Consider the following 72089-nt stretch of genomic DNA (forward strand, 5'->3'; position numbering starts at 1 on the left):
ACTCTCTTTGACATTTTAAAACTTTACTGTAAACAAGTTCATGTGGATGAAACTTGATTTATTCAGAGAAAATAAAAAGTTATTAGAATATAATGAAACATATTTGTAATTCAAATATTAATATAAAATTTTATAAACTTGGAAATTACATGGAGAAAAATGGTAGTTACAATATTATGACAATGAATGCAACTGGTTTAGTGCCCAATTTGTCTTTTCACATCGAGTGGAAGGAAATTACACCAATTTAGCTTCTCTGTATTAATATGCAATGTCATATGTACTGCCGTATGCATGCAATTGTATCCATTTTAAGGAAATTATAAATAATGAAGACAGCTGTTCTGGAAGTAGACTAAAAGGGGAAGATACAAGCTTGGATAACTTGAGCTAAAGTTAATAAAACACACAATCCTGGAAGTTAAAAGTACAGTACTCCAGAATTATTTTGAACCAATTCTGAGGACAATTAAATAGGACTTGATACCCTTCCAAAAAGGTTCACTTTTCAGACCATGAGATGTCAGTATTGGCTCATTTTTAACAAGATGAGAGTTAAAGCAGCATACAGGATATTTATGGAAACACAACGTTTTGAATTTAGACGACAATTCAGCATTTTAGTACTAATGTAATAACTCTGTGGGTCAGCAAATCATTTAATGGGAAATTAACTTAAAAAATGACTTGCATTTTTCTTGTGTGGGGATTTTTATTTGAAGCTTTGCAATAACAAATATCATCTGAGAAAAGCCTAAGTTTTTTTGATCAGCTCTGTATTTCTTGTCTCATTCTGTGCTGTGGTCTGACTTTATTAAAGGTATAGTTAAGACTGAGTATTTAAAAAAAATTAATGTAAAGACAACTGAACGATACCAGCAAAATATTACTAATACAGTTCTCTGTGAATCACATAGATGGGAATATAGTTTATAAGCTTTGACAATAAATTGTCAAAACACCTTAAATATTGCTGCTTTTTTTTTTTTTTTGTTAAACTAACATTGTTAGAGAGAGCTCTGTAATGAAACTGAAATCCTGTCCGTGTCTGGTTCCTGCATTGTACACTTTACTGCGAAATACCTCAACAAAAAAATTTGTAGTAGGAAAACAAGTTCATAATAATCCACCCATCCATCCCACTATATCCTAACTACAGGGTCACGAGGGTCTGCTGGAGCCAATCCCAGCCAACGCAGGAAGCAAACCTCGGGCAGGGCACACACGCACCAGGGACAATTTAGGATTGCCAATCCACCTAACCTGCAGGTCTTTGGACTGTGGGAGGAAACCCACGCAGACATGCGGAGAACATGTAAAATCCACGCAGGGAGGACCCAGGAAGCGAACCCGGGTCTCCTAATTGTGAGGCAGCAGCACTACCACTGCGCCACCGTGCCACAGTTCACAGTAATAGTGCATGAATTCTTATTCTGTTGTATTTTCATTAAATAAAAAGTGTCTGTGTTCCACGTGCCAGTGTGAATTTTTCTGTGCTTGGTAGAGAATGTTTGGGGAGAAATATAGCGTTTGTAATTAAGTATGTAATCTATTTCTCATTGTTTAATATAGGAATTAGTGCAAAGTTCAATGTACCGACTGTGGTCAACAGCTACACCGTGCTAGAGCTAGTAATATGTCATCAGTCCTGATTCAGCTAGATCTCTTTTCTTGCCACCATCTCCTTGACATCCCTGGGACTGCTCACAGATGGTTTGAGTCCTACATCTCGGGCAGATCCTACAGAGTGTCCTGGTAAGGGGAGTTGTCAAAGGTACATTAGACATGCACTGGTGTACCTCAAAGTTTGGTACTGGGTCCTCTACTCTTCTCTCTCTGTACACCACCACCCTGTGTTCCATCATCCAATCCATGGGTTCCCTTATCAGTGCTATGCTGATGATACACAGCTGTACCTTTTGTTCCCTCTGGAGGACAATACGGTATTGGGTAGAGTTTCTGCATGTCTACTGATATGTCAACCTAGATGAAGGACTAACATCTACAGCTCAACCTGGCAAAAACCAAGTTTCTTGTGATCACAGCTACCAAGTCTGTTCACTCCCCATCTTTGTACAGCTTGGCTCACTGTCGCTAACTCGTCAGTATGCAACCTTGGGGTGGTAATTGATAAGCAGCTACCTTTTTCGTACCACATTTCTACTGTTTCTTGTTCATGCAGGGTTCATACTGTACAATATCTGCAAGATAAGACCTTATTTGACACAGTATGCAGCACAACTTCTGGTCCTGGCTTTGGTCTTGTCATGTCTGGACTACCGCAACTCGCTTCTGGCAGGAGTTCCTGCTTGTGCCATCAAGCTGCTGCAAATGATCCAGAATGCAGAGGCCGGTCTTGTATTTAACCAGCTGAGACGGGCACATGTCACTCCTCTCTTCAGGTTGCTACATTGGCTCCCTGTAGCAGCACACATTAAGTTCAAATCCTTGATACTTGCCTACAGAGTAGTTAACAGGTCAGTACCAGAGTATAAGGAGACACTGGTGAGGTGCTATGCTAATTCTCACCCACTCAGGTCTGCCAGAGAACAGCGCCTGGTAATGCTACCTCTTTGGCATCAAGTCTCAATCCAGACACTTTTCCTGTGTAGTTCCTAGTTGGTGGAATCAGGCTGCCCACCTCCATCCGTACTGCTGACTGCCTCAATGTATTGTAGAAGCGATTGAAGACCCATCTGTTCTGTGACTATCTGCCGAATTGATGAAAAAAAAAAAAACTTTGCGATATTTTATACTCTTGGTTAATTTGTTTAATAGTTTTATTGACTGTAATCTATGATTGTAGATGTGTGAGTTATTACATCTTTTCATTTGTGGCAATTGCTGAAGAAAGAGGCACTAGCCTAATGTTACTCGATTGTTTACCTCTTTTGTATGTCGCTTTTGATAAAAGCGTCTGCTAAGCAAATCAATGTAAATGTAGGTTAATTTTTAGTTTAACATTTAAAAAAACGAATCAACTTCCTCAGTGCATGAAAATGAAAATTTTACTGTCTTGTTTCCATTTAAGTAATTTTGAACCAACAAAAACAAAAATATCTCTACATATTTAATTCCACAGAATTGGGTTCCTAATCTCCCAAAGTAAGTCTTAACGCATTTTTTGCCATAGCTGTGGCTCATTTTTTGATAATAGTTTTCTTTCAAACCCAGCCATTGCCGTTTCTGACACTGTAATATCTTGGCTTCCCAAGTGACCTGGCAACTTAGACTGGATTTGTTTGTTGAGTCACGCAATTCTTTTTTTCTAGAGTTTTTGTTTGCTATGGTTTTTGTGGTTTGCCTTCTGACGTTTTTTAGTCTGTCCAGTTTGTCCTGTTCTCTTTCTGTGTCTGTGTATGTGCATTTTTTTAAAAAACTTCCTCACTCCTTTTTGCTTCTTTTGACTACGTGTTTTGTTTGTTTATTAGCCAGTTGTGTTCTGGATTTGCATCCATCAATGAAAACATCTTTTCTCAATCAGAAAGGTCCTTTTGACAAAAAATGGCCAAACGCTCAAATGGGTACAGAAGCAGAGATGAAGAATCTAGGCTAGCAGCAACATTACATTTTTGAACTTGGATTATTAGTAAACAAAGGAATAAATGTATTTCTTAGAACTGTCTTCTGTTTGTTAAGGAGTCTTTATGAGTGCTCTTCCTCAATATTCTTTGAAACCGCATACACTTTATTTTCATTTTTTAGGTTGCTTCAATAGTTTTAAGATTCTACATTACATAAAATGTTAGCAGTTTTCTGTTCCCATTTATTCCTAGTCAGGGACACGGCTACCCTGGTGGTCATTCTGGTATGATTGAGTGCAAGAAGGGAACCAGACATTAATAGGACAGTACACTGCAGCATTTGTGTTTAGACACGCAGCTTGTCTCAGCCGTACCTCAGGTTTGTGTCACTTGTGTTTCAGCCTTGTGTCTCATGTTCAGCTTGGTTCTAATGTTGTTTGTTTTGCACTTTCATCTTATCTTATAAATCACTCCCTGCCTCCTATTTTGCTCTTTTTTCCTGGCACCAGCTTCAGACCACTTGCCTTTTTCTGATGTCTTCCAGGCATCAAACCTCAGAAAGAATTCATTTGCCCTTTCATTTCAAACTATATAGGTCTCTACCTTCTGGGAAAGTATCCCATCCAAAGAGGCACCACTCCAGATTAAAGACCATTTGGCATTTATCAACACTGCACAACTCTTGATGCATGTTTATAAGTGCAAAGATGGTATTATAATTCTGGTTTCTTTTTCATTTTTTTCTAGTCTTTGAGTTGCTTTTATGCACAATTTTTGTAACCACTGGTGTTTTTTAGGGAGTGTGTTTTCACACATGATGTGAAAAGCACCTACAGTGGTGTGAAAAACTATTTGCCCCCTTCCTGATTTCTTATTCTTTTGCATGTTTGTCACACAAAATGTTTCTGATCATCAAACACATTTAACCATTAGTCAAATATAACACAAGTAAACACAAAATGCAGTTTGTAAATGGTGGTTTTTATTATTTAGGGAGAAAAAAAAATCCAAACCTACATGGCCCTGTGTGAAAAAGTAATTGCCCCCTGAACCTAATAACTGGTTGGGCCACCCTTAGCAGCAATAACTGCAATCAAGCGTTTGCGATAACTTGCAATGAGTCTTATACAGCGCTCTGGAGGAATTTTGGCCCACTCATCTTTGCAAAATTGTTGTAATTCAGCTTTATTTGAGGGTTTTCTAGCATGAACCGCCTTTTTAAGGTCATGCCATAGCATCTCAATTGGATTCAGGTCAGGACTTTGACTAGGCCACTCCAAAGTCTTCATTTTGTTTTTCTTCAGCCATTCAGAGGTGGATTTGCTGGTGTGTTTTGGGTCATTGTCCTGTTGCAGCACCCAAGATCGCTTCAGCTTGAGTTGACGAACAGATGGCCGGACATTCTCCTTCAGGATTTTTTGGTAGACAGTAGAATTCATGGTTCCATCTATCACAGCAAGCCTTCCAGGTCCTGAAGTAGCAAAACAACCCCAGACCATCACACTACCACGACCATATTTTACTGTTGGTATGATGTTCTTTTTCTGAAATGCTGTGTTCCTTTTACGCCAGATGTAACGGGACATTTGCCTGCCAAAAAGTTCAACTTTTGTCTCATCAGTCCACAAGGTATTTTCCCAAAAGTCTTGGCAATCATTGAGATGTTTCTTAGCAAAATTGAGACGAGCCCTAATGTTCTTTTTGCTTAACAGTGGTTTGCGTCTTGGAAATCTGCCATGCAGGCCGTTTTTGCCCAGTCTCTTTCTTATGGTGGAGTCGTGAACACTGACCTTAATTGAGGCAAGTGAGGCCTGCAGTTCTTTAGACGTTGTCCTGGGGTCTTTTGTGACCTCTCGGATGAGTCGTCTCTGCGCTCTTGGGGTAATTTTGGTCGGCCGGCCACTCCTGGGAAGGTTCACCACTGTTCCATGTTTTTGCTATTTGTGGATAATGGCTCTCACTGTGGTTCGCTGGAGTCCCAAAGCTTTAGAAATGGCTTTATAACCTTTACCAGACTGATAGATCTCAATTACTTCTGTTCTCATTTGTTCCTGAATTTCTTTGGATCTTGGCATGATGTCTAGCTTTTGAGGTGCTTTTGGTCTACTTCTCTGTGTCAGGCAGCTCCTATTTAAGTGATTTCTTGATTGAAACAGGTGTGGCAGTAATCAGGCCTGGGGGTGGCTACGGAAATTGAACTCAGGTGTGATACACCACAGTTAGGTTATTTTTTAACAAGGGGGCAATTACTTTTTCACACAGGGCCATGTAGGTTTGGATTTTTTTTCTCCCTAAATAATAAAAACCATCATTTAAAAACTGCATTTTGTGTTTACTTGTGTTATATTTGACTAATGGTTAAATGTGTTTGATGATCAGAAACATTTTGTGTGACAAACATGCAAAAGAATAAGAAATCAGGAAGGGGGCAAATAGTTTTTCACACCACTGTATTTGATATCCCTGTCTGACCATATAAAACAACTCCGCTTCCCTACTGGACCAATTTTACTTAAATTCTGCATACTTATTCTTCAAGGAGATGTGTCAGGACAGTTCCATTTTCATTGAGATTTGTCAAACACAGAGCTCTGAATGTATTTTTGAAAATTCAGACACTTCATTGAAAAACATTGTGGAATTTGTGAACTTCTCTTATCTTAAAACACAAACATTCTGTGCAACCACAACTACAATTTACTTTACTGTTTCAATTTTATCTTGAGAGTCTTTAATACACTTGTATATTTGTTTATATATTTTTTTTTCTTCTACTCATTTAAGAGCTACTACTAATGGCAGAACATTAAAACATCTGTTGTTGTGCAAGTACACCTTTGGATGGGGCAGGGTCAGATGTAGGGATACAGTAAGTGAAGATTATATATATTATGTATGGAAGCGAAGGTCTGTGATGCAGTTTGCATATTTGCAGCTGGAGATCCACAAAGGGAGAAAAATGAATCACGTATCATAAAGTAGTTTTTATTCCTGAGCTTTCAGCCCTTACTAGGAGCCTTCATCAGAGGATAATGCTTAGACATACAAGAATCAAAGGCAATATATAGTAAAATTAGGTGGGGGGGGGGTATTGGTTGTAATGTTTTATTTATTATGAATATGTTCTTCTTAAGTTTGCATATGCTGGGTTTATGTCCAAATGTCTGTTAATGGCATTTTTGTCTGATAGCCAAAATTCAGCCAGTTCTCTGGCACTTTTAGTACTGGCCTTAAGTCTTTCTTGTACATTATACCAGTTAAATGTATGTCCTGTTGATTTTGTATGCATATTTGATTTTGTATGTATATACTGTATATATTGTGACAGTATCTTCCCTGGAATGTAAGCCTCCCTGGATTGTATGGGGGCCATGGACCTGGGCAGGCCAATCCTGTGGAGTCATGTGGCCACTGCCAGGGGACACCTGGGCAGCTCCGGAACTGGGGTATGCAGTGCTTCCGCCACACCCAGAAGTGCTGCTAGAAGAGGAGTTGAACTTGCTTGCAGCACTTCCACCACACCTCCTGTATAAAAGAGGCCGCCTCACTCCACTCTGGGAGCTGGAGTCGGGAAGCAGAGGATGCAGCTTGCGGGTAAGGAGTGGAGGCGGGAGAAGAAGCAGCGAGGGAAAGAACTTTAGTGGTGATTTGGGCACTGTGTGTTGTGTTGTGGAAAAGGGGTTGTGTAATAAACTGCGTTTTGGACTTTTGGCCTCAGTGTCTGTCTGTGCCCGGGTACAAGGTTCACACACACACACACACATATATATATATATATATATATATATATATATATATAATATGTTGCATAGTGTACTGTCAAATAATGCAAAGAGTATTCGACACGTGTTTCCCAACCAGCGTCAGTAACTGTAAACTATGCAACATTCTATGATCTGCTTCTCGCAACTGAAGAGGGCCCCGTGGCGGATGTTTGCTGAATGGCAGACCAACCACATGCGTTACCTGGTAGGTAACCACCCATACAGTCAGGTTGGGACTCAGACTATGAATGCAATGAATATACAGTATATATATATATATATAATATATATATATAGTTTGCTAGTAATGCTATTTATTTAAAACTGTAGTTTACTTTTTCATGCAGGAGGAGGTCTCATTATATGCTGACAGTCTGGCTGCTGCTTTGGCCTCATTGCTATGCTTATCTCTGCAGCTACACTGCGTCTTGTACAAACCTCAGGTACAGTGGCCCACTCTTCTTATTTCTTTAATTTAAAACAGGTAAGTGACATGTTTATGTCTGTAAAATAAAAGCAAACAAACTTGTGTAGAAACAGTGACACCTTATGGCACAGTGATTAAACATGTACTCGGTATTTCCATTACACTAAAAACAACCTCGCGGCTGCATTATCAAGATTATAATGATTCAATATGTCTCTGACGCTGTAATTCATAGGCAAAGCATCACATTTATCTGCTATTATGTTTGGATGCAGCCAACTACTTTAGTTTGAGAATTCAACAGAGACTTTAAATGTCCAGCTGATACTACTTTGAAATAAATGTTTTAGAAATTTAAACTACAATTAGCCAAAGACCCTCCACATCCAACACCAACTAACAACAGCAGTTTCAATTATTAATCACCTGAGTTGGAATCTGCTGTCTTTGAAAGTAATTTGTAAAATGTTAAAAAAGATTTTTTCTACAATACTAATGCACATACTGTATATCATTCAGTTTTCACTGTAGTTTTTTTTTTAATATGACTCACAAAACAAACTGTTGAAGTGACCCAACTTTTATACCAGCTAACTAAGTCTCTGAATGCACTTGACTGTTACACCATGTACAGTACATTTTGTTACTTGTTTATTATGGGGAATCCATTTCTGTTATTAGTTTTTTTTTGTTTTTTTTTTTTTTATTTAGTGTCATTTTTGCCCCACAAAAACTTGAAACTTGAAAGTGTTTATTTTGCCTAAATTAAAATATGTAGACAAACAAATTCAATATGGATCATTTTTGGTCATTTAAACGTTGTTAACAGTACTTGAATACTTTTTAATGATGACGACTGACTTATAAACCAGCCCATAAGCTGATTTAGACATTATAGAGCCTTCTTCTTGGAGTTGTGTGCTGACCTTGAGCTTACGTTACAGGGACCATCACACACAAATCACATGATCCCTGTTCTGGTGCAGGTTTTAACAACCGTAGGGTATTTGGCGACTGGTGTTTTTGGCGTTGAATTGGCTGACTAGTCAGGAATCTCGTAGTCATCCCTGAGCCATTTTATGCCATCTGTATGGGATGTTATACTTCCAATACTACCTAGATACATTTAAACTCCTTATGGTCAAAGTGAGCAAGCTAAGATCAAAAGGCAGCTTGCAGCGATTGCTGATTTTCCCAATGTAATTGGCGCAATTGACCGCATGCGTGTATTGAGAGATCATGTCAGTTAATTATAATATGACCCTACTCGGGGTAAAGAGGATTTAGAAAATGGATGGAAGGACATCAGAATATGAATGATATGTTATTGAAATGCTCAATGAAACAAGATTTTCAATGGACTTGTTTGTCCTGCTGCCTGGAGTCTCTAAAATACCAACATTAAGAAACTCTGCTTATGACTTACTGGTATTCAACATTTTCTGTAACGTTAAGCCAATTTTCACACTAAGTTTTATATTTCATAAATCCAGACTTTTGCATAAGAAATGGCTTATGCATATTTCCAAAGCATGAGCAAATTTTATGCATGAGGCCCCTGGTTGTTTTTCCATTTTTTATTCGAAGGTAATACATGGCGACAAAGGTGTGGGAAAACACAGAAAGTAAAACACCTAGCAAAAGACAAAAGGGACATGTTCAGGAGACTTTAAATATTTTTCCCATGCAGGATGTAATGGGCAGCTGTGTGTCTCACCCTGGGGTTTTGTTTATTGCTTTTGTTGTCTTTAATTTTCTCACTCTCTCGTTAAAGATATTTAAATTAAAGGTAATTTCTGTTAATTGCTTCATAAATGTCTGTCTTGAGTTCATTTTGGTACATTGATTGTGCTTGCTCAGTCTTTTGTTAATTATATTGAGTGCTTTATGGTGTTTGATAAGTAGTACTGTACTAGGGCAGGGGTAGGCAATGTCGGTCCTGGTGAGCCGCAGTGGCTACAGGTTTTCATTCCAACCCAATTGCTTAATTAGAAACCAATCCTTGCCAATCTCAGACCTTATTTAATTTTATGGCTTGTTAGTCTGTGCAATGTAAGGCTCTTATATCGTAGATTTTTTTCCTTTCCAAGGATATCATCCAAATGATATGAAGCCTAAAACAGATCATTTTCAGTCTGTCACATTTTTCTATTAAGTGTTTTATTAAATCAAACAGTGCATGATGAACACACACAGATGTAATTGGAAAAAAGCTAGCTGGAGAACTGCTGGCTGCTTTGTCTTTTACATCTTATTGCTAATAAGGAGCAATTAAAACACTGAATGCAGCAGTTTAAGATTGAAATAAGCAATTAAGGTTGGAGAACCTTAACAAGCGAGACCACTAAAATGAAGCATCAAAATGTCACTTAAGCAATATGTGCTTCATCAGCAATAATTGAGTTCTCGTTAAGGAACTGGGTTGGAACAAAAACCTGCACATACTGTGGCTCTCCAGGACCGACATTGCCCACCCCTGTACTAGAGTGTTGAACTGTGTTAGCCATTATGAATGTAGAGAAAAGCCAAGCAAAATGACACCTTTTATTGTCTAACTAAAAAGATTACAATATGCAAGCTTTCGAGGCACTCAGGCCCCTTCTTCAGGCAAGATGTAATCTTGTAATTTGTAATTTGTAAAGATGTAATTTGATAAGATAGAGTAAGTTTCCTAATAACTTCTAGGCCTCAGGTGCTTTAGTTAACTTTTTGCAGCATCTGAGGACTTTTCAGTTACTTTTCTTTGAAGTGGCAGTGAGTTAGTCAGTGATTTACCCATTCCTTTTTGTAAGTTTGTGGTCTTTTGACTAATTTGATATTAATTTAGTGATTTTTGACCTTTTAGCATTATTTGTTTGTTAATTTGTATTTAGCAATGTGGGTTCCTTTGACTTTGTTCATGTTATTTTTCAGTCCCCTTTTGAAAAAATAAAAACTTAATCAAACCAAAGAGAAGCCTCCTAATCACTGAACTGAGAGAGAACATGGAAACTCTGCATAGTCTGTCACCAGAAACTCAACCCCACTCCTATTATATGTCAGGCAGTAGTGCCAAGCACCAACATGCTATGCTGAACGATGGGGTAATGTACTATGAAAACAGACAAATCAACCTAAAACGCTTCAGCAGTGGAAAAATGATCAAATAGAGAATCGATTTCAGAGTTATTTTATGCAGTCATTTCATGTTAAGCTAAAAACAAAAATGGCAGACTTGGTATGGACCCCACTTTAGGTGTCACCTACACAGAAACTGTTCCACAAATCACTGATTCTTGCTGGCTTTAAGTCAAATTTGCACCCATCTGCACACTGTGGTTTGAATCCCCACTAATTATAAAAAACATTTGAGTATGCCACCCTCCTCAAATATTTTCTCATAAAATTTTACCTATTAATGAAATGTGATATCCAATGTTTCAATCCTTGCTGACTTTTCACTTATAGACCCATACGTGATACACATTTGCCAATATTGCCTTTAATAATTTCCTCCATTAATTTTCCTGTTATGCACTTTAAGCTATCTGGCTTTATTGTTATTAGGATCGGCCCATTACCTTTTGTATATTATAAGAGACTGCTTGCAAGTTTGTAAGATATTTTACACGTACGCAATAATTTGTAAAGCAAACAAACTAAAGGATTGGTTTTTTGGGAGTTTTTTTCTTGTCTTCTTAGAGAGTCAAGATGGGGGGCTGTCAAGAGGCAGGGCCTGTTAAAGCCCATTGCGGCACTTCTTGTGTGATTTTGGGCTATACAAAAATAAATTATATTGTATTGTACTGTATATACAATCATTAGATTCATTGAGCACTCTTAATAAATTTCAGTTTATTTTTTTGTATAGTGTGCTTCAATATGGGTTTAGAATGCATACACATACTTACAATTATGATGCACTAACAAAGGTTAATTAAACCATAAATTAACATACATAACAATACAAACTATGTTAAACACATAGTATCAGAAAGCTAATTGATTAGAATTAATAAATTATGGCAGTGTAAACTCCATTAACAATACAATTATAATATGGCCAGTTCACAATGGTGGCAAGAAAAACAAACTCCAGTTAACAGAATTCCTGGAGACAATTAATCTCTAGGGGTCCATGGTTAGTAACAATCATCAGTGTCACAGATGTGATAGACAAGGGCTACTGGCTGCCTTCTCCATAAGGGAATTCTGCAATATCTTAGGTATGTTCTTGACTGGCTAGTAAGACACAAATTGAATCCTTTTGTTGTTGGATGCCAAGGCTCCTAATTGCTCTCTGGGATGACATTCCATGGGTAGAAGTAGCATCTTGCCAGTGTAGCACCAGGTGCCACAGCAGGGTACAGAGAAAACAGTCCAAACAGAGTATAAGTTAGTAACAGTCCATAACGATTGAGGGACTGATGCGAAAACAGAATTCCAATATAAATAGCCTAAAAAGGAGCTCTAATAATAATTCTAGACCTAAGTATTGAGTGTTTAAAATGGACATCTCTTACACATTCAGACAGATTCTCAAACAGTTTTGGGTCCCTAAAAAGTAAAGGCTTGACCTCCTACAGTAGTGTGACTTATACTTGGAATATGTACATAATCTGTAGTGTACATGGGTAAATCCTTCTAAATAGATACGACTTAAGCCATAAATGATTACCTAATTTCATTCATGGTAAAAAAAGTGTCCTATTTTTGCATATTAGATTTAAATTCTGTGATAGTGCATCTTGATTAAAAATGTTAATGTGGCTAGGTCAGTGGGCTTTGAGATTTCGGTGTGTGGTGGTGGAGAAACGCTGAAGTGCTTGGTCTTATGTCAGGCTGTATTTAGTAGGTTTCTCACATTTGCTTTCTGTTCCAACTAACTGGATTTTCAACACTTTTTTTGTCCCAAATGTGTTGAAAATCCAGCTTTAAGAAAATTGTTGGGAATAACAGTAGCTTTAGAGTGGTATCCAGAAGTCCATAAGAAAAAGTCCATAAGAAAAGAGTGTCAGACTGAGTAATGATTATGAAGCTGGAAACTGAAGGTGTTATGATGAATGTTTTTAGTGCATATGCCCCGTGAGTTGGGTGTGTGATTAATGAGAGAGAAGATTTCTGGAGTGAGTTGGATGAAATGATGAACAATGTACCCAAGGAACAGAGAGTGGTGATTGGAGCGGATTTTAATGGAAATGTTGGTGAAGTGAACAGAGGGGATGAGGAGGTGAGGGGTAGGTATGGTGTCAAGGAGAGGAAAGAAGAAGGTCAGATGATAGTGGAGTTTGCGAAAAGGATGGACATGGCTGTGGTGAATACATATTTTAAGAAGAGAGAGGAACGTAGGGTGACGTACAAGTGGAGGAAGATGCACACAGGTAGATTACATCCTATGCAGGAGGGTCAATCTGAAGGAGATTGAAAACTGCAAAGTGGTGGCAGGGGAAAGTGTAGTTAGGCAGCATAGGATGGTGGTCTGAAGGATGACGTTGGAGATCAAAAAGAGGAGGAGAGTGAGAGCAGAGCCAAGGATCAAATGGTGGAAGTTGAAAAAGGAAGACTGCAAGGTTGAGTTCAGGGAGGAAGTAAGACACTGTAAGCAGTGTGGCAGTGAAGAGTTACCAGACAGCTGGGAAACTACAGCAGAAGTATTAAGGGTGACAGCAAGAAGAGTGCTTGGCATGACATCTGGTGGCGAAGGCTACAGAAAAGGTGTATGATGAGCTATATGAGAGGTTGGACACTAAGGAGGGAGAAAAGGACCTGGCTAGATGGAGGGACTGAGCTGGGAAAGATGTGCAGCAGGTTAGGGTGATAAAGGATAAAGATGGAAACATATTCACAAGCAAGGAGGGTGTTGATGGAGAAGTATAGTGAAGGATAGAAGGAGTTACACTGTGTCTTTGTGGACCTGGAGAAAGCATATGACAGGGTACCTCGAGAGGAGTTGTGGTATTGTATGAGGAAGTCGGGAGTGGCAAAGAAGTATGTAAGAGTTGTACAGGATATGTACGAGGGAAGTGTGACTGTGGTGAGGTCTGCGGTAGGAGTGATGGATGCATTCAAGTTGGAGGTGGGATTACATCAGGGATCGGCTCTGAGCCCTTTCTTATTTGCAATGGTGATGGACAGGCTGACAGACGAGATTAGACAGGAGTCCCTGTGGACTATGATGTTCGCTGATGACATTGTGATCTGTAGCAATAGTAGGGAACAGGTTGAAGAGACCCTGGAGAGGTGGAGATATGCTCTAGAGAGGAGAAGAATGAAGGTCAGTAGGAACAAGACAGAATACATGTGTGTAAATGAGAGGGAGGTCAGTGGAATGGTGAGGATGCAGGGAGTAGAGCTGGCAAAGGTGGATGAGTTTAAATACTTGGGATCAATAGTACAGAGTATCAGGGATTGTGGAAGAGAGGTGAAAAAGAGAGTGCAGGCATAGTGGAATGGGTGGAGAAGAGTGTCAGGAGTAACTTGTGACAAAAGGATATCAGCAAGAGTGAAAGGAAAGGTCTACAGGACGGTAGTGAGACCGGCTATGTTATATGGGTTGGAGACGGTGGCAATGACCAAAAAACAGGAGACAGAGCTGGAGGTGGCAGAGTTAAAGATGCTAAGATTTGCATTGGGTGTGACGAGGATGGATAGGATTAGAAATGACTACATTAGAGGGCCAGCTCAGGATGGACGGTTTGGAGACAAAGTCAGACAGGCGAGATTGCGTTGGTTTGGACATGTGCAGAGGAGAGATGCTGAGTATATTGGGAGAAGGAAGCTAAGGATAAAGCTACCAAGCAAGAATAAAAGAGGAAGGCCTAAGCGAAGGTTTATGGATATGGTGAGAGAGGACATGCAGGTGATGGGTGTAACAGAACAAGATGCAGAGGACAGAAAGATATAGAAGAAGATGATTTGTTGTGGCAACCCCTAATGGGAGTAGCCAAAAGAAGAAGAGTGGCATCCAGAAGTCTTATAATATTTGTTATACTATGTTTTGTTATTTAAGTTTAATGTCACTGTTCTCTGTGCCCACTGTTATGGACTCATTCATACAGGCCGACCAAGTATGGTACACAGGGGCACAGCATCAGCATTTAGAATTGCCGAGCCAAGCACAAGACAAGAGAGCCAAAGACAACTGGAGAATTGAATAGTCAGCCTAAAGACAGACTAGTATATTTCTGTCTTCTGTCAGCACACCATTCTCTTTCCTTGTTGGGAGAATGAGAACTGTATGTAGGCATTGTGCTATTCCTGTATTTTTGAAGGTGGGGTTTGAGTCCTTTCCTGTCCTTGTTTGGATTTGGAGCCAAGAGCCTGCACATGGAGCAACCAGTATATAAGAATGGACCTATGGCCAACACACTTTGAAGCTGCCGGGCGGAAGATTATGTCTTCTGTCCGGTTAAAATCCTTTCAGCGTGGCAAACGAAAGATGGCAGACTGCGTTGATCAAGACACCCACATGCTTGAGAGTCTGTCATAAGCTTCCCATTTATAATACCACGTGAACCCGTCAATAAAGAGCTAAATTATCCTTATACTTCTTGTGTAAATCTTGTAACCGTCATATTGCATGCTGGGGAGGGATAATACCTTTCTATTTATAATTATTTAAGTTTAGGTTAATTAAAACGCTGCAATTCAAAAGAACACATTTCCAGAGAGCTAATGCCTCATAAGGAAACAATATTAGGAAGTAATCAATATCTGATGAAATATCCATCCATCCATTTTCCAACCCGCTGAATCCGAACACAGGGTCACGGGGGTCTGCTGGAGCCAATCCCAGCCAACACAGGGCACAAGGCAGGGAACCAATCCTGGGCAGGGTGCCAACCCACCGCAGGACACACACAAACACACCCACACACCAAGCACACACTAGGGCCAATTTAGAACCACCAAACCACCCAACCTGCATGTCTTTGGACTGTGGGAGGAAACCGGAGCGCCCGGAGGAAACCCACGCAGACACGGGGAGAACATGCAAACTCCGCGCAGGGTGGACCCGGGAAGCAAACCTGGGTTTCCTAACTGCGAGGCAGCAGCGCTACCACTGCGCCACCGTGCCGCCCTCTGATGAAATATAATAAATCAAAATATTAACCATCAGTAAACAAGTTGACAAGTTGCTATCATGGTAATGAGGTGTGTTAAATTATGTACATTTTACTGTAGTTTCACAGAAAACAAAAATCACTTATAAAAACCAAAAGGATACTTCAATTATCCCATTTAAATGTGTAAAACACAAGACAATATAAGCAGAGTGAAGTCATAGATATCAAATAGGAAGAAACTACTGTGTCTTTGAAGGCATGACAAATGTATGCCTTGAAGATGTGATACTCATGCTAGGACCAAAAAAAAGGTGAGTATCTTAACAGCACACATGCTTAAAACGTCTAAAAGTCTAAAACATGAACAATCTGATTGATGTTTTCATCAAAAAAGGTAACTGTCAACATGCAAACCACAGTTTAAAAACTGCCCCACATATCCAAAAGTGCATCCCAGTTTGCTTGTTTAACAGTTTGCCATATCTACTTAAAACTTAAAATCTGCCTTTGAAAAAATTGATTTAATAATTTTAGTTGTTAAATATATGCTCTGGTAAAACATGCCAAAATGTACCTAAGTTCACTAGATAACAGTTCAATAACCTGTATGGTGTAAATGCTGTCTTCATTACTATGAATTTATATGAATAAAGCTTCTCCTCTTTGTGTAGTTTTGGCCTGCTGGGATTAAAAAAAGTCATTTGCCTCATTTATATATTCAAGTACCTCCACTTCATTGTGTTTTATACTCGGCTAATACAGATACAAACTTCAAGAGTACATGCTCAAACCTTTCTATAAACTCTTTCTAATGTTATTTTACAATTGTATTTTGGCACTGTTACCAGCATTGGTGTATTGCCCCTGTCATTTAACGAGTTCTCTCTTATGTTAACTCAAAACTACTACCACCACCACGTCTTCCACTTTGCCTACCTTTTCTAAATAATGTTAAATTTGCAGAACAGCAGAATTGTGTACAGAGTCACAGCAGACCTGAGCCTGTCTCTGTAGTAGCCGATGTAATCTTGAAATGGACAATTATTTGCATGTGCACATCAGGGTTGGCCGGTCAGAGAGAAACCCCCCATTTTAAGAGAGGAAGAATTTCTTGGGGGAAATATGGCGGGGCAAAAATATAATATGGGGGAATTTCTTAAGAATAAGGAATATTTTTATTGTGAATAGACTTCCTAACCGTCCACATATTTCTTAGCCCCAAATGCTTGATGAAACCATCATCCAATAATAACCAACATACTGAACAGCCACCCATCATTGCTCCACCCTCTCATCTTAAAGCTTCTGTATATTTGGTTAGTGGTCAGAGTGGTCTGGGATTGATGGGCCAACTGAGAGTGACATACTTGTCCCATCCCAGCCTGTACTCGTACTGTTCATTTTTGTTTTTTACTTTTATTATGAATTTTTCTCTTTTTTCATAAAACTTGAGACATCAGACAGACAAGTTTTTCTTCTGTTTGTCAGGTCCAAAACATGCAGGTTCCTCATTTGACAACACTGCATTCTATGCATCGTACTTCCTGATAAGCATTCATTGGTTGTCAGCTCTCATGCACACAGAGCCAACCCCTACGACTGAAGAAAAAAATCAAATCCGTTTGATTTTATTAGAATGAGGTGTTGGGTATGCCAGACTACGCGACTGTTTCACTGAAGCAAATCAACAACTGCCTCCAATTCATCAAGATTAAGTAAATGAAAGCTACACCTGAAAAATGCTGGAAAAGTCATGTAATGTAACACAGATGCAAAATCTTGGGCCGGTATCTTGCAGAGTTTTATGAAGTTGTTTGCTTAGCTTTGCAAGATTAGAATTGAATCTTTTGAGTATATCTCAGTAAAACAATTACAATTTGTCATGATGACTTTCAAAGAATCAAGCTACAGTGCAGAATCAGGGATTATAGGCAGTGTCTTTGTTACTTAAATAATTAACTTTAGCTTTTCTAAAAAATTTTGGCTTGTAAATTAAACAGTGATATATAGTATTTGTTGGGATAAACACTATTTTGAGTTGATCCATTTTAAAATGAAAATGCTCATATCAAACCCCAGAACCCTGCCTTTCACATGTTTAGTGGATTTTCATGAATTTACTACATTAAAATCTCTCATAAGTAAAGTTTAATATCATTAAAGAATATGTTCTCTGAGTTTTATCATCAACGTAATTTTTATCAAGTGAAATATTTTAACCTGTTTTGGATAACAAAAGATGTTCATCATTTGTTAATATCCTTCATGTAGCACAAAACATGGAATTCTTTTGTAGATGGTAAACGGGAATGCACATTAAAAATCAGAAGGGATTTTTCATCAGGATAATTTAAATATTGTAGTGCCCTCAAGTCTGATCCTGAAAGGGACATGCTGTGCTGGTGGTTGTGGATTATCCAAGGGGGCAGGAGAAGCTGACTATAAAAGCAAACCTGTGAGCAGCTTATGAGAGTGGGGCACAGAAACAGCACTTTGAACGCGTCTCCCAGCTATTAAAGCTTATCAACCCTGATGAATGGCTGCCAGTGAAGTGAGCCTTGAATGTGGGCCCTGGCTTTGGCTTGGCTTCCGGAACAAGGAAAAAGTATGGCATGCGGGATGCCTCTGACCCTGAGTGAGCAGACAAAGTAGTTGCTGCTGAAGACCTGAGTTGCATGGCAGGAGCAGCCACTAAAAAGCCAATGGTCCTTTTAGAGCCACATACCACCAGTCTGGAAAATGTGGAAATGTGCTTTGATTCAATCAGCAACACAAAAACTGATGATGTATTTATATACTTAAAAACAGAAATTTATATTAGTTATTTCAACTAATTTTATTTTGGCCTATTTAAAAGTTTTATTTCAGTCTGTATAAAATGGTTTCTACATGTTTTTAATTTTGGCAGAAGGTATCACCTCCAAAACATTAAATTTGAAATCAACTGTTCATTCATTGTGTCTGGTCCTTTAAATTCTTGTCAAACTTTTCATTTTACTCTTGTTGTAAACTCACTCAACTTGTTCTCCAATGAGGATCAGTAGTCGTACTGGTTTAGCATTCTCCCAAAAATCAGTGAGCAGCTCTTTTGTCTTCTTCATATTTAGTTGGAGGTCCTGCTCTTCGTACAACCTCTCCTACCTTTTGGCCTCTTCCTCAAAACGTGCCTCATTGTTAGAGGTGTCAGTCAGAGCTGTACCATCTGCAAACTTGACTGCTAAGCAACTCCTGTCAAATCCTCTCAAGCTGTTAGTCAGAGAAGAGTTTGGGGTGATCTCTGTGCCTTGAGGAGCTAATATCGATGTTTAATGAACTGCAGAAATATAATTGTCAACTTTAACAAATTGCTCCCTGTTAAGAAGAAAGTCCATAATCCACAGGGTGAGATAGGGGTCCACCTGTAACTCCTGCAATATGCTACAAAGGATATCAGGCTTCCTGCAGTTAAAGGCTTAAGTAAAGTCAATACATAGCATTGTGGTTTCTCCAAATGTGTGTAACTAGTATGAAGAACAGACAGACAGAATGCAACCAAACAGGAGCCGACCTGTAAAGTATGGTGTGCAGGAACCACCTACACCAGACTGTTTACCAAGAGTGATGTAATGACCACTGGACAATAATCATTTATTTTGTGTAATTGGCACAATGTGCTGTTTAAGTGAGGAACTAAAAAACTGACACAAGATTCCTAAGAGCTCCTCAAAATATTCTTTAAAAGGACCCTTCCCTCAATAAGATCACTTCCAGGAGCTTTGTACCTCACCCTCCTTAGAACTTCTCTCACCTCCCCTTCATTGCAAGGTACTGGGCCACTGCTTCCAGGGGGTTGTAATAATTAATTTCTGCAAGTCATAATCAATTGTTGGACTTGTATCATCAAAGAGGCAGAAGAATTGGTTCAGTGCATTTGCATTTAGTTCCATCTGTTGTATTTGGCTATGATTTTTGCTGAATCTCATTTCCTGTTAAAACCAGGCACCAGAAATCTTTCTATTGTAAAACAATCTTTGTCCTTATAGTCAAATTTAGCTTGGGCTATTTAACAGTTACTTGAATTCATTTGCATTTGCTGATCTGTCCCTAAGCGGGTCGCTTTCTGTTTTGCCTGAATTGTCATTTATTTGTTTCGTAAACCGGAGTTGATCATTTGTGTTTGTCTCTACTGACATTTCTTCTCCAAAACGAACATAGTCTGTAACAACTGTACTAGATTCATCCATCGAGTGACGGGTAATAAATACCTGCCAGTCAGCAGAAGATAGTCCGCTTCGATTACTTGTGTTACATGCACTTTTTATCGCTTCAGTTTCGAGTTGTAAGTAGGCATAGTGGTCAGATGTACCAACAGGTCCCTTCTGTAGCGATCGATACGCTCTTTCAAGGTTCCCGCAGCGCAAATTCAGCATCTTTTCTCCCCTTGTGTTATGCGTGACATATTGTTCATATATTGTCGCACAAAGCTGAGTGGGCAGTAGTTGAAATCAGTGCTCCTACGCTTAACAGCTGCAGCACTATAAAGTTGTCTTTAGACTTAGACATCTGCCCTCACATTGTGGTCAGTATGTATAACGGCTCTTTCATGTGTCCACTACGCACTGGGATACTTTGGATGTCGCTGCTCTCTCATACAAGTTGCGCGCGCGCCGCCCCCCAAGTCGAACTGTTTGCTCGTAAAAAGCCACGCGGAAACTGTCTTGGACTGAAAGGAGAACCTCCGGCAGGTGTGGTGTTGCAACCTCCGCATCGTTAAGTAGACAGACGCTCCTGCAATAACCTACAGATACGTCAGAGTCATTCTGCTACGTGGAACTACAGGTAAGAGCGGTTCTATACGCGTTACTATTACAGTTTTACTTCTTGATAGATCTGCTGCTACCACCTATGCGCTTTAATGTATAAAATGCGGCTCAATAGGCGGAAGAATTCATATCTACTGCACAGCCGATATACAACTGCACGATTCAATCTAAAATTCACCGCGACGAAAGTCTTTACTCACAAAGTGAAAAAGTTGAGCGTGCTATGGGCGGGCCCTCCACGCGCAAGCGGAAAGTGAAACGGCCCACTTACTTAAAAGTGACGTCCTCTCGGTTAGAGCGTGAAACCACGCACGTGGGCCTGCACAGATGGAGCACGAAAGTCGGCGTTTATCGTGTCCCCTCTAAACACGCGGACGAGGACTGTTTAGAAGCAGCCGTGTCACCGAGCCAACGCCCCCTAAGTAACTCGCAGAACAAATCGGCTCAATGCGAGTGAAGAGAACATTGAATCAACATCTGTATTCCTACATTTCAGAACAATTTGAATTAGTGAACCTAAAATGCATCCGTTCAGGTGCTAGTCAGTCGTTCTCCACTGTGTGCCTGGGCTTGATCCGTGTAGCCTACTTCGGTGGTCTCTAGTCCGACATCTTCGGGATAAAATTCCACTGTTTCGCGAAAGTTTGCGGTTACAAAAATATATGTATTAAAGGGACAGTATTTGTTCACTCTTAACGCTGAGAAGAGACAAAAGCCATTAGGATAAAGAATAATGCTCTTTTATCTGACAAGGAAAAGCTCACTGTTATATGTGGCAATAAAATCGCCTCCGGCAAAATGGCAACTAGCAGGATGCAGAGATGCCCATCCCTTTCATTGGGCGTGACAAATACTGAAGTCGGCTCCAACCTCACATTTCCCCGTAGAGGCCCCAGGCCCACCCAATGCATGCAGAGTCTACAAGAGGCACAGTATGTAGCTGGACCGTTCACGAAGGGGAGACTCCTGACAATCCCACTCATATATAATCGAGATACAACAACACTTGTAAATGGTCCGTGCAAAAGGACTGAACTCCTCTCTTTGCTGCAGTGCTTAACCTTCACCCTGCAGTCAAATCCTATTAGTGAACGGCAATGAGAACTCTCTGTCAAAATCTTTTGCGTTAAAACACTCTTAAAATCCTGTATGTACAACTGAGTAAGCAATAGCAAATTAAAAAATATTGCCACCCGTGGCTATATGAAATCATAACTGACATTACTGAAATGCTTTGAGCAATCAAGAGTAGAATGACAAATTCCATGGCGTCTTTCTTGATGAGTACAATGTAAAAGTGTTCCACAAATCAGTCAACATTTAGAAAATAACATTGGTCTGCAAAATCTAAACTCATAACTTGTTTTAATTCCGATTTGTAATAAAAATATATTTAGAATGTTTCCATCATGTCATATTTAAGTACAAAATTTAAAAGAAATTTAATTAAATGTATTCATGTTCTAAAACAATTTAACATGGAAATATTTAGTTAATTTAATGTATTTAAACATATAAGAAAATAATACCGTTGCACCAAGCGCCAGAATGGATCCTCTGCTGTTAATATGTCTCCTTTAAAAGGACTGCATGCCATTGCCACACTAGATGGAATTCATTGCAGGCTTGCCATTTGTACAGGTGCACCTGCCGCTGGCTTTGAAGCTGCTCATTTGTATGATGTAATACCAGGTCATATTGTGGGGAACTCATCCTTATCGGTGTCATTACACACCCCTCCCTTCAAAGTTATTGTCACCAGCAGCCACTTCCAACTCCATAAATTGGTGGGGTGGTAATTGTTTCTGCAGCGGTCATGTGGCCAGTGCCAATCAGCAGGGGTATCAATCACTTTTCTGTTAGGTGGTGCAGCATGAATATTTAGTGCTGCATTGTCAGATGGCACAGCAGGGATGTTGAGTTCCATGCAGCGTGGCAGTGGTTTTAAACTTAGGACTTCTGTGCGATGATCTGTCGATTACAAGTCAGGCAGGTGTACCTGTCTCTTGACTGTTTTCCTTTACTGAACTGACACTGCAGACACCATTCCAGGTCCGGATCTCAGCTTTAAGACTCTCCCTCCATTGCTGCTTTGTAATACCTATACTCTGCAATCGTCCTCGTCTTTTGCCTTTACAGTTTTACCACAGACCCTGCTTTACAGCTCACCTGGTGTCAGTGACAAGGCGATCTATCAGACTTGTTTCCAACTTCATGAGCAAGAAACTTTACTGGCCTCTGCTCTCCCAGGCCAGTGGACCTTAGCAGATGGAGGAGCATTGATGGAGCTGCACTAGGTAGCAGTCTCTCACCTGTCTTCCCCCCATGTACTGATTCTGAAAATGGCAGTCCAGATTGTGGATCTCGGCCTGGAAACTCCTCAGAAGAGCCAAGCGGGTCTGTTTTAGGTCTCCTTGGCATTTTGCTGAGTTGAACTATAGGTAATCTCATCCTGCTCTTGACACCAATTTAGTGCAGAGCCCCAGAATGGATTCCTTTTACGTTGTACATCGAGGTGGCTCGCTATCCTTAAAATGACACCTCACCATTGCCACACTAGGTGAAATTCTCTTTACAACATTGCATGCTTGTCATTTTTATAGGTGCCACTGTCTTTGAAGCTGTTCATTTGCATGATAGAATGCCAACTCATACTATGGGTGACACATCCTTGGCTGATGAAACTTGTCAGTGTCATTACAATACATATTCGTGACTTGCATATATACTGTATAACGTCTTTATTTTTATTTGTCAAATCTTAATCTTTGTTTTGTGGCTTGTTGTGTGTACACGTTTCCTGCTGCATCTCTATGAATTAATCCAACAATAGTCCACCATCAAACTGACCTCCCAGCATCCCCAATACATTCTTTCCATGTCCTTGATATCCTGATGGAATCTTTCACACTGCTCATTCCTCACCATTCCAAAGATTTTCAGGAAAAACTCCAAATGTGAATTCAAAAAGTGAACTTTGTAACTCATGTTGCCACCAAATTTATTAAACTAATACCTTTTTCACAATTTCTTTAGAATTTGAATCTTTGTTGCCTAAGAACTCATAAATTACTTCTTTGAAAGATATCCAATCTTCTTGTTCGAAGTCGTTCATCGCACTACCAAATTCTGCCTCAAAAATCAGTTTTATTATACCAGGCCCAGCAAAAATGCTTTCCTTCAATTTAGCTTCAGACAGACCTGGGAACTTTCTGCACAAATACATAAAACAGGCCCCATCTTTAGAAAGGGCTTTGACAAAATGTTTTGTTGTACCAAGCTTAATGAGTAGGGGTGGTTGCAGCACTATGTGGATCCACCAAGCAAAGTCTGAGGATGTTTTTGGCATCGAGCTGCAGCATTTCTCTAGATTTCCATTCCTTCTGAACGCAGTATCAGTTCTTTGGTCTGGTGTCCCACTCACAGAGAAAACGTGAATATCCATCTGTCCTGACCTTATTATGTTTGTAAATATAATTTCTGCTCCCAGAATATTACTGTATATACAGTGCATCCGGAAAGTATTCACAGCGCATCACTATTTCCACATTTTGTTATGTTACAGCCTTATTCCAAAATGGATTAAATTCTTTTTTTTCTTCAGAATTCTACACACAACACCCCATAATGACAATGTGAAAATAGTTTACTTGAGGTTTTTGCAAATTTATTAAAAATAAAAAAATTGAGAAAGCACATGTTAATAAGTATTCACAGCCTTTGCCGTGAAGCTCGAAATTGAGCTCAGGTGCATCCTGTTTCCCCTGATCATCCTTGAGATGTTTCTGCAGCTTAATTGGAGTCCACCTGTGGTAAATTCAGTTGACTGGACATGATTTGGAAAGGCACACACCTGTCTATATAAGGTCCCACAGTTGACAGCTCATGTCAGAGCACAAACTAAGCATGAAGTCAAAGGAATTGTCTGTAGACCTCCGAGACAGGATTGTCTCGAGGCACAAATCTGGGGAAGGTTACAGAAAAATTTCTGCTGCTTTGAAGGTCCCAATGAGCACAGTGGCCTCCATCATCCATATGTGGAAGAAGTTCGAAACCACCAGGACTCTTCTTAGAGCTGGCCAGCCATCTAAACTGAACGATCAGGGGAGAAGGGCCTTAGTCAGGGAGGTGACCAAGAACCCGATGGTCACTCTGTCAGAGCTCCAGAGGTCCTCTGTGGAGAGAGGAGAACCTTCCAGAAGGACAACCATCTCTGCAGCAATCCACCAATCATGCCTGTATGGTAGAGTGGCCAGACGGAAGCCACTCCTTAGTAAAAGGCACATGGCAGCCCACCTGGAGTTTGCCAAAAGGCACCTGAAGGACTCTCAGACCATGAGAAAGAAAATTCTCTGGTCTGATGAGACAAAAATTGAACTCTTTGGTGTGAATGCCAGGCATCACATTTGGGGAAAACCAGGCACCATCCCTACAGTGAAGCATGGTGGTGGCAGCATCATGCTGTGGGGATGTTTTTCAGCAGCAGGGACTGGGAGACTAGTCAGGATAAAGGGAAAGATGACTGCAGCAATGTACAGAGACATCCTGGATGAAAACCTGCTCCAGAGCGCTCTTGACCTCAGACTGGGGTGACGGTTCATCTTTTAGCAGGACAACGACCCTAAGCACACAGCCAAGATACCAAAGGAGTGGCTCCAGGACAACTTGAATCCGAGTGAACATCTCTGGAGAGATCTTAAAATGGCTGTGCACCGACGCTTCCCATCCAACCTGATGGAGCTTGAGAGGTGCTGCAAAGAGGAATGGGTGAAACTGGCCAAGGATAGATGTGCCAAGCTTGTGGCATCATATTCAAAAAGACTTGAGGCTGTAATTGCTGCCAAAGTTGCATCGACAAAGTATTGAGCAAAGGCTGTGAATACTTATGTACATGTGATTTCTCAGTTTTTTTATTTTTAATAAATTTGCAAAAACCTCAAGTAAACTTTTTTCACATTGTCATTATGGGGTGTTGTGTGTAGAATTCTGAGGAAAAAAATGAATTTAATCCATTTTGGAATAAGGCTGTAACATAACAAAATGTGGAAAAAGTGATGCACTGTGAATACTTTCTGGATGCACTGTATCTCACATGGTTGTATGCTAAAGTTGAAAAATCAGATTCTCATTTCTGAACTCTTATTGATCATTAGTGTATGTACAAAGTTTTAAACCTTTTTTTTAAATTACACACTAGGTTGATACAGTGCAGTATCTTTAAGCGTTTAATTCCCCTTATGTGCTGTTAAAGTTAAAACTCACATGTCACTTTTTTTTTTTATAACAGAAGCATTATAATGTTAGGCAACGTGCCTCATGACCAGCAACGAACATTGTTTCTATCAGCAAGATGGCAGTTCCTTTAAATTGCAATGATGATGCTGTTATAATGTAAATCATTCCCAGGGAAGAACAGAAAAAGGCATATGGATTTGTGTTTTCCTAATAGTAACCAATAAGGCATTTCCATTTAAATTCACTGAAACAGGATAGAAAAGTGCTTGAGAAGAATTGTTCGAATGTTGCAGAGATCACTACATTCAAAGATACAATTAATTAACAAATGTTCATGGGGCTACAGTGAACTCATTTTGGTAGTGTTTATGTCCATTCAACCAGAATTTAACCTCGACCATGCTTTCCTTGAACATTTAGGTTTCTTGCAAAGTCATCCCTTTATTTTTACAATGTTTAGTTTGCACTTTAACAGTGTGGCCATCTTCTATAACATGGCTGCCTTGATGTCACATGGTGTGTGTGCACTGTGTGTGTGTGTGTGTGTGTGTGTGTACAAATGTACACTGTCACAACAAAATTTTTACAAGCAAATGATAAAAATGAAAAATTATGTATGTCCCTGATACAGTGAACATTTACTAGCCTTTCAGCCAGCAACATTTCTTGTGAGAATTAAAATCAATGCTTGTAGGATGTTAGCAATAGATTCTTAAGGCAGGTACAGTAAAGGTATAAAGAATGTAAAATAAGAATCCAGTCACTTAATGCATGGATGAATGGAAGATTACTTTTATTTTAAAGTGAATGAAATATCAACGTATCCTTCCCTGAAAATTTAAACTTGTGTGCTTCTGAATAACCCCTTTTTGTGACCAATTATTAATGCTTATTTTTATTTACCATATTTACAGTTTTTTGTTTGCCTCCTCTTTGGTGCTTTGAGCTGTGGCTTTGAAACTCTTCAGTAAATTAGAGTCACTGGTAATACGCAGTATTTTGATATTCTTTCAGTAATCTGATTTGCTGGATGTACTGTAGTCATGTTTATTCTTTTAACCTGATGATTTTTATAGAGGCATTTGTGCCAAAAGAGTACAATAAAGGCACAATGTTGTGGCTAAAAATCATCACCAGAAGGCTTTTTACCTGAAATAAAGGCTATTAGGAGACTCGGGATAGGCAAACAGAGTTTATAGTTTTATTGCAATAAAATAACCATAATAATAACATGGACTCAACCCAATACGGCCAAATTGAGCTGAGCCCCGAACAGTTCCGGACTCGAAACTTATATAGTCATTCCTTATCACTTCGACCTCGTTCAAATTAGCTCATTTTCTCTGACTACCCTCTCCTCCTGTCTGGCCGATACCTTGAGTTCCCATGGGAACCCTTATTATCTCCTGAATTCACCCTGCAGCTGGCCCCCCTGGTATTTTCACTGTTTGTTGTTCACTTCTAGTTTGTTTTTTCTTATTTTCTTTAACTGGCCAAGGCCTTGATTCCATATATGGGTTTCCTCTTGTCATTTCCTTTCTTAAGCCTTCCAACTTTTTTATAATGGTGCCCTGAAGCTTAAACTTTAATGAAAAGTGAACTATGGCACGTTCCTTTATTTAATCATCTGCTTGGCATGCTTGGTTTGCCTTAATTTCTATGCTAAAGTTAATTTCTAATATATTCTACTATATTTATTGCTAATGTCTGAATTTACTAATATTTCTTTCATACATTGCATCAGTGTGACCTTGCCTACAGCAAAAGCCTTTTGTTGTCTTTCTGCTGATTCATCAGTCTAGCTGGTTTCCTTACGTGTCTTCCAGAGCCATCTTTTCTCTAAGGTATCGTTCTTTTAGCTTCCTATCCTTGGACACAGGTGTTCTCAATCTTCTTATCCTATTCTTAAGCTGGTTTCTATACGTCATATTTGTTCTTTTTCCTGTTCTTTCCCACACTAGCAATTCTGCTGTAAGCTTAAAAAATAATGCAAAATGACTGATTTTTTAGTTAACTATTTACTTGACCTATCTTATTTTCTTAACATTCTAATTTATGCTTAATCTAATGTTTTAGAAGCTTTTAATTACTTTTTATGGCCCTTTATGTTAATTTGCTATTTTTATGCTAATATAAAAAATTTTCCTTCTACATTATCCACTAGGGATGAAACGTATTTGATGACATCTGGTTCAGTTGTGATAATATTACTTGAAATTTTTTTTTTTTTTTACGCTGACATTCTCCGATGCTGTTAAGCATGGCTTTTTACTCAGCAATGTGCAGAAATTACTTTAAGACCTAAAGTTTCGTGTAAGTTAACTACCTGTTAGTGTTGGTGCGGTACTAAAATTTAAACCATCAATACAAACGTAGTACACCTCAAAAGTGATGAATATGATGTACAGACCATATTTTAGGTTCCTTTTAAGTGGGCCAATGCTGATATTTGCATTGAAGAACTTTTTTGTTTTTTTGTCAGTTTATATACGCTACTTGTTGTTATTTCTCAGAGAACCAGCCAACAGGTCAGGAATATTTCAGCCAAGCTTCACTCCATCATGCCTTTTGTGCTGGAAGCCATTAATCGACTGGCGAGGCAATTCATCCAGTTTTCATACTGTGTGGGTGCCCATATAATACGTAAAACATAGCCTGATTTTGCCAACATAAAAAGGCAATTTGCAGCAGAGTCTGGTTCTCCTAATGTAATTTAGAGTACTTTACTACACTGATATTGCAATATGGGCAGCTTGCAAAAATGATGCTGCTTTTGTTAACTGTGAAGAGTTACATTTCATTAATGCACAAGTCTTCTGCGATGCCAAGATGTGGCTCAAAAAACATTCTGTCTCAGTCGCCTGGGTCAACCTGTAATCCATTTATTTTTGGACAAATACAATAGTTTTGGCAGATATGATGGTACTGTATGTGGTGAATGGCTTGTTGGTAAGGTAACTTGCAGAACCCTCAGTTTTTCATGTCGCCTATATTATTCATTATATACTCTTGAATGTGGGTGGTGGGTCATCGATGCATCGGGAGGGAGGCTACTGTACCAGCTAATGAAGTTGTACAGCCTCCTGATCGCATTTATGTATGAGATTGATTAGCATGCTTAATACACGGATGGTTCAGGCCAGCGTTTGAGGTATTGAGGTAGGGATGTTCTTAATTGATCTGCCGCCGATCTAAATCAGCCAATTTTCCCTAAAAAAGACTTGATCAGTGATCGGTAAATTGGCTGATCGCGAAAAAACAATCTTTTCACCCTCTGCTTTTCTAAGCTTTACAGTTATGTAGTTGTAGTGCTGCTTTACGCAAGGTATTATGGTAGTTGAGCCGTAAACAAAGAGCAGCAAGTCAAGGCTTGTTTTAGCAGAGAACTTAGCCTTTGCGTTAAAGAAAGTGGAGTAATACACTGAGAACAAAGAATCGGAGAAGTCGTCCTGTGCAGTTGAACAAACAGCAAGAAAAGCTGCTTTAATGAATTCAGACCTTTTTATTTTGTTCTTTAATTAAAATGAACGCCATTTCAGTTTACACAGCGAGCTTGTTTTAAATGCAGCTGATTATATTTTAATTTGGAAAAAGAGAAGATAAATACAATTTTTAAATGCCTAGGCTCATTAGCTTAACAGCAAAATGTGTCTCTTAATTGTAAACCCATTAAGCATGTTAGTCTTGTGTCTTCTTCATGAAAAACTTACAAACATTTGATACATATGTGTCTTTGTTAAAGATTTGTACTGTTTGTTTTGGTATGAAACTAGCCCTAGTACTACATAATACAGAGATGACAGTTCCATCTCACAATTAAAAGAATGCAAACATATCTTCCTCTTCAAAGGAGTGCGTGTCAGGAGCACAGAATGTCACATAGAGAGAAAACAATCTCTAGCAAACAAATCAATAGGGCTGTTTGGCTTTAAGTATGCAAAGCACTGCGGCACAAAGCTGTTGAAGGCGGCAGCTCACACCCCCTCCGTCAGGAGCAGGGAGGGAGAGAGAGACAGAGTTTGTTTTTCAGTCAAAAATCAATACGTGCCCTTCGAGCTTTTAAGTTTGCGAAGCACTGTGCAGCATGTCGTTTCAGGAAGCTGCACAAAAGATAGCAACGTGAAGATAATCTTTCAGCATTTTTAGATGAGCGTCTGTATCGTCTAGGTGTGCGAACAGCCCCCCTGCTCAATCCCCATACGTCAGGATCACAGATAGTCATCGCAAGAGAAAGAGAAAAGTAAGCAATCTAGCTTCTCAGCCATCTGCCAATAGCGTCCCTTGTATGAAATCAACTGGGCAAACCAACTGAGGAAGCATGTACCAGAAATTAAAAGACCCATACGCTCGTCTAAAAATGCTGAAAGATTATCTTCACGTTGCTATCTTTTGTGCAGCTGCTTCCTGAAACGACAAGCTGCATGGTGCTTCGCATACTTAAAAGCTCGAAGGGCACGTATTGATTTTTAACTGAAAAACAAACTCTGTCTCTCTCTATCTCTCTCTCTCTCTCTCTCCCCATGCTCCTGACGGAGGGGGTGTGAGCTGCCGCCTTCAGCAGCTTTGTGCCGTGGTGCTTTGCATACTTAAAGCCAAACAGCCCTATTGATTTGTTTGCTAGAGATTGTTTTCTCTCTATGTGACATTCTGTGCTCCTGACACGCACTCCTTTGAAGAGGAAGATATGTTTGCATTCTTTTAATTGTGAGGTGGAACTGTCATCTCTGTCTTGTCATGGAGCACAGTTTAAACTTTTGAAAAAGAGACAAATGTTTGTTTACAGTGTTTGAATAACGTTCCTGTCTCTCTACAACCTCCTGTGTTTCTGCGCAAATCTGTGACCCAAGCATGACAATATAAAAATAACCATATAAACATATGGTTTCTACTTCGCGGATTTTCTTATTTCGCGGGTGGCTCTGGAACGCAACCCCCGCGATGGAGGAGGGATTACCGTATACTGTTTTCACTGGCTTCATGGCCCCCAGTAAAAGCTGCTTGAAACTTTAACTTAAAGCATATGCCAGTCCAGTTTTTACTAATGATGAGAGTAGTTAGAGTCCTGTAGAATCTTTGATATTGTAGAAGGAACTGGCTTTAGAATTGCAGGGGCAACATGAAAGCTGAGAAAGCGTTTCCTTCTAAATTTAAAAAAAATTGTTCACTACAGAGTCTCCATCAGTCTTTGTAAACACACCAACAATAAAAAGAGACTGCAATATAAAAAGAAAATAGAATGGAGCTAGCTCAGTGTTCGTAAATAGAAGATACACATAACAGATACATGGATGCATTGATCTTTGTGCTTTCCCATAGCAACAGTTGCATGGACAATATCAGAAGAGCATTGTTAAACTAGATAATAATTAAAGAAAAATAAACAGTGAAAAAAATGTAGAAATGATTATACTGTTGTCAGAATGTTAACATTTTTTAAGTTTATGTTAAATATGGACAGATCCATGTACATTTGCCATATTTTGAAAGTATATTTAGCCATATGCACACATTACCATTCTCTAGAATGAATTTAATTCATGATATGGACAAATGAAATGCTTCACAAGTTTTGTGAGAAACATGATAAGAAAATGATGCAGGGAAAAGAAAGCCCTGGAGAATATCTTGGTAGAACTGGAAAATGTTTGGGGAGGTTACTATAATCTATTTCCATGGCACTTTTCCATTGCTGTGTCTTGCTCTATGTTGAAGCTGTTGGACTAAACAGGCAGAGTACAATTTAGTCCCTCAGCACTCATGTTGACATAAATTGTATCTTAGGGATTAATTACAGTTAGCTTTTTATATACCAATCAACCATACAGAAAAAGCACTAAATCCTTGTTCTGAAATTTCAGTGCCATTTAATTGCAGTCGAGCCAAATTTATGTATCTCATATTTGTCCTTTGCCATTTAATCATCAAATCTCTGCAATGATAGTGTGATCATATGGCCCATATTTCTCAGGAATGCCCTGCATACCAGCTCCAATTTAGGTATCTCAACTTAATCTTTATTTGTTCTGAATTTTAGATATTGATAATTTGCCCTTGTAGTAAACTATGCAGATGTTGCTTTTTGCATGTTTTTGCACACAGCGTCTTGCTGCTGAATCTTGACGCGCTACTTTTAACCACAAGTCTCATTAATTCAGTTTAAAATAAACAAGATCTGACCATTTACACATATTATTCTGCCTATGTCAACCTGCACAGTTTAAAAACTTGCACACTACAAAGATCACTTCAAGTGAAACAAATCCCTCAGACATAGAATAAGGAATCTAGTACTTCCAGATGAGAGAGAATATTTTTAATATTTTTTATTTTGTAAATTATAGTGTGGTGGCCTGCATCTCCATCAATAACACGGCTAATAGCTTCTTACATTAAAGTTTAGACTTTGTAGTTAGTGGTTTGCATACTTTTTGTAGCTATTGTTGGTGTGTAATGCATTGTGTACAACTGTGCAGTAATAGTCATAGCCTGTATGGTCTGTGCAGCTGTGTAGGGCCCTACTAGTTCGTTGGAGCTGTTTTTTCATGGAGCAGTGTTAACATGGAGGTAAGATATGGGTTTGCATAGTTATAGAATCATTATATCCGAGAATATGAATTATGAAAAATGAATTATGGGTTTCTTACTCACCTGGGGCCTCTTTTATAACGGCGTGTATAGAATTCACAGTAAAACATGACATACTGACAAAAGTGGAAATGTGCGTACGCACAAAAAAAATCCAGATGTATAAATCTGTGCGTATGCCAAGTTCCATGTATTTCTCCTTCACAAATCCCAAAGAATGTAAAATTTAACTCATTTGCATGCGCCTACAGCCCCACCCCGTGCAAATCAATATTAACATTCAGTGTTTTGGTTACAAAACAATGGAAATGGCACATGATAAAGAAGAATTTCAGCAAATGTGAAGTGGATGCAAGAAAAACATACTGTTTGTTGGCTTATGCAGTGGTATAAGCAACAAAAGCGTGGCAGTGACACTCAAAAGTTCAAGTTCAGAATGTCACATAGTGTCAGAAAGAAGAAAAGAAGTGGTCAGATATCACAGTTGACGTGAAAAGGCAAGTCGCAGCCCACCATCTGTTTATTCTGTTTCAGACAATATTACAAAAGCTGACCCCCATGTGAACTCTGTGATATTGACCACAAATTAAATGAATTGTTTAAAAAATGAATGATGCATCTGATTACCTGTTTTTACATTCTGCTAAGTACATTCAAATGAAGTTGTAACACTGTCAGACTTGGCTGATAATTTTGGTGGGTCAGGGCCAGGTTCATCATAGCGCATCTCTTCAGGTACATGCTTGCACACTGCAACACACTTTATGTGCACTGTAGAGCAGCACATTAATAGAGTGGAAATGCTTTCTATTTACATAAGCAAATTCATTCTCTGAAGGTATCTTTATAGTGTAACGTTAGCACTGAGCGCCACAATAGATTGGTTCTGTGCTGTTTACTTTGAGCTGACTCCGATCTAAAAGGAACGCTTGCCTTTTGCCACACTAGTTGGAAAAAGCACCTGCAACTGTGCAGAGCTGCCATTTTTATAGGTTTTCCAGCTATCTATAATAATAAAAGGCAAAGCTCTCACTGACTGACTGACTGACTGACTCACTGACTGACTGACTCACTCATCACTAATTCTCCAACTTCCCGTGTAGGTGGAAGGCTGAAATTTGGCAGGCTCATTCCTTACAGCTTACTTACAAAAGTTAGGCAGGTTTCATTTCGAAATTCAAAGCGTAATGGTCATAACTGGAACATATTTTTTGTCCATACACTGTAATGGAGGAGGCGGAGTCACGTATCGCGCCATCACGCCTCCTACGTAATCACGTGAACTAAAAACAAGGAAGAGATTTACAGCACGAGTCGCACGCGGGAACGAAGGTAAATGACGTTAATTTTTGACTGTCTTTTAATACTGTGTAAGCATACATATTAACACATGTGCAATTAAACGTGTGCATTTACGGGGTGATTTCTCAGGCTTAAAAGCTCACCTTTTATCAAACGCGGGAACAAAGGTAACTGACGTTGTTCACTGTCTTTTAATACTGTGTAACCATACATATTAACACATGTCCAATTAAACGTGTGCATTTACGGGGTGATTTCTCAGGCTTAAAAGGTCGCCTTTTACTAAAAAGGTAAATGCAAAACTATTTTCAATCAGTTTATTGAAACGCTCCCGTTAAGGATTGCAATAACATATTCGCGAGATAAAAGAACGAAGTAGGGGGAAATGGAGGAAGAGCCGCAAACAGCGAACAGCAAAAAATTAATTAAACAATTGAGAACGGAGCGAGTTAAGCATACAAGCATGTTCATAAGGGAAACAAAGCACGGTGTAAAACGTAAGTTTAAATTAAGTTTATAGAAACACTCCCGCTGCGGATTGCAATAACATATTCGCGAGATAAAAGTTTAATGAGAAGACACGAGGTATAAACGAACCACACGCCGTGGCGCAACGTTAGGGGCAACAGTTTCAACCATTCTATGATCTGCTTCTCGCAACTGAAAGACGGCACATGGCGGATGTTAGCCGACTTGCTGACCGCAACGTTAGGGGCTTCAACTATGGCGCTGACGCCACATCTCAGTGCCAACACTTTGCAGACTGTACTTAAAAGACACGCCCTCCTCACTGGACAGTTAAAAAGACCAATCAAACTAACGATGACATCAAGTATTACCCAATCAAAAGTAGGAAAGGAGGCATCTTCATAAAATGCGTGTGGGATGATTTGCATGACACGCTGCTTTAAAAAAAAAAATGATAAAAAAAATACGGGATAAATCCCGTCCAGTATTGATTCAAAATGGGACGCGCAATTTCATTCTCAAACGCGGCACGATTCCGTATTTTAAAGTACGGGTGGCAACCCTACAGTGCCAGGTAACCACCCATACAATCAGATTGTGATTCAGACTAGGAATGCAATGAATGTAATTACCCCGATCTACATACAAGGCGAAAGTCTTGCAACATTCAAAGATGATGGTTTGGGATAAGTACACCATACAACATAAAAGAGCTTATGAAGCCTTGAACCGAAAAAAGCAAGATCTCAGAGATCGTAAAAAAAAAAAAGGAGGTAATGTCGTTTTACTCGCTGTAGATTTTAGTCAAACATTACCAGTTATTCCACGAGGGAGACCAGCAGATGAACTCAACGCGTGTTTTAAAATCCATGCTTCTCCCACGGTCGGTTATATGTCGCGTGTTCTCGGGTAGGTACACCAAAAAATGTATACATTTAAGCATGTAATGGGCAAAGAAAAAATGAGGTATACCCGAAGGCACTGCAGTAGTACTCAATGTAACTTTACTTCTTAAATGTTAATGTTTTACTGTTTAATAATTTATATGCTTCTTATATATTGTTCAAATTCTTTTATCAAAATACCAGTGACAGCGCAATGCACGATAACATGGAGTGAATACACCATACGCATCTGCCCACGGCCGCCCTGGTGTGCGCAGATAGGAGTTGATTCTAAAATAAAATAAACATAAAAAGAGTAATACAATCATCACCCATAAAGCGGATAGCAGACGTGACGTATTATATGTGTACCACATTTCAAGTCAATAGGTGAAACGGTTTGCAAGCTACAGGTGATTTAAAATCCTGGACAGACCAACGAAAAGCCACGGTAGCAAATTATAGAAGAAGATTTTACTGTTTAATAATTTATATTTATATGAAATGTGCTTCTTATATATTACTTCATATTCTCATATGATAATGATGTTAATGTTCTTTATATTGATTTCTATGTTATTGTAAGTGCATCTATGTGTGTATATGTATGTATGTATGTATGTGTATATATATATATATATATATAAAAAATATATATATAAAAAATATATGTGTATATGTATATATAATATATCTGTATATGTGTGTGTATATGTGTATATGTGTATATATATATATATGACAGCAACACTCATAACAATGACAACACAATTACATTGACAATCATGTTACGTTATTTTTAAAATGTTTCCTTTACTTTTTCATAACCTCTTTAACACACTACTTCTCCGCTGCGAAGCGCGGGTATTTTGCTAGTATATGATATAATGCCAGCTCATTCTTTGGGTGATTCTTCCCAGGCTGATATAACTTTTCTAGCGTTGTTGCAATAGCAATGTGCATGCAGTTGACTGCTCCGATTACATTTGGAAAACTGGATGTTGCTGTGAATTGTGCTTTTATGTTTGCCAGTTCAACCACAGTGTTAGGAAATCTTATCTATCTGGATATTAAGCAGATAATACCATCCTATACAGCTGGCATGGCACAACTCCGTGATGTTTGTGAAATAACTGATCGGTCAGCAAGTTCACAATGAAAAGCTCCTGTGACTAAAAACCTGAGAGTGCACAGAACTTGCAAAGAAGCAGGTAGAGCACAATTCCTCATAGTTTGCCTTTGTAAAGCTGGCGCCAGTTCAGCACACAGCTCCAAGAGGATAGCTGTTGGAAATCAAAATTGACTTAGAAGCCAGTCTTCATGATCTATAAATACACACATTCTTCTAATTCTTCATTTGCGATGTCTTCTAACAGAGCCTAAGCAGCCATGGTAGTTGGAATAGGTTGGCCATTACGTGCACCATTATATTTTTTCAAAATGATCACAATCAAGTGAATTAAATTTTTAAATGATATGCAATTAATTTCAGTACATTTGATAAAATCCACATCATAGATGTGAATCTAAAAAAGAAAAGCAGACCACAGAAACGGTAGCACTGCTTTGGCGCTGGTTGTCCACCAGTTTGCAAAACCGAGCAAAATAGTGTATATGTAAGGGGGGACCCTGCCTGGAAAATCTCACATCTTGAAGTGAGCATGGAAATGGGTGTATACATTTTTGTGCATATGCACCGTTTATACATGAGGCCCCTGGTGAGGTTGGATGGGGAGTCCTGCAGGGCTTTTGCTTGTGGCATCAGGGATTGTATCACATTGTGTGTTTAACTGAGGAGATGTTTTATCATTGAAACTGCCATTTTGGCACAAAAGGCTCTATACTAGCCTCCTAGATTCTTTTTTTATTGGTGAACAGGAAGAAATACCCCTATACTGTATATTAGCTTATTAACCTTGTTTTACATGTATACCCTGCAATACTGTCCCCTGGAAGCCTCCTCAATAGCACAGCTTACAGTCTGCTTCCAGATTTCCACCACTGAAAGGACTAACAAGGATGTTTCTCATTTTCCTGCAGGGCCTGGGTTAGATAAGAACATCCCCAAACCCCTTGGCAATGATTAGTGTCCATTAACCACAAGGAATTTTCAGTGAAATCACAAACTTTAGTTCATCTAAACCTATGTTTATTTTCAGAGAAACAAGGTATATCAAACACTTGGAGTTAAAACGAATGAAAACATACAACCTGAACTATTTAAGTCATTGTCCATAGAGCAAGCTTTGCATCAGGTGGTTCACCTTGAGCAGTTACAGTGTTCATAAGAAGTGGAGATTTCTGTTTACATGGAGTCTTTTCATCTTAATCCAGCTAAGCATTCTTTAAAAGTACACACCATTGTGCAATGTTTTCCTCTAAATACTCTGAATGAAGTAATATGAAGTTAAAAAAAATTCTTATTTCTCACATGCATGAGAAAATATCCTGTGTTCTGAAGATATTTTCACATGTGCATAGGAAACGTTTGTGTGCTCATGACATTTTACACTGGAAATCCGTTTTTTTTTTCCCCTTTCATTTTCAACATCGTCTTACTCAAAATGAACTTTATCATGTCACCAAATCACTGAGTCTCTCGCATATCTTCTATGCTGTCTGTCTCTCTCATATCAAACTCTGTGTCTTCAAGTGCTCTTGGAACCTTTCTTTTACACAGTGCCATTTGATGAGGCAATCCTTTTGGGGAAAATACTGGTAAACTGCCTAAAAATTGCATCAGCTGAAGTTGGGCAAGTGATAATTTTTCAGTGGTTTTGCAACTTGTCAGAAGCTCATGTCTTTGTCATGTACATAAGTACAATAATGTGCTAACTAGCACAGGTCCCAAGCACTTATTTCATATCTTCCTGCAAGCTCATATACACAGGTTATTTTATTTGAGCTTAAAGCTTGTATAGTCCAATAGTTATGCACTATATTAGCATTTTGTATTACATTTGCATATTTCCAATCAGTCCTTTTGACTATTCATAAATATGCATGCAGATGATACCTTTTGTATGAAGAGCACTTGCATGTCAAACTACTGTTTAAATGCACACAATCAAAAACAATGCCAACCTTCCCTCATAAGGTTTGCAGTCCTGTTTACACAGCGTATTCAATTAAAAGCTGCATCTTATCTAAATAATCCTGTATTTAGTATTTCAATATTAAAACAGGACAGGTTCAGACTTTAAACCAACAGGCTACCACCAACCTGCCAGAATGGGACCATGATAAAAGCATCAACAGAGTTTATTAATATCTCAGAGTGTTTGGTAAATCCTAGTCATGCTCCATTTTTTACTTTGGTTTTAAACTACAGGATAATTTTGTAGTCTTTGCATACAGAATTAAGCAACCATTTCCCTTGGGTTTTATCAATGGTGTAATAATCCGAGAGACAGCTGTTCTGCTCATTGTAAATGCAACAGTCAGTACTGCTCTATGGTTAAGTCTTCTGTTTTATTTCATTGCCAGATTGTTGCTGTTCGGAGCAGTATACTTGAAGGATGGCATCTGTGTTGGTAAGTAGTCAGTCACACCTATATTTTTTCTTTTTTTAAGTGCTGTATAAGCAGTGCAAATGTTATGGTTATTATTTGCAATTTTCATTATGATTCTTATCAAGATCTTCGAAGACTAAAAGTGTTTTTTGTACTGAGAGAGAGGTTGGGAGCATGTGCTGTTAGTGGGTTGCCACACCCACCACACAACGAACCACCTGGATTGGGACCAGAGTGCAACGGGTAACACCTTAGCACCACACTGGAATAGTATGAGGTTTTTATTGTCGCTGGAGTGCCAGTCCTACCACCAACCCCAAGTTTACCCTGTAAGTTAAAGGACCTGTTTGCACGGCTTGCAGAAAAAAATACTAATCCCTTGTTGTCCTAGAGAATGGAGATATCAACATTTCCGACAGAATGGGTACCTTTGGAGACCAATGCTGGACAAGAACAAACAATATAAAAAAATCCATGAAAAAAATCTCGCTTCCCAACTTCTAACAAAGTTTCCCTCTGACAGTCAGAATTTCTGGATCCTAGTGATGAGTGAACCACACGGTATTCGCCGCGTTTCAAGATCAGAGAAATCACGGAAGTGTGAATATCACTGAACCCGGTAAAATCTATTGAAGTCAGTGGGGAAGGACTTACTGAACTAGATTTGACTAGATTATAATAGTACAGTCATCTTTAAAGTGTCCCTGAGAGCTAGGGAAATGTCTGCCAACTATACAGAGCCTATTATTGTGGCCAAAAAGGTGAATTGAGCTGTACCACCGTGCCTCTATGAGATCAAAGACAAAAGCACACAGTCAGAGACACATAATTACCCTAAGTTCTTGTCAATAAGCCGCGGCTTATCTAAGGAAAAAAGTTGTGAAAATGAAAAAATAGAATATCGGCTTATACATAAGTCCGGCTTATACATCCATCGCGGGGGTTGCGTTCCAGAGCCACCCGCGAAATAAGAATATCCGCGAAGTAGAAACCATATGTTTATATGGTTATTTTTATATTGTCATGCTTGGGTCACAGATTTGCGCAGAAACACAGGAGGTTGTAGAGAGACAGGAACGTTATTCAAACACTGCAAACAAACATTTGTCTCTTTCAAAAGTTTAAACTGTGCTCCATGACAAGACAGATGACAGTTCAGTCTCACAATTAAAAGAATGCAAACATATCTTCCTCTTCAAAGGAAGAAACAAATCAATATGTCTGTTTGGCTTTTAAGTATGCGAAGCACCGCGGCACAAAGCTGTTGAAGGCGGCAGCTCACACCCCCTCCGTCAGGAGCAGACAAAGAGAGGGAGAGGGAGAGTTTGTTTTTCAGTCAAAAATCAATACGTGCCCTTCGAGCTTTTAAGTATGCGAAGCACTGTGCAGCATGTCTTTTCAGGAATCAGCTTTACAAAAGATAGCAACGTGAAGATAATCTTTCAGCATTTTTAGACGAGCGTCCGTATCGTCTAGGTGTGCAAACAGCCCCCCTGCTCAATCCCCATACGTCAGGATCACAGATAGTCAGCGCAAGATTGACAGAAAAGTAAGCAATCTAGCTTCTCAGCCATCTGCCAATAGCGTCCCTTGTATGAAATCAACTGGGCAAACCAACTGAGGAAGCATGTACCAGAAATTAAAAGACCCATTGTCCGCAGAAATCCGCGATATATATTTAAATATGCTTACATATAAAATCACAATTTAAATGACCGCTACGCGCTCGTGTTGACTCGGCGACGCCCAGAGCAGAAAGAACGCGCTCCGGCCGCTCCAACCGCGCCATGCGGGGAGTGAGAGAGACGGCAATATCTCACACTCTCTCCCCCCTTAAAGAAATTAAATGGGCGCGAGTGAGACCACTGACCTCCCTCCCTTCTATTAGTTATAGGTTATAGTATGTTCGGCTTATCCATGAGTCCGGCTTATCTATGATACGATTTTATTTTAAAAATTCGTATGATTTTTGGTCTCCGGCTAATACATGAGTCCGGCTTATAGACAAGAACTTAGGGTATTATAAAAAAAAATCCTTGGACGAGACAAGACTTTTTCAGAGAGATAATTTCATGTCCTGCGAGACAAGACTTTGTGCCACAAGATTTAACCAAAATAAATGACAGAGAGAACACCGTAAAGAGGTTCAAAAACATTGGCGCGATACACATAAAGAGCAGGTTAGAGATAATGAAAGTACTGAAATTCGAAGTCTCAAAAAAATTACTGTAAAGATCGTATTAGTGCAAAGAAACAAATTATTACTCGGTGAAATAACGGAACAGCGAAAAGAGATCGAATATATGGATATAGGTGATATGATAGAAGTATGTAGATATTGTTCAGATTTAAACTTTAAGTCGGAGATTTGTAGATCGTCTAATTCATGTTGCCATCAGGGAAAAGTAGTGTTTCTTCCCAATGAAGAGGCATATCCGCGAGAATTAAAAGATTTGTGGTTTGGTGAAAGTGAAATCCACATACACGAGCGACAGAGACGTGAAGTGGCCGGCGCATAGCGCAGACCTGGGGGTTGGCGAGCGAAGCAAGCAGGGGGCAAAGCTTCCTAGTAGTAAAATATTAAGAAAAAATTGCGTTAGAAAGTACAGTGCATTTAACTATTTAAAATCCATAAAACCCACACTTTCACAATTTTATTAAGAGCTGATTTTGAAAGAAATCAATAAATATTGCCGAAACAGCATTATTAACATGGAATTTGATTTGTTGAGTGTAATGTAAATAAAACATTGATGCAGATATACTACCATATACCGTCCATTAACATCCAACTAAACACAGACAAGAATATTTTGGTTTGTTTGATTGTTTCTAAAGCATTTCTAATTTTTTTATATATTGTTTTAGTAAATTAAATTTGGTAATATTCTCATTAATGGTAGCATTTTTTGTGTGCTTTTCATGAGAGAACTACTCAACGGAATTAGATCAGGTTTTTTTCTATGATTTGGTTAAACATTCCTGTTGATTTTGCAACTTCTGTCATTCGCTTGTGGTACTGATTTATTTGCGCGAATCCAAGAGACATTCAGTGGGCCAAGGGGAGGAGAGCAGGGCCCTCCTCACTCACATGCCAGCCTCGGGGCTCCAAAATATACTGTAGCTGTTCTGCCTAGAGGCCTTAGATGGTTAGAAACAGCCTGAGTACAGTGTGGCACTGTTGTTTACTTCTTTGCAAAATTGATTTTTCATGGCTTTTACTGTTGTGAAAGTTATAAAAAGGCAAGCATAGAAAGCAATAGTAAAACTAAAAACACTGCTTCACTGCAGTCCGCTGTTATATTCCAATATCTAAGTCATGTGAAGCTTCTGACTGACCCTGGAAGTATATCCTGGATTCACTATTGTTGCACATTAAGTATGCCCATGACTGGCTTGAAAAAAAGCCAAACAGTAAGAGCTTGACATTTTTTTATGAGAACATGCCATTAAATTCAACAGCTTATGTTAGTTTCTGATTACTTATTTCTTTTAGTCATTTGTTTTCAATCCACTTGTTCCAATATAGAATTGAGGCAAGGCCTTATCATAGAAAATATCTTAATCAGAGAAAAGTCGAACTATGCACTAGGCACCAAACCGTTAACAAAATCTCAGGCACACCCATTTGGATTTGCCAACCTAAATATCTTTTGGCATGTGAATGAAAACTAGAGTATTTGGAATAAATTTATAAAGAACTGTAGAAATCTTTTTAACACTTAATGAATTTATACTCAGAACACGGGACCTGTGACAGAGCCACTTCACCATGGAGCCACCTATCCTACTTATTTATTTTGACCAAAAATGCCAAGTTAAAATTTGAACTATTTACGATTTTTATATACCAGGGATGTTCAAAAAGTTTCCTCGCTTTTCAGTTATAGTTGGAAACAGTGAAGACAGACAGGAGAAGTAGTAATTGGGTATTAAAAAGTTGATATGACACTGTGAAAATTGCATAGCAAACAAAGGTGACTAATTAGAAAAATTATATAATTTGTTTTTGAAATTCTTAAATAGAGTTAAAAAAAAGTGTGGAAACTTTTTGAACGTCCCTTGTATATACAACAATCTTCTATGTGCCTCTGTTCTTTTAAAGACTTTACTTTAAAATAAGAGTGGGCACAGACTTTTAATATCATTTTTAAATAATATAAAGTATATACTCCGTATCAATTTTCTTAGACTGAAGTGATTTAGTTGTCATGACTTATTTTAAAATTGCATGTGTGATATCATTATTAGGCTTTTAATTACTTGTTTTTGTTTTGTATTCACTTATTTTTCAAGGCTGGCCAGAGAGGTACCATCAAGGATTTCCCAAGCTTCAATGCAGAAGCAGATGCCAAAGAATTGAACAATGCAATAAAAGGCTTTGGTATGAAGTTGTTTTTCTAATTTATTATTTCAAATATGATGATATTTATAACCATTTTCTGTTAGTTTTTTATCTAGAATCCTATTGAATAAGCTGGAATGTTCAGCATTATTAATATGATTGAATGAATGTCTTTATGGTACTTATGTGTATTAAACATACTGTGACTCATGTTATAGGGATACAAAATTTTAAGAGGTATTTCAAGGAACTCAAAAAGGGCAATATTTAAAATAAGTTGAATATTTAGTCAACAGGTAGAGATATTTTCAGTTATTTAGACTGGGAGCCGGGGACCACATATTACAGTTTGGTTTTTAGGTACAAATGGAGCCTCAGAAGTAATATAAGAAGAGTTTACACAGCTCAGGAACATATTCTGAGGGAAAGCCCTGTAGTTATGTAAGGAAAAGGCTGTCATGCATATCTCTGGGAAATGAACATTCATTTAGATTGGAGGTTTGTGCTTATGGATGATACAGTCCCTTCATTTTTCATGCTGTTATTGTGGTAGAGCCCCCACACAAGAGGGGGATCCAAAGAGACAGTATAGTGAGTGTTTTACTGGTCCTCAAGAAAACTAGAAAGTGTCTTTTAAAAGTGAGTAGTGTAGGCTAAGGACCCTAAACATGTAGGTGCAACTCTACAGTTTATCCACCAAGAGGAGCAGTTGCTCATGATCAACTGTTCTTTTTTTATTTTTGGGACCCTTCTGAACACATAACTGACCCCATGACAGGGTTATATTCGACTCCCAGCATACATTAAGAGTAACACTGGAAGAAAGCAAGACAAGGACTAACTGTCAGTGTTCAGGGGAAAAAGGCGAGCATTGTGTTTTTTTTGTTGTTGTTGAACAAAGGCACATAAACATCCACCTTTAAAGAAAGGATTTTGTTGTAAATTATCAGAGAGATACTCTGTCTACCCAGAAAATGAATGTTGCTATTGTATATTACAAATTTGGAGAAAAAGCTGTATTCTAAATATTTTCATTGATCAATGTGTCAAAAATAATTTAGTGATGCATAGTATTGCAGGCATAGTTACGAGTACATAGAGCAACAATAAAATTAGCTGGAATGGGATTATGGAGCATTGCTTAGCTCTGCTGCCTTACTGCTTCATCATTCTAGGTCTTGCACTTGGTTATTGTTGTGTGTATGAAGAACAAAAGCTCTCTCCATGCCTGTGTTGGATTTTCCTCCTGGGCTTTTAGTTTCAAATGACCACATTGTAAGTGTTGGCAGTGGATGTGGGAGGGCCATCCTGACACACCGGTATCCTGTCCTGGGCTGTTTCCTGCTTGCTTCCTTGTTTTCTAGCACCTTGGGCTTTCAGAATAGGCTCTGGGTGCTGGTGACTTTGAATTGGATTAAGAGGGTTTAATAATGTCTTACGCTGCTGCATTTATCCATGTTAATTATTTTAAAATAGAGCTCTAAAGGTAAACTTGCCAGTGCCATAATGTTTTTTTTAATAAAAACATGTATAAGCCATATAACTTTGTAATTGATTTTCCTTTACTACAACCACTCAACTCCATTGTATCGTAGAGACTCCAGTAATGTAAAATGTTTGATCTGTTTGTTTGTTTTTTGTTTTTTCCCCCCATACAAGGAACAAATGAGAAAGTTTTAATTGATATTATTACGAAAAGAAGCAATTCTCAGCGCCAGTTAATCTGCAGAGCATATGAAAAAGCATATAAACGGGTAAGCAGTTTTAACTGATAAAGTTTTTCACAAAACTGGTTAAATAGTCAGAAAAGGTGTCAGGAACTCTTTTTAAACAATGATTTTTTTAATTTATTTTGGAAATGAATCGGGTTGTCCCTAAAAGCACTTAATATTTATAGCAAAAAAAAATAAAAATTCTCCCTTCCTGCATTTTCCAAGAGCTTACTCTTTCCCGAGTCTATGCCAGGACGACGTCCCCCAGAGGTGTAGCAGCCAACATTGATGGGACTGTCCTCTGGGTATCCTGATGATCATTTGCATTACAGACTCATTGGTACAAGTTATCTGTGCTTGTAGCCAAATGTGCAAATGTGCATGTGAGTTCCTCGTCAATATAAGAGAAGGAGGTGCATGCTTTATGCATACCTAATAATTAACCACATGGTGCAGCAAGAGTGAAAACAAACCTTGAAGGAGTCTGACGCCCCCCCAACTGAGGAGAGTCTATGAAATAATGATAATAATGAAATATTTATTACTATTCACAAGACATTTCTATCTTGTTGATAGGATAAAAAGTGCAAAGCATCAGCAGAGACAGTTTAGAGAGCCTTCAGTGCGACTTCAAAACGTTCACATACTTTGTAGTTTAAGAATGCCTAATTATTCTTTTTGTTAAATCAGTACAAGATCATTTTTTTACGTTTTTTATGTGCTTCTTTGGTTAAAATAATACATTTTGGAAAGTAGTGTCCATATTTAACAAGGTTCTGTATAATACTGATTATGCATTGTTCACTATTAAAGACTTTAATTGATGACTTGGATGGAGACCTTTCTGGAGAATTAAAGAAAATTATGATTGGTTTGGTGATGAGCCCAGCTGCCTTTGATGCCAAACAGATAAGAGATGCTATTAAAGTAAGTGAGAAAGTAGCATAACTTACTTAAAAACTTACTATGTACAGTCAACCTTCAACTGACTAATGATTCAGTTGAAGGTTGAACAGACATACTAATATGTGTTTTGTTACCGTTTCTCTATACCTCAGTGCTGACTGCATAATGTAAACTGAAATAATGGCAATAAGACTGTACAATCTTTATTCTATTCTATTCCCAGCATATTAGAGTGTTTAAACATAGGGTGAACTGATGTGTAGGGAGATTCTCTTATAGCTTAATTTATTGGAGTAAGTACTGAAAACTTATATAAGCCCAAAATAGAAGATGTGCCACTCCAAACCTGAACACAGTTCTGCATAATGTAATAATGATTTATAGCCAGAACATCCATCCATCCATCCATTTTCCAACCCGCTGAATCCGAACACAGGGTCACGGGGGTCTGCTGGAGCCAATCCCAGCCAACACAGGGCACAAGGCAGGGAACCAATCCAGGGCAGGGTGCCAACCCACCGCAATAGCCAGAACAATTTCTAGTAAATTAAAGAATGTGACATGCTTATTTTTGTAGAACAGCAGACAGTCCCTCTTGAAAAACGATGAGACTGGGTTACAAATTCTGAATGCTAGTGGGGAAAAAAAGAGATGCACATATAGTAATTATCTCTACCAGTTGTCATTGGGTTTTTTATTTTTTATTTTTTTTGCTAACACTAGGGAGCTTCGCCCCCTGTTCGCTTTGCTCGCCAACCCCCCGGCCGGCGCTATGCGCCAGCCACTTTGCGTCTCTGCCGGTCGCATATGTGGATTTCACGTTCACCAAACAACAATTCTTTTAATTCTTACGGATACGCCTCTTCATTGGAGAGAAACACTACTTTTCCCCAATGGCAACAGGAATTAGACGATCTACAAGTCTCCGACTTAGTTTAAATCCGAACAATATATTCGATCTCTCTCTCTTATTTCACCGAGTAATAATTTCCGTTTGTTTGCGCTAATGTGATCTTTACTATCATTTTTTTGAGACTTTCGAATTCTAGTACTCTCATTATCTCTAACCTGCTCTGCATGTGTATCGCACCAATGTTTTTAAACCTCTTTATGACGTTCTACTTGGTCATCTATTCTTTGTCTTTTATTTCCTGCCCCGGGCATGGTTAAATCTCTTGGCATAAAGTCTCATCTCGCGGGACGTGAAAGTATCTCTCTGGAAAAAGTCACGTCTCGTCCCAGGCTAAAAAGTCTCATCTCGTCCCAGGATTTTTTTTATATAATAGAAAGATTATACATATCTCTGTAGTACTAGGGTGTTGTACCGTGTTAGCCATTATGAATGTAGAGAAAAGCCAAGCAAAATGACACCTTTTATTGGCTAACTAAAAAGAGATGGACTTCTATCTGGAGATATGTGTATGAAATTTGTACATTCTTCCCATGTCTCCCTATGTCTTCTTCATGGGGTTTTCTGCCACATCGCAAGGACATGTAGGTTGGGTTATGTGGCCATATGTGTGTGAGCATGAGTGCTGGTGTGTTTGTCAGTGGGCCTTGCAATGGGATGGCTCCCATCCTGGGCCATTTCCTGCCTTGTGCCCGGTGGTGCTTGGAATGTGATAACATTCATGTAATTTATCCTTATCGAAGAGTCTCACTCTGGTAGTTTTCATTTTCTTTAATCAATCAGATGAGTAAATGATTAAAACTAAATTGTTACTGAGGGTGATATGCCAGGAGAGGTTGCAGCAAAAATATTGGTTCCATTAGGGCGTATGTACAGTACACTACATGCTATAGGTCACTCTCTTTGTACACTGAGGTTCTAAGCCATACATCTCTCTTGCCCTCTATTCTTACTTAAGCATATTATTTCCTAGTGCCACCACACCATTCCAGTAAACAGGAGGAAACTTGTTAGACTAGACTATGGTTTCCTCTATGAAACAATTACATACATAGAAATTAAAGAAGTACTTTTTTATATATACATTTTAATATTTGGTGGCGTGGTGGTACAGTGTTTACTGCTACTTCTGCTTAGCTGCAAACTTCTAGGATACTTCTAGGTACCAATCCCACTATCTGATTATAGGTTGTGTCAATATTGGTTTTCTTAGTACTCCAGCTATCTCCCAGTTTCCCAAGACAAGTAAGTTTGGTTGACATTAGTGAACGGTTGGTTCTTACTTTGTGCCTAATGCTGGGGAGCTAGGCGTTGTCCCTGTGAAATCTTTATTAGAAAAATAAATTAAGAAAATTAATTAAAATGTTTTCCTGAGTTGTGTACCTAGAACTTCTAAAGACCTTTAGATAATGATATTTAATTGTCACATAAAGTTCAGTTCACCTATATTCTTCACCTTCACAGGGTGTTGGTACCAAAGAAAGCACTTTGATTGAAATTTTTGCCTCCAGAAACAATAAACAGATAAAAGATCTGATTCAAGCTTACCAGAAAGGTACAGTATACTCCTTACAAAGTGAAATTAGTATTTTAATCAATAGGCTCAGTTTGAAACATAATCAAAATTTGGCTTGTGGGCCAAGTGAATAAAGTATGTCTATGTTTATGTTCATGTTCATATGGAACATACTGGCTAACTATTTAGTGAGAGGTTTTAGGAACTAAATTGAAGGCATTTTTTTTACACAGTGTTCATAATAAGTACTCTATTAGACATAAGGTTGCATCACTGAACTAGATTGATGAAACATTTTTCTAGTTAACAAATATTTTCTAACATTTGTGCCATCATTTTCATAACTATCCTCTGCTTGTGCCCCTTCATTGAATAAATTATTTCAAAGTATCAACTAGGATCCCCATTAGACATCATGTTACCCTTCAGTTCTCATTTACTTAAGCTATAAAAGTTCAACATATTTAACCATTCCTAATAACTCATTCCCTTCTGTACTGAAGTACTGTATGTTTTATCTGAATATTTTCTAGCTTGTTCCTTTTTCATTGTGGTGATGAAAACTGCATATGTTTGCTCAATAAAGCTTAAGCACTTCCTTTTGGCTTGACAATTGAACACAATTCAGTATATCTCAATCCCTTGTGTACACTGGGATCTGGTTGAAGGTACTGATTCTCTGACTCTATCATTCTTTATCTTTTTCATGAAGCATGGTTTTTAACTGCAGACCTACTATTGTTATAATTCTGTCACCAATTTTTTTTATTTAGTAAATTTCATTTGCCACACATCTATGAATATCTTTGTTTTTTCCAGGTACATAACTAATAGTTTTTCTGTAGCTAAGGTATCTGCTAATCTGCTTTATTTAGGGTGTTCTGTGTCAGTATCTGTTAGTCTCTCCAAGTTAGAAACATCTAAATATTTGACTATATTGTTTACTTTATTTAACTACATAAATGAAATCATTGTTCATAGTATTGACCCTTGTGAAGTCTTGAGTAGCTCTCCATAACAATGCCCCTCACATGGACAGACATACCTCAGTGTTGACTTCTTCTTCTTTCGGCTGCTCCCGTTAGGGGTTGCCACAGCAGATCATCTTCTTCCATATCTTTCTGTCCTCTGCATCTTGTTCTGTTACACCCATCACCTACATGTCCTCTCACCACATCCATTAACTTTTGCTTAGGCCTTCCTCTTTTCCTCTTCCCTGGCAGCTCTATCCTTAGCATCCTTATCCCAATATACCCAGCATCTCTCCTCTGCACGTCCAAACCAGCACACTCTCGCCTCTCTGACTTTGTCTCCCAACCGTCCAACTTGAGCTGACCCTCTAATGTACTCATTTCTAATCCTATCCATCCTCGTCACACCCAATGCAAATCTTAGCATCTTTAACGCTGCTACCTCCAGCTCTGTCTCCTGCTTTCTGGTCAGTGCCACCGTCTCCAACCCATATAACATAGCTGGTCTCACTACCGTCCTATAGACCTTCCCTTTCACTCTTGCTGATAACCGTCTGTCACAAATTACTCCTGACACTCTTCTCCACTGATTCCACTATGCCTGCACTCTTTTTCACCTCTCTTCCACTTTACTTCATTACTCTGTACTGTTGATCCCAAGTTTTTAAACTCATCCACCTTCGCCAGCTGTACTCCCTGCATCCTCACCATTCCACTGACCTCCCTCTCATTTACACACATGTATTCTGTCTTGTTCCTACTCACCTTCATTCCTCTCCTCTCTAGAGCATATCTCCACCTCTCCAGGGTCTCCACAACCTGCTCCCTACTCTCACTACAGATCACAATGTCATCAGCAAACATCATAGTCCACGGGGACTCCTGTCTAATCTCGTTTGTCAACCTGTCCATCACCATTGCAAATAAGAAAGAGCTCAGAGCTGATCCCTGATGTAATCCCACCTCCACGTTGAATGCATCCGTCGCTCCTACCGCAGACCTCACCACTGTCACACTTAACTCGTACATATCCTGTACAACTCTTCCGTACTTCTCTGCCACTCCCCACTTCCTCATACAATACCACAGCTCCTCTCGGGGCACCCTGTCATATGCTTTCTCCAGGTCCACAAAAACGCAATGCAACATCTTCCGGCAACATCCTTCTCCATCAACATCCTCAGAGTAAACATTGCATCTGTGGTGCTCTTTTTTGGCATGAAACCATACTGCTGCTCACTAATCATCACCTCACTTCTTAACCTAGCTTCCACTACTCTTTCCCATAACTTGCTGTGCTCATCAGTTTTATTCCCCTGTAGTTACTGCAGTCCTGCACATCCCCCTTATTCTTAAATATCGGCACCAGTACACTTCTTCTCCACTCCTCAGGCATCCTCTCACTTTCCAAGATTCCATTAAACAATCTGGTTAAAAACTCCACTGCCATCTCTCCTAAACACCTCCATGCTTCATTGGTGTGTCATCTGGACCAACGGCCTTTCCATTTTTTGTCCTCTTCATAGCTGTCCTTATTTCCTCCTTGCTAATCCGTTGCACTTCCTGATTCACTATCTCCACATCATCCAACCTCTTCTCTCTCTTGTTCTCTTCATTCATCAGCCTCTCAAAGCACTCTTTCCATCTGCTCAACACACTCTCCCTGCTTCTGAGTATGTTTCCATCTTTATCCTTTATTACCCTAACCTGCTGCACATCTTTCCCAGCTCGGTCCCTCTCTCTAGCCAATCGGTACAGGTCCTTTTCTCCCTTCTTAGTGTACAACCTCTCATAAAACTCATCATACGCCTTTTCTTTAGCCTTTGCCACCTCTCTCTTCACCTTGCGCCTTATCTCCTTGTACTCTTGTCTACTTTCTGCATCTCTCCGACTATCCCACTTCTTCTTTGCCATCCTCTTCCTCTGTATACTCTCCTGTATTTCCTCATTCCACTACCAGGTTTTCTTTTCCTCCTTCCTCTTTCCAGATGTCACGCCAAGCACCCTTCTTGCTGTCACCCTTACTACATCAGCTGTAGTTTCCCAGCTGTCTGGTAACTCTTCACTGCCACCCAGTGCCTGTCTCACCTCCTCCCTAAACTCAACCTTGCAGTCTTCCTTTTTCATCTTCCACTATTTGATCCTTGGCTCTGCCCTCACTCTCTTCCTCTTCTTGATCTCCAACGTCGTCCTACAGACCACCATCCTATGCTGCTTAACTACACTTTCCCCTGCCACCACTTTGCAGTCTTCAATCTCCTTCAGATCAACTCTTCTACATATGATGTAATCTACCTGTGTGCATCTTCCTCCACTCTTGTACGTAACCCTATGTTCCTCCCTCTTCTTAAAATACATATTCACCACAGCCATGTCCATCCTTTTGGCATAATCCACTATCTTCTTCTTCATTCCTCTCCTTGACACCATACCTACCCATCACCTCCTCGTCTCCCCTGTTCCCTTCACCAACATGTCCATTGAAATCCGCTCCAATCACCACTTTCTGTCCCTTGGGTACACTGTTCATCACTTCATCCAACTCACTCCAAAAATCTTCTTTCTCACCCATTGCACACCCAAGTTGTGGTGCATATGCACTAACAACATTCATCATCACACCTCCAATTTCCAGCTTCATAATTATTACTCTGCCTGACACTCTTTTCACCTCCAAAACACTCTTGACATACTGTTCCTTCAGAATAACTCATACCCCATTTCTCCTCCCATCCATACCATGATAGAACAATTTGAATCCACCTCCGATCCACCTGGCCTTACTTCCCTTCCATTTAGTCTCCTGCACGCACAATATATCAACCTTCCTTCTCTCCATCATATCTGCATATCTCTTCCCTTACCAGTCATACTGCCAGCATTCAAAGTTCCTACCCTCAGTTCCTGTCTTTACTTTCCTCCTCTCCTCCTGCCTCCGGACACGTCTCCCCTTTCTTCTTCTCCTTCTTCGGCCAACAGTAGCCCAATTTCCACCAGCACCCTGTTGGCTAGCAGTACTGGTGGCGGTCATTGTTAACCCAGGTCTCGACCGATCTGGTATGGAAATTAGTATTGTTGTCTGCATATTGATTTGGCAAAATTTTACACCGGATGCCCTTCCTGATGTAACCCTCCCCGTTTATCCGGGCTTGGGACTGGCACAAAGAAACACACTGGTTTGTGCATCCCCTGTGGCTGGGTTCATGATTTAAACTGTAATAATGACAATATGACTGTACAATCTTGATTCTATTCCCAGCATATTACAGTGTTTAAATATAGGGTGAACTGATGTGTAGAGACATGCTCATATAGCTTCATTTATTAGTTCTGAAAACTTACATAAGCCCAAAATAGAAGTTGTGCTGTTCCAAAACCGAACACAATTCTACAAAGTACTGCCCAGTCTGGCAAATGTGTTATCTATTTAGCAGATATGAAGTGTCTGTGTTAGTGCTTTTAAGAAAGAAACGGCATAATACTACACATACATCTTTTTATAAACAAAATTCTAATGTGTTCTTTTTTCACTCACCATTTTAACTGACAGAATACCAGGAAAGTCTTGCTGATAATCTGTCTTCTGACGTTTCTGGAGACTTCCTTCGTGCACTCCTTATTTTGTTACAGGTAAGTTTGAGTTTATCATTGGTTAGAATATGTAATTAAGCACTCCAGTATTGTTTTTTTACACTGTTCCTGACTCATGTTGGTGTATATATCATTTTTTTAAACAGGCCAAAAGAGATGAAAGTGTAAACATCAATGATCACCAAGCAAAAAGTGATGCTCAGGTATTTTAAAAAGTTAAGCCTATAAGGCAAAAAAAGCTATTGTTAAGGTCAGTGCCATATTATATCTGGTGTCCAACCTGAGTAGTTCAATAATGATATAATAAAATTGAAAAATTACAGCATGTATATGATACCCTGTTTACAAAAGAACACTAGCTGTTTCAAACACTCATTTTTAATTTATGTTAATTATGACTGTGATTATTCTTGCTGTAAATTATTGGTTATTGTTTTCTATGATTTTACTAAAGTTTATTAGTTTACTTTTAAATTATTTTTTCATTGCTTAGAAAATTAATAACATGTCTGCAGTCCACTAAGGGCATTTTTTTTCTGCTTAATTATAGGCTCTCTATAATGCTGGAGAAAAGAGATGGGGTACAGATGAAGATAAATTTTTTACAATTTTGTTGGAGAGGAACATACCTAATTTGAGGAAAAGTAAATCCATTTAAATGAGCTTTGTGGTTTACCACTATTTGTTCTGGCTATAGATGATTTAAAAGTCATGCTTTCTCGTAGCTTTTGAAGAGTACAAGATTATCAGCAATAAGACAATTGAAGAAAGTATAAAAGGAGAATTCTCTTCTGATATTGAGGACCTTCTTCTTGCAGTTGGTATGAATTGGTTGATTTATGCTTTATGTATTAAAAGATGAACATGTACATCATTTTAATTGGTAAAGAAGTTTGTTTATGTCATTTGCAAATAATGTTAAAATATGGAAGTATATGATTTGTATGATTTAGAATGGAGACTTTCTTTAACATTACATCCATTTCAGTTCTTAAGTTCATTGTCTGATAAAAGTTGTCTTTTTTACATTTATTTATTTGGCTGACAGCTTTGTCCAAGGCAACATCCTGAATTTGAAATACATTTGGTTACATTTCTTTTGTTTTTACAATAGGAGCACAGACACATGAAGTGACATGCTGTTGGTTACACACTGTCAGAAGCAGGGTTTGAAGTCCAAAGCATTAACCACTATAACACATTACCTACATCTTTTGTAATGTTTCTGAATTTTGAAATTTCACCATCTAAATTTTAAGTTAATTGTCAAATAAAAAGTGACTTGCCATACCTTGCACAGGAGTAACCATTATCCATATTTTCCTAAAAATCCGTCCTCATGGCTTTATTATTTTTGCTTTTGTTACAACCAGTTTATTAATTGAGCTTTTTTTGTTTTAATAGTAGTGTTTAAATGTTACAATTAACAGATGACAAGTGGCAAGGCAGAAGTTTATGTATTATAACCAGGGGTTGTTAATTTAGTTTTCACTTGTTACTCCTGATCAAGTGGTTGTCTTTAAGAGGGTAAAATTGTATTATATAATCTCTATAAATGTCATGTTTTGTTTAAGTCGCACTCATTTGGGAAATTTTGTTGAAACATAAAACGGACACTGAGTGTTTTAGTAATAAATATACAAAGATATAAATAAGGAAATAACATGTTGAGTAAAGCAAGTAGTTTAATTACAGGCTAGAACTGTACACTGATTAATAGAAATAATTGTGTGCAGAAACTTGTGATAATAGCAAAGGATATGTGGACTTTGTTTTAGAGGATATTAATATACTCATATTTGAAATTATTTAGTGATGTGTCTTGAAATGTTAAAAGGTGTTTATATATATTTATGACTTTTTTACATGCATTTGTTTATTAAGGAAAATTTCCTTGATTTAAGATATTATTAGTGTTAGTAGAAAATTATTTGTCACATACTGACATCTTTAAATAAAGATGTACAGTAAAATTTACCAGTCAGTGCTTAGTTTCAAGCAGTGACAAATTACTATCAAAATTAAATACATACAGTATATAAAAGCAACACCTTTCTGCCAAAATAAACAGCATCTTATTCAACCTTCAGAGGCTAAAATTCAAAAATGGTATAGAACAAACTTATAAGATCACACTTTTCATCCATCCATCCATCCATTTTCCAACCCGCTGAATCCGAACACAGGGTCACGGGGGTCCGCTGGAGCCAATCCCAGCCAACACAGGGCACAAGGCAGGAACCAATCCCGGGCAGGGTGCCAACCCACCGCAGGACACACACAAACACACCAAGCACACAGTAGGGCCAATTTAGAATCGCCAATCCACCTAACCTGCATGTCTTTGGACTGTGGGAGGAAACCGGAGTGCCCGGAGGAAACCCACGCAGACACGGGGAGAACATGCAAACTCCACGCAGGGAGGACCCGGGAAGCGAACCCAGGTCTCCCAACTGCGAGGCAGCAGCGCTACCCACTGTGCCACCGTGCCGCCCTCACACTTTTCAACTCATTCAAAATCCTTCCCGAAGTGATCTTGAGAACTAGATGTTAATATTTTGAGACTGTTGCTTTTTTCTAAAGACAATTTAAGATTGAACCATGTTGCAATCGCTATTATTTAAAGTATACTAACTTCTGTTTCTTTATTTTGTCTTTATAGTTTGAAAAGGTGCTTATAGCAAGTGACTGCCTTCTCACACAGTTAACTTTAAGCCAACATGGGGTCAATCCTGCCTATATCATATCTGTTCATATTTCTATTCTGTATTTTCCAGAGGGGTTTCTTGATAGTGAAAGTTAAAAAATATCCCATGATCACCACATCTGTTTGTCTTATTGTTTGTTACACAGTAAAATACTTATGTTACCTTTTACTGTACTTTTTTCTTGGCAGTGGCATGCATCAGAAACACTCCTGCATTCTTTGCTGGACGATTGCATAAAAGCATTAAAGTAAGTTAAGTTAAATATATCAGAAATGCTAGGCCCGTTAAATCTTGAGGTAAATAGATATACTGAGGGGAAACTCCTACTCTGGGTTATTCTACATGGAGTAACCCTATAAGCAGCACTCCTGAATCTTGGTGAAGCAGGAAAATATGAGTAATGCACTTTGGGTGCAGAAACAGCAAGGGCAGCTCTTTGTGTATTTGTTGTCTCTTTCAGTTTCATTCTGTGCAGGAGAAATGAAATGAAAGGTGTGAAAGTCTCCAGTCATCTGAGGGCAACACTATGAGGCACCGTTCAGGGTTCAGGAACGCAATTACATGAGAGGCCAGTAGAAGAGAGGAATAATTTGCAGCTGATTTGGAAACTGGATGTATCTATAAATGAATGGTACCATTCCATTCCAGTAGTTTATTGGGAAAGAAAAACATGCATTTGGCCTAGTGTGTGAACCACTCAAACCACACAAAAAAGAATACCAGACTTATGGGAATGACATTGGTGGCCACTTTTATTTGTTTGTTGTGTATGTGTGTTCATCTTTAATCTCTCTCTCTTTCTCTCTCTCTCTAAAACTCCCATTTTTTTTCATATTCGTGAAAGTTAGAGGTGGAAACCCCCGCAAATGTGAAAATTCGCAAATAGTACTGAGGGGGGGCCCAAACTATGGAGGGTGTATCACAGCAATATATTTTTCTGGTTTAATTAATCAATTGTTTTTAGTTTGTTGTTTTTTTTTAACTTACCCTGCTGGTTAACTGGCACCGTGGGTTGATTCCCATTTAGTGGTTTAGTGAGTGTATGCAGTCAGCTGGAGTTGGTTGCATGGAAGAGGAGAGAGGCTGGTAAGAAAGGAGAAAAAGAAAACAGGAGGGAGTAAACTGAGAAGGGAGCGAGTGAGTTCAAGCTCAACAAAGGTGAGAGCCAAAAAAGATGGCTAGAGCTCTGTGTGGGTTTCTGGTAGAGGACAAGAGAAAAAGTGGAGTGCAAAGCAGCTGAGAGGAGATGTCTAGATTTGCAGAATAACTGAGGGAGCAGTGAAGATGGAAGAAAGCTGGCGTGGATTTCACTGTTCTGTTTTTTTACCAAAAATAACTTTTAATATTAAAAATATAGTATGCACTTACACTAACAAATATTTAATATTAAAATATAATATTTATATATTATATGATATTCAGTATGTGTATATATTTTTGGTCCACGCATCATCTGCAAGTTTCTACAATCTTACAGCAACCTTCAAAAGTATTGCTGTTTAATTCTTGATGGCTAACTCATGAATAATGGAAACCACAAAATGAAAGAGGGGCAACTGTTTCCCACACCCTCAGTAAAATAGATTACATTTACTTACTGCTTATCCAATGATGGAAATCAGTAAATTCTGTATATGCTAATAACATATGAAATCATTTCAGTTTGTTTTTACTAAATTATTGTTGGCATTTTATTATGTTAGATTAATTTAACAATGCAGAGTAATGAAAGGTTTATATAGTGTAACAAGGTTACTGTAATCTTCATGTATTTATTAGGTTAATGTCCTCTGTACTGTTCATGGGTAACCATGTTAACATTTTATTAATTTGCAGGGTGCCGGCACAAATGAGAGCACTCTTACCAGGGTAATGGTTTCCAGGTCTGAGATTGATTTGCTTGACATTCGCACTGAATACAAAAAACTATATGGCCACTCATTGCATTCTGCAATCAAGGTGAGATCTCTTTTGTTAACATGGAAAATTTTAATTTGTAATGTGTTTTGTTATGGTGGATGTCTTTGTACTTTGCACCCATTGCTTGCAGTTCTGCCTTAAATGGATACGTAGGTCAGAAAATGGATCATTGGACTTAATATGTAAATGTATTTATTTAATGTATGAATGTGTGTGGTTTGATAATTATTTTGCAATTGCTTTATAGCTAGAACATTGTGCAAGTGCTCTGAGCTTTTACATGGTGACAGGCACTATACAACTAAAAGTAGTAATTCATTTTTGAGTTAATGTAATTCTAAACTAAATTATAGTTGAATTCTGCAAAAAATGGAGGGAGACTGTTTTCCATTCAATGGCATACTGACTGACTGTGTTGTGTAGTACTGGTCTTTCCTAGGAACATAAGACTAAAACAGCAAGCACCTTCTAAAGTATACTACAATTTGCTGTAGCATAGATTCATAGAAACAGTTTGTCTGTAGTTTTCATTCTCTCTGATAAACATGCATTTTACATTTATTATTGTTTAAAAAAATTATAAATTAAAAAAAAATCAGTTTACACTACATCCAGCATCCAACAGTCTGAAAATAAAAATACAATTATTAATTGAAGCAAAATGATCTGTGCCATAGTACATTTGACTATATAGATCTGTATATAACTAAATATAAATTTTTAAATTATGATCTGTGCATGTGTGTTTATAAAAAAATATAAATATATGTGTCTCTGTGTTTCTCATAACAAAAATGTGAACACATGATATATGTAGAAAATGATGTATGTTTCACTTATTTCTTTATGTAAAGTGTTAACATTTGTGTGCTTTTACTTTGAAAGCAAAATATGAGAGAAAGAAAAAAAAAGAATGCACAAGCTTAATGAACATTGCAGTTATTATGTGCTATTTACCAGCGTTTTACTGCCACCTGCTGTGGCAATGGAGCATTTACTAAAAATTCAATAGTACAATTTGCTTTTCAACATAATTACAGTATTAACTGTACTAGCAATGTTTTGACTGTGTTATGGTAAAATTTAAAGTAATGTATAATGAGATTAATTTGCTGAGTGATTGAGACAGGTTTAGGTACTCACTCAGAGTAATTGGCTAGTAATCACAGAAATTTTGGAGCTAAATATTGATAAAATATTTTAGGATTCAGGCTTCCAGCATGAAAAGTACTGTAAATTTAAACTAGAAACACTTTTTTCATCATTATTAGTAAAAGACTTTTCTCTCCAAAGGAATGCACAGAAGTAATTTATTGTTTTGTTTTTTTTTTTTAACTTCAGTCTGATACTTCAGGAGACTATGAAGAGGCTTTACTGAAGATTTGTGGAGGTGAAGATTAAACGTTTTCGAACCAACAATAAATGAAGAAAATTCATTTCAGGACTGTGGATTATATTCTTGTCTGTTATCACTACTTGCTAATAAGTACATTTAGCAACTGCATTATCATGATACACATTAAATGTTTGCAGTGTATGTAATCAGTCTTTTAATTCCTTTTATTTTAAACTTTAAACTGGTGAGATCAAGAATATGAAATTATACTATCAGTCAAAGGGGCATTTGAAGTATGAAGTCTCAGTTTGCTTAGAAATATTGCAAAAAACACAGTTGTTCCTTACGATGTAAAACTAAAGATTCAAGTTCGTGTTTCTTTGCGTCTTTGAAACTTGTAGTTACCTTCACTTCAATATCCTCTGTGTTCTGAGACTTCTTCGAATGAACAGTTTTACTTGAGAAAAGTATATTTATTTTGTTTTATATGACTACTAAAAAGGTCTGCCAGTACTAACCTTAATTCTGTCTGAAAAAAGTAAGAGTCAGTGAGTATTACTATGAGAAGGAATGCATCATGTCTGAGAACAGGAAAGTTAAAAACAGTGGCAGAGAAAGTTCATTAGACTAGAGCATTTATGTTGTGCATGAGTTGAGTCCCACTGAAAAAGGATCTGCCAGAAAGAAAGAATTTAAAGAAGTTTTAGGTTGTGCTTACCTCTAACAAAACTATTATATTTGTCTCAACATTAATGCTTTGCTGCTAATGCTTAAATGAGATTGCTGTACACCCCTTCTTTAGTGCTGTATGACATTCCAATTTTTTTTCTTACTTTTTGATTCAAATTTATTTTGTTGAGCTCCTATTCAGATGTACAAATCTGCATACATTCTTATTTTAGTGTTGCATGTTTCTCCCAAAATGTATAATGACTGCACTTTTTATAATATTTTAGGAAGTTTTTAATTAAATACATTAACATTGCCAATGCCTAGACCAAATAATACCAGGAATGTATTTTATCTATTCTGAGATGTTTTGTTGCAGATATTAAGAGTCACAATGCAGAATGATGCGTACCTTATATTTTTACCTTGTAAAAAAGAATAAATTGTAACAGCATTTTCTCTTAATTTTGTGACTGTTTACCAGAAACATACATTTGTTTAAATTGATTTTATTGTCAAGGATGCCAGGAATCCATGATAAATTTAAAACAATTTTATATGCCTACCATATTTCAAGAAATGTCCAGGTCACCTGTAGTCTTGCTTGGAGACAAGAATTTAAAGTATAAATTACAGTAAAAGATAAAATGCTTTAATTGCCATATTGGTTTGCATGTACATCCCCTATGTTGAAGAGGTATAGAAAATAACACCAGACTTGTGAAAGTTTATTCACGTGCAATTTACTTGCAGTTATTCACAAAGACTTGATACTGAATGATTTTCATAGTATGTCTGGATTTCTTGTATACCCAGTAAACTAACTATTAATTCATATCATATTATCTCTTAAATAGCAGAAGATTGTCTTCTCAAATATATAACTTGGACATTTACTTCTTTTTCCACCAGCCATCATGTAAAGTACTCCTTTTAGTGTTTCACCTTAAAGCTGCTTTTATTTAATTTGCAATTTCAGTTTTGTGTGTTCAGTTCATCAGTATGCTGGAAAAATATATGCAAGGGAACAGAAGCAAAACATAGAAAAATCAAGGTATGGTTGCAGTACTTGAACACACATACTGTACTGGTGTTTTCCAAGGCACGTCTTACACACACACGATAAAAAAGTAAAAACTCAGAAAATGAAAAGGGCAGGATGGGTGATAGAGCAGAAGTGCCACAAACCAAATATTGATTTTTTTTAAATTTTGTTTTATGCATGCTGAGGATATGATAATAAAGGAAACTAAACACAATGTTTTCGAGTGAGTAAATTCACTGACACTGGTACCAATCAATCATGCAGACTCCATACAAAACCTGGTGCTGTGAGGCAGGAATGACAGCCCACTCTACCTACGTTGAAACATTTGCATTGACCTTACTAAATTCCAACCTGATTAAACACGGGTGAATTGGCGTTGCTAAATTTGCCAGACTCTTTGTGTGTGTTCACCCAATGGACTGGCATGCTGTCCTAGTGATGTTCCTGCTTTTAACTCTGTTATTGCTGAGTAGGTCCTGCTTCCCTGTAACCCTGCCCCGGATAAGCAGGTAAGAAGATGGATGAATTATTATTATTATTATTATTATTATTATTGCTGTGCATATAATGGAGAAAAATATTTGAATAGATGAATGCAAGGAAGGTATTAAGGACATTTAATAATAATATTGATTGGCAAGGTGGTGCAGTGGTAATGCTGCTGTCCTTTAGTGAATGAGACTGTTTGTGTCTGCGTGAAGTTTGCAAGTCCTAGCTGCATGCATGCTAGGTGGATTAGGTGTTGTTAAAGTGGTCCTAGTGGGGGTGTGTGCATGTCTGTGTTCACCCTGCGATGGACAGGTACCCTTTCCAAGGATTGTTCTTGTCTTTTGTCTAATTCTTGATGGGATAGGCTCCAACTGCCCTAACCTTCCTTAGATAAGCAGTTTAAGAAGATGAATATATTTATGTCGTTCATGCTATGTACCTGCTCAGTATTTTCTGTCACTGAAGCACATGCATGCATGTTGATACCAGGTAGTAGAAGGTAGTATTTTTGTGAAATGAAGAAATAAGCTTCTGTACAGTGAATAAATATGTGTAAGTGTGACTTTTTCAGTTATTATTGTGTAGTTGTCTATAAAACAGAGAAAGCAATTCACATCTGGGTATCAACATTCAATAATGTCAATAACAGCATTTGGCAAAGACTTTCCATAGTGAATCTATGCCCCTGTGGCTTAAAGGATGCCACGGAGGAAGACAAACAGGGTAGTTGGCAAAGTGCAGATGTGGTCTTCTTTTCAAATGGCTGAATGTTTCAATGGTTTGCGTTTTGCTTTTTTCCATCTTAAAATAACATGGAAATATGTGTGCAATCTTAAGACACAGATCCAAAAAGACATGCTTAAAAAACGGTGCTCATAATTTCCATTATAGAACACATAAGCAGACATTTTTTTTTTAATTTATAAAATACAGGGTGAGTAGAAATTATGTTAACACTAATGGTACTGCTTTGTATATACTTATGTACAATTTTTGCGGACATATGGTGCATGTGTTGAACATGACAGTGAACAGGTTGAGACATTCCTGTAAATCATTTTGCACATATGAAGTATGTTTTGTGAATAAATTGTTTCCACCATTCAAATGTTTACATAATTTTGACTCCCCCTGTATATTTCATTTTATAGCATAGTTTCATGTGGCAAACTAAAATACGCCATGATCATGAAGAAAAACTTTGACTTGAAAAATACCAAATTTATTAACACGTTTACAGTTTTTCCATTCATTTTATATAGCTAAATGCAAAAGAGTCATTTCTTAAGTGTTCTGAGCACAATTTGGGGTAGTTTAGTCTGCCAGACTGAACATGAGAACCTACCAAGTAGTTTCCTTCTCCTCCTCTGAAGAGTTGCCTTGACACTGGCACGAATTCTGAGTCTTAGCTTTGCTTATAGCTTGTTGTAATTGACTATGAATTGTGGGTGCAACCTGCCCTATCCTCCCCATTTTTAACCTGTGCAGACAAGGATGTAATAAAGCCTGGGGTTTTTACTGAGAAATTGTCTATTTTCTTTAAAGTGCATGGAGATTAAATAATTTAAGTCTCAGTTTTATCACTGCTCAGTCTGAGAAAGTTTTCAGATGGCCAGTGTTTAATGTCAGCCAAACAGCCAACTAGTGCAAGAGGAGGTAATGTTTGCATAAGCCCTGTGTGGAAATAAATGTCTTATCATCACAGTGTATCTATGTAAAAAATGTCACACTTGCTGTTCGGATGAATGATATTTTTTCCCCATGGGGAAATTAAATTTTTACAGTAGTTCAAAAAAAAAAAAATATAATAAAACACTATGGTCTGTGTGTGTCTGATCCCTAAGAGCAATCTGATTGGACAGTTTGGCTTTCGTAATAGCATTGACAGAGACCATGCAAGTGTTAAACATACCAAAGGAGTAAAACTGTAGGAGTCATGTTCAAAAACCAGAAGTATTAAAGCAAGCAGGAGATGAGAAAAGTACTTCCAAATGACAGAGTCTGAGAAGCAGACTTTACAGGAACGCACCCAACAGAGAATGTGCCGATCAAAAGGTTCAGACACATAAGAATACCAAGGAAAGGCATTGAAGGTACATGTAAGGCAAGAGATATTGAATTTTTTTAATGCATAAGTTTTCCACATTCAACTTATATGACTGATATTATAAAATACCAGAAATTATACTGTAAAATCAAGTCCCAACTTATCCGCAAGTATATACGGTATGTGAGTAGTCAAGTTGGTAAGTTTCTTTTGTGATTATGTTATACTATCTGTAAACCCGCGCTGTAAAGCAGCCCAGGGTCCTAGAAACTATTGAAATCGTCAGAAAAAAAATTGAAATGTAGAGATGTCAGGTAATTGAAAGGAACTACTCTGGGCGTCTCTCTCCTAGGAGGTTTCGTTTTGTCAATGTGCTCACATCACTTGTGTATTAGCAGCTAAGCGACTTTGTCTTTCTTCGGAGGTTTTGTTTGCCGGGGGTGATTGAGTCACTCTTGATTTTTCATCACAGTTTCAAGTCCCCCTTACACTACAAATGTTTCATGAGATCATCTTCAGCAAGTGCTTGCTGGGTATGTTGAGTTCAGGCCCGACATGGCGTTTTTCTAACAGAAAGAATTGCATAATCTACAGCACTTGCTTTCATTCTTCTCCTACAGTTGTTGTTCTTCTTCATTGTCTGTTGACATTGTCTTGGACTTTTGGCTGAATGGTCAAAGGTTGTCCACTATATGTGTATAGCTAACGACTTTCTACCCTGAAATCAAATTAGTTGTAATCACAGACTGTTATGACTAAGTCATTAGGTGTTCTTGATAGAGTTCTATATTACACACCTTTCCCCTTATATATTCTTTGATGTGTAGCCTTTGTCAGAATGCCTCAAATCCCATAGACTTGACACCATTTATAAAGTAATGTACTTTATAACTTCTCCCCACCATCCCTTCTACGTCTATAACCTCAGGCAATTACAGAAAGTAAAAGACAAGCAGGAGTTAAGTTACAACTTAATCAGAGGGGGCTCGGTGGTCTCATGGTCTGGAACCCCTACAGATTTTATTTTTTTCTCTCCAGCCGTCTGGAGTTTTTTTTTCTGTTCCCCCCTTGCCATCGGACCTTACTCTTATTCTATGTTAATTAGTGTGGTCTTATTTTAATTCTTACTTTGTCTTTTATTTTTCTTTTCTGCCTCATGTAAAGCACTTTGAGCTACATTATTTGTATGAAAATGTGGTATATAAATAAATGTTGTTGTTTAAATAATACTAGGGTGTTGTACTGCGTTAGCCATTATGAATGTAGTGAGAAGTCAAGCAAAATGACACCTTTTATTGGCTAACTAAAAAGAAGGGACCTGAGTTGCCTTGAAAGCTTGCATATTGTAATCTTTTTAGTTAGCTAATAAAAGGTATCATTTTGCTTGACTTCTCAAAACTTTAAATAACATATTATTGATAGTATTTGTAAAATAACAATAAGCAAAGTGCAAGTGAACACTGGCAACCACACAACCTGATAAATGGTGATGTGTAGCTTCAGGTGGCACACAGACGTGTTAGTTACTTAAAATGCCTCTAGTTAAGTCGTCATTTTTAGTCAGCTTTCTTCAGAACAGGCCTCATGTCTGTCTCAATAAGGTTGCCGAGTTGTGCTTCTCAGTGTATTCTCATACTTTTCAGTCCATAGTGTATGAGAGATAGGGAAGGGTAAAGCAAGCAAATGTACATATTCTCTGTTCAAACCCTTACACCAATAGGATGTCTTGGTATAGAATGGCCTCTGATTCAAAACCAAACAGCCAACTTTAGACCAGTAGAATTCTGGTGCGACACATCCCCCAGTTACTGGCTTATTTTCACACCTGCCCACAAAAACCACAACAACACTGCATGACTAAAAGTTACAGGCACACTCAGAAACTGCGACTCTTTGTGATTTTCTTAATAAATATTATGTAAATTTAGCCATGGACTTAAAAATCATTGGAACAGTTGTGGAGTATGATGCTGGCTTTGAGCTATATGAAACTTTATCTTCCTTTTAGGGTGAACCATCTACAGGTCCTGTGTTCCTCTTTGCCAGGTGGGGTGGTTCTCCCACATTTCGTTATTCTATTACCACCAAAGCACTATACCTTCTTATTGAGTGTCTCTCTCACAACCCTTTCCTCTTCCAATGATCCTTTTACCCCATCTCTCCTCTCTCTTCTATATTCATTTTAATTTGGCCTGGTACCACTTTAGTGCCACCATAGAGGCATTTCTAGGATCAGTGCCAGCCCTGCTTGGCTATTGGAAGACTTGAGCTCCCTGTCGTGTGGGTGGGTGAGTGATGGTATGCATTCTGTGATGGGTTGATTCCTGCTATGTGCCAGCTCTGCCTCAAGACAATTTGAATCTCCAAGGTCTTGTAGCGATTAAAGTGAGTTATGAAAGTAGATATATGGATGAATGAATGGAGTTCTATAGAGTGTGTGAGGCAACTTCTGAGTTTTCGTACAATCCAGTATGTTGGATCTGTTACTGTAGGACACAAGCATCTACAATATGGGAGCCTAAGTTATCTGACTACAATCTTTACCTTTCCTGCGTCTTATTTAGTTCAATTGGAGACCTTAATGATTTTCATCCCCGAGGTGGGTCATTATAAGCCATAATAATACTGTGATTGCGGGACACCAAAAGGATAAACGCTTCACATAACATTCCTTAGACAGCTGTTGTCCATTTTTGGTTCCTTGTAATTGACAGATTGGGTTCAGTTGTCAGGTGGCAGAGATGTCCGTCTCTGAGATCCCCTGTTGTCTCCTGCCTTGATTTCTGAAGGAGGCCAGTCGTCTGCTGCAGAATATCTTGAATTCCTTCTGTCAGCATATCTCAAAACCATAAGCATAGTGGGCATCACAATGACTCTTTGCATAGATTTCTCTAGACAGATAGACATTTATTTATTCCTAGGGGGCCATTTGCCTTTTTTTACAGAAGCTTTTTAACTAAATAGATACATAAATAGGTAGATAGATAAATAAGCAAACAATTAAATAAATACACACACACTGTGGTCTGAACACACACCAGAATAACTAAAAAGCAAAAAAATTTAAAAGAAAGAAGTCATATTGAGGCATTATTGCTGTTGGTATAAAGGAGCCCCCACAGCATTTCTTCACACACTTCTGCTGAATAATTCGTTGGCTGAAAGTCCTCACTGTTCGTGTGTCAAAGAGAGGATGTGCAGCAATGCTCATAAAGGCACTCAGTTTTGTTTTAATTCTCTCTTTTGCTATGACCACCAGGGGGTCCTGAGTACATTCTATAACTTGTTGTCGCTTGTCTTATCTCTTTATCGCCATCCTAATTCATTGGAACAAAGAATTGTTGTATATATGGCAATAAACTTAAACTCATTTTTAGTTAGTTAAAAGTTCTCTACCATGAAAGGCCTACCTTATCATCCTTTCAGCCTTCACTCAGATATCACATCTTTTCTTTATATCTCATTCTGGAAGAACCAAAGATATGTGATCTCGTAAATATGGTGTGAACCTCAAGGACAAGAAATAATAACTTTCTTCTCTCTCTCTCTCTCCCCTCTCAGTGTAATTCCTTTGTCCTAATCATTTTCTAACTTTGTGTTTTTACAGGTGAAGTGTTGATATACCTGAATTATTGATCTGTGACACCCAGGTCTGACAGAGGGTATCCAGTTATGCCACTTAATTGCTCTGTTGGTTCACTAGTTGACAACGCAACACTTTAAAGAGGTTTTATTTGACAAGTTGAGTTTAGGTGTCTGTTCTGAGATTACTCCCATGTCATATTTTCTTAGGAACTGGCTGTGCTACCCCTCTAAGGTGGGCTGAAAACTAAATAATCAATGTAGACCTCAGTGTGAATGTTTGCAGGGCACCATGCATTACAGATGTCGGTGTTATATGGCATCTGGTATGAATTTTGTAAAAACAGAGACATAGCAACTTGACAGACACATCCTTTTATTAAGGTGGATGCTTGAATATGTTTTGTCACAGCACGGAATGTTCTTGGGTTGAACATGGAGAATTCTTTTTGGGTAAATGTTCGAGTTTAAGAGCATCTCCATTATGATTTTCCATATCCTTACTTAATTGTTCTCCTGCTATGCTGAAGCTGGTCCCATGGACAAACAGCACAGCAGTGTGGCAAATCATGTGCATGAAGATTTAAAAGAGTGGATCAAGCTGTGTCTGACATGTTTCAGCTGAATCACGGGTTTGAAGGAATACACTGATATTTTGTCTTCATAAAGATTTGTTATGAATGATTTGAAATCACTTCAGTTCCCTTTGTCCAGCACCTCCTGACTCACCAGTATGAGAAAACCCCCATATATGACATACTGTTTGACTGGTATAGATGTCTAGTTATGCAAGATGTTGAGCTTATCGGGGTGTCCCCCAAACCCCCATATTTCTGGCCCTCTAGTTCCAAAAAAAATCCCTTTTTCTATCATAACTGGTGCAGGAAATTACACCCTTCTGATAAGAGTAAACCAATGGGTGTCTTCAGCAAAAAAGATCTGAAGGACTTGAAGTTGTGCGTGCCACATCAACTGATCAGGGGGGTTCCTAATGGGATATGAGAGGTCAATGTTACGCCTTTTGACAACACTTGGAAAAAATGGGGATCGCTAATAGAAGCACATGGAGTGTCGTTTTATGCTATTTTGAGGTTGCTGATCACGAATATTTGGTATTTGGTACACTGTACTAATGATAATATTTTTGATATTCGATTCTTTACAGGTGGTCCTAGTGCTCTAAGAGTCACTTAATGTTGAGCGTAACCATGTAGGATGTTGTTTTAGAATATTTCAAGGTCAGTGATTCTGAATATGATGTTATTTTTGATTTGTGATTCTTTACAAGGGAACAAGACCTCTATGGGCCTCTATTGGTGTATGAAAAATTTCTATTACAATCGAGAATATTTAGACTTTAAACATTTCAACTGAGGCACATGTTTTATTATTTGAAGTATTTGACACAACTATTCTTGTTTATTATGTACTTCTGTCTCATGGAGTAAATCTTTACATTTCTTATGAGCAACTCAAATTAAGGCGACCTACTCTAATTCAGACTTTTTTCAAACACAGGCAGCATGTGAAAGCTTAACACAGAGCTAAGTGTGGAATAGTTTGGACGAGCTCAGTCGTGAATGAAACGGACAAATGTGGTATTAGCAGACACTTCAGCTGTGCTTTGGTGGGGAGAGCGATGGCCAACAGGTCTAAAGTGAGTGGACTTCTAAAGTCAAAGAGCTCACTACTGCAGACATAGTGAGAGGCTTGAGGAAAGAGTTTATGAAATGCAAACAGGACGTTGTGTGTCCATTGAATGAAGGTTAATCTTCTTCGGTTTCATGAGATGAGGGTTAATCTCATTCTTCAGGTGGCCTTAGAAAGGAGCTCCTTGCTCGGACCTACACTTGTTAAACAACTCTCTAATGTGTAGATAAACATCTCTGACTTTTCTGACTTTGTGTTTCAATGATCCACAACTATGGACCATCCCCCTATCGTTACAGAGAAAATTAGCATTTTTATGTGAGCTAATTTCACACATTTTGATCTTTATGTCGGTATAACAAATTGCTGGGAACCTCTTAATTAATTACTGTTACAGACACAGAAGATATATTTTTATTACCATAGAAAACCAAAAAGATGTCAAAAGTGGAGTGTACCTAACCTCTCGTAACTAAGATCACTGAGCATCTATCCTTTATGTTATGGTAGACATTAAGATTCAGCTTCCATTTAGTTTTTAGTTTTGTATATTTTCTAAAAATAATTTAAAACCTCACGCTGAAGGAGAACTGAGGTAGCAGGTGCTGTTCAGTATACACTTGTGTAAGAACACTTGTCATAGGCAAATCCTAAATTCTATTTGGAATTGAGATATAGAAGAAGGTCGAGGTAAATAAGACAAGGTCTTAAACAAATAAGGCGCAGGACATGAAACAATAATCTCAATTGAGAAACCAAAAGTTCACAGAAGCAGAACATAAGACAAAAATCACAGTCAGAACACAAAAAAGGAATTTGGGCCTCTATACTAGAGTTTTTGAGGTTAAAGTTAAAAATCTGGACAAAAACAGAAAGTGCATGACACTGACCTTTATACCATTGACCTGCTGATGTCACGTGTCACACGTTTAACCATTAAAAAGTCCCAAAATTGTGGAGCCATAAAAAATTACAGCACCTTAGGAGAAAACTAAAGATTACTTATGTACAACAATTACAAAAATAAATGTGAGCTTTGGAATCCTGGGCCTCAAAAACTCCCAAACAAAGTAGAAATTATTTTTTAAAGCCCCTAGGAACCATTTAGCAGACTTAAAAACACGTGTCAAATCATGACAATTGGATAATAAGTAAACGTTATTTCAAATACAGTGGAACCTCGGTTCACGAACATCTCGGTACACGTACAAATCGGTTTACGACCAAAAAGTTCACCAAACTTTTGCCTCGGTTCATGATCACACACTCGGTATACGAACAAGCCAGGTTCCCTTTCGGTTTGTACATGTTCAGTCTCTCCCTGTGCATTTCCTGTGCAGCAAGCAAGAGAGAGAGAGCGAGACACACACACACACAGGCAGTGCGAGAGAGAGAGAGCCACACACACACACACACACACAGGAGCGCGCTAGAGAGACACACACACAGGCGCTGCAGGCTCGCAAAAGAGAGACGCACGCACACACACACACACACAGGCGCGCGTGCGAGCGAGAGAGAGCGAGCGAGGGACGCATAAGGTAGAGAAGGCTTGTTTTTGTTTTCAGTTTTGTTTACAGCGATCGGTTCGTAGCCTGCATTGTTGCAATGTTACTTTTCTTGGTGGTTTATTAAATTACGGATTTTTCAAATGTTCATTTTTTCCCCTGTGCTTAAAACTCATTAAAAAAAAAAAAGTGTTTTTAGCGAGCGGTTCCTAGCACTATAGCGCGAACTATTGCAGTGTTAGTTTTCTCTGTTGTTCAAGGTTTTCTCAGTGTTATTCAATGTTTTTACATTTAGTTTACTACTACACTGTGCGTTCTATGATATAATTAACTATATTTGTGCTTAAAAACTAAAAAATATATATATATTTACATACAGTTTGTACGGTCTGGAACGGATTAATTGTATTTACATACAATCCTATGGGGGAAATTGCTTCGGTTCACGACCAACTCGGTTTACAACCAGAGTTTTGGAACGAATTATGGTCGTGAACCGAGGTTCCACTGTACCTTTATCTGTAGACTGATTACAGTATTATTCCTTCACACATAGAAAATAAGTTTCATTTCAGCAAACTGTTCTGCTTAAAAGTGTAGAGTGAACAGGGACCAGAAGATAAACTACTGTCAAAAATGACAGGGCAAAGTTGTAACCTGATCGGCAAAAATCATCTAAAAGTTTCTCTAATCGCCCTAAAGCCAAAACACTAAACCAGAATCAAAGTTGGGAGACGAGTCTTTACCCAGCAATTCTTTGACACACACAAAATCTTTAAATATTCAGAATCTTGGACAACAAGAAAGTTCCCAGCACTGAGAGTGACTTCATCTGCTGCGTCCTGCTGGTCGATTTTATGTAAAAGTATTATTGCCACCACATCACAAAATGGGAGCTTCTGTGTAAAACAAAATGGTATCAATGAAAGCCGCAAAATATTTATAACTCACCAAAAATTAAATCCATTCGTAGCACAAAACAATGTTAGTTTCATATGAACGCCACAGTTATCCACCATCCCAAGGCATTTCCCAAGCACAGAGGTGTATTTTTCACAACTGGAGCAAAGGCAGCATAGGTAAGTTGCTCAGCATCCTGCGGTAAGTTGGACGTGAGGATTGAACTTTGTGCCTTAGTGTCCAAGATCTTAGCCACAGACCACCAGAGATACTGTATGACCATTCCATGTAAACTGAAATCCTGTACTTTTCTGCACATGGGTGTACTTTAAATGTTGCTACAGTCTCTCAGTCTGGCAGGTTCACTCTACACAACATCGACAGGATCAGATGGCATCTGACACAGTATGCAGCACAACTCCTGGTCCAGGCTCGTATCTGGTCACGTCTGGACTGCTGTGTCACCAAACCACTGCAGATGACTCAAAATGCAGTATCACATCTGGTGTTCAAACAGTCAAGGCAGGCACGTCACTCCTCTCTTCACATCACTACATTGTCTTCCTGTAGCGGCACATATTCAGTTCAAATCCTTTAAACTTGCCTACAAGGTGATCAGTGGGTCAGGCCCTGAATATATGGAGGCACTTGAGAGGTCCTCTGCTCCTTCTCGACTGCTCAGGTCTGCTGATAAACATTGTCAGGTGATGCCACTTCTGTGTTACATCAAATCTCAATCAAGACTGTTTTCATGTGTAGCTCCTAGCTGGTGGAATGGTGGCCCACCACCAATTGAAATGCTGACTCCCTTAATGTGTATAAGAAGCATTTGAAGACTCTCTTGTTTGGTAAATTCTGATGATGGTAAGTTCTGTTGGTACTGTCAAGTTTAATTATCTATGAATCATTGCTTACTTGTATTTTGTTCTGAACTCGCCATATGTGATGATCAATTTTGGGAACTCATCCTGTAACACTTGTTCCCAAACACGAAGAGCCGAGAGATAGTAAGCCAATCAAAAACAGGAGGTGATTAGGGGGCCAAAATGACCAGGTCGTGGTGGGCAATTTAGCCTGAACATCAGGATACACCGTATTCTTTACGAAGGATGCCCAGAAATCTTTAATGACCACAGAGTGTCAGGACCTCAGTTTTACATCTCGTCTGAAGGACAGCGCCATATTTACTGCACTGGGGCATTGGGATCCACATTAAGACCACAAGATAAGCACCCACCCCCCTGCTGGCCTCCCCAACACGTCCTTCAGTAGCAACCCAAGTTTTTCCTGGTTGGCCTCCAATTCCAAGTACTGGCTGGGCCTGAACATGCTTAGCTTCAGGTGGATGACTTCTTCTGAAGTGCATGTGGTATGGCGGCTAGTTTACTCGATTATGTTGACCTCTTTTGTAAGCCACTTTAGATTAAAATGTCTGCTAAGCAATTGGACTTTACAAGGGTCTAATATTGTTGATTTGGGTTCTGACTCATCTGGCATAAAAATAAATGTGTTTTTAGGAGGCTATTGACCTGCCTTGGTTATACATGCGAAAGGGAGACATTCAAGAAATACTAAATGCCCTTAATCACTTCTAAGACCCCAGCAGTAGGCTTATCATAGGAATCTAGTGCTGTATGGTGCAGATTTTAATTTAGTTCTTTCTTTGTGTTATTTGTCATGTGATCACAAGGGCTCTCGGGTGGGTTATTCTCTTTTGTTTCAGCAGTGTTGTG

The 72089-nt window shown here is 38.4% G+C and overlaps 1 protein-coding gene across 1 annotated transcript; it reads left to right on the forward strand.

Annotated features, from left to right (window-relative positions):
• The first annotated feature begins 20391 nt into the window (after nt 1-20391).
• On the forward strand, nt 20392-58669 carry anxa3a (annexin A3a). The gene is made up of 13 exons (XM_028805600.2): nt 20392-20578; nt 38523-38569; nt 42845-42932; nt 44553-44647; nt 45419-45532; nt 47886-47976; nt 52459-52538; nt 52646-52702; nt 53050-53143; nt 53225-53320; nt 55396-55454; nt 57044-57166; nt 58469-58669. Exons 2-13 carry the CDS (start codon nt 38555-38557, stop codon nt 58526-58528), a joined length of 972 nt encoding a protein of 323 aa, XP_028661433.1. The 5' UTR covers nt 20392-20578; nt 38523-38554; the 3' UTR covers nt 58529-58669.
• The last annotated feature ends 13420 nt before the right edge of the window (nt 58670-72089 follow it).

The sequence above is a fragment of the Erpetoichthys calabaricus genome, chromosome 7, assembly GCF_900747795.2.
Source record: "Erpetoichthys calabaricus chromosome 7, fErpCal1.3, whole genome shotgun sequence".
In the NCBI taxonomy this organism is placed as follows: Eukaryota; Metazoa; Chordata; class Cladistia; order Polypteriformes; family Polypteridae; genus Erpetoichthys; species Erpetoichthys calabaricus.

What these genes read in the sequence shown, in the direction of transcription:
- anxa3a (XM_028805600.2), top strand. An exon ending in CAATGCAATAAAAGGCTTTG is followed by an intron (nt 42,933 to 44,552) that starts GTATGAAGTTGT and finishes CCCCCATACAAG; the next exon opens with GAACAAATGAGAAAGTTTTA. An exon ending in GATTGCATAAAAGCATTAAA is followed by an intron (nt 55,455 to 57,043) that starts GTAAGTTAAGTT and finishes ATTAATTTGCAG; the next exon opens with GGTGCCGGCACAAATGAGAG.